General features: G+C 39.2%; 2 protein-coding genes and 1 long non-coding RNA gene across 6 annotated transcripts; 2 read left to right on the top strand and 1 right to left on the bottom strand.

The window, feature by feature from the left end:
• The first annotated feature begins 102 nt into the window (after positions 1-102).
• On the top strand, positions 103-5736 carry LOC110737414 (vacuolar protein sorting-associated protein 60.2-like). 2 transcript variants are annotated; one of them, XM_021917780.1, is made up of 7 exons: positions 103-482; positions 1372-1523; positions 3683-3776; positions 4593-4664; positions 4751-4859; positions 4955-5100; positions 5407-5736. In XM_021917780.1, exons 1-7 carry the CDS (start codon positions 414-416, stop codon positions 5458-5460), a joined length of 696 nt encoding a protein of 231 aa, XP_021773472.1. In that variant the 5' UTR covers positions 103-413; the 3' UTR covers positions 5461-5736. The 2 variants fall into 2 exon arrangements, with proteins under 2 accessions (XP_021773472.1, XP_021773470.1); XM_021917778.1 differs by having other exon boundaries at positions 414-482; positions 4751-4862.
• A 14147-nt stretch (positions 5737-19883) lies between these two features.
• Positions 19884-25810, bottom strand: LOC110737413 (basic leucine zipper 2-like). Of its 3 annotated transcripts, none has more exons than XM_021917776.1 (5): positions 25585-25807; positions 24173-24772; positions 23914-23989; positions 21633-21759; positions 19884-20399 (listed from the first exon to the last, which is right to left on the bottom strand). In XM_021917776.1, the coding sequence occupies exons 2-5, from the start codon at positions 24709-24711 to the stop codon at positions 20245-20247; spliced, it is 897 nt and encodes a 298-aa protein (XP_021773468.1). In that variant the 5' UTR covers positions 24712-24772; positions 25585-25807; the 3' UTR covers positions 19884-20244. The 3 variants fall into 3 exon arrangements, with proteins under 3 accessions (XP_021773468.1, XP_021773467.1, XP_021773469.1); XM_021917775.1 differs by having other exon boundaries at positions 24173-24765; positions 25585-25806; XM_021917777.1 differs by lacking the exon at positions 19884-20399 and adding an exon at positions 20870-21205 and having other exon boundaries at positions 24173-24765; positions 25585-25810.
• Positions 25811-38207: 12397 nt separating this feature from the next.
• Positions 38208-39295, top strand: LOC110737345. Its single transcript, XR_002514370.1, has 2 exons — positions 38208-38377; positions 39059-39295. It is a non-coding gene; the product is annotated as an uncharacterized LOC110737345 (long non-coding RNA).
• Positions 39296-72089: the final 32794 nt, after the last annotated feature.

Below are 72089 nucleotides of genomic sequence, written 5' to 3'. Positions count from 1 at the left end.
CCAGATCCACTGCCATCCCTACCCACTAGTGATAATTTGGAGGAGTGTGATTATTTTATCTTTCATCCACTCTTCTAAATTATCTAACCTAGGGCTTTCTCCGTACCAACTAAATAAAAACCCAACTACTAGATTGATATTGATAGAGTCGTATATCGAAATTTCTTAGAACTTTCTATCACTTTCGTCATCTTCCACCCTAACGCAGCTCACCCAATTTACCCAACATTTCATCGAAAATTCACATATACTTCTCCGTTATCTTTATTATTTTGGCGATTGAATTTTTAATTGAAAAAGTCTACTATTTAAATTGTCAATTAAGGCTATTTCAATTCAAATTTCAAAGAAAAACATCGTAAATTCAGCCACAATTAGCAAACATCAGCAGAAAGAGATTCAGAGAATTTACGATGCAACGAATCTTCGGTGCTAAGAAACAAAAAGATCCTCCTCCTTCAGTTTCAGATGCTTCTGATCGGGTATTCTTTTTAATTTGACATTGATTCGGTGAATTTTTCAAGTGAATCTTCGCTAATTTATTGAATTTTATCTATGTACATTGAAATTGAATTAGGGTTTTGATTTTTGGGATTTAGGGTTTGGAATTTTGTTTAAATGTTTTTATGAATTGATTGTAATGGAGTTTAGCTTTAATTTGGTTATCTCTATTTTTTTTGAGCTCAATGTAAGGATTGATTGGTTTAGTTTGAGAAAATTATGTCGAAATCTGATCTTAATTTTATCGTGTGGTCAAATTATAGTGTTAATTTTGTGGAAACAATGCGTGCTAACTCAAGAGGGTTGGAGAAAGAAATTAATATTGGAAGAATGAATTGAGCTGTTTTAAGCTGTATAAATCTGTCTACCGAGGATTTCGATGAATGCCCCAACCCAAAAAGGTTAAAGAAAAAACTATAGGATCATGAAACCTGCTTTGAACATGATATATTTACTTCCTGGAGTTTACTATATATTGTGCATAAAGTTCTATGACTGTGGATCATCCTCATTGCCTATGATATTAAGGAGGCTAGTTTTCCTGTTAAAACGTGTTACACTTATCACTCGTATTAACAAGCCATAATCTTAGTTCATTAAAAAGGGTAATTCTGAAAATAAAATAAGCTTTAGCAGTTGTTAGTTCATACTGGTTTTAGGACTACACGAAGCAAGCTTCTGTTAATTAGACTTTTTTAAGCTTAAAAGTTACTGAAGATCATTTATATGTATCTAGTTTATTGTTTTATATTGTGTCATGAGCATCACGTGGGTTCTTGTGCTTATTGTTTGGTTTACTTGTCTGGATAGACATGCCTATTATGATTATTTATATCATCACCTTGATGTATTAATTTTGCATGGTGATAGATCAACAAAAGAGGGGAAAATGTTGATGACAAGATTAAAAAGCTTGATGCTGAATTAGCTAGATACAAAGAACAAATCAAAAAGACACGGCCTGGTCCTGCACAGGAAGCTGTAAAGGCTCGAGCGATGAGGGTCCTTAAACAAAAACGGATGTATGTCCTTTCTCCTTACTGTTTTTTTGTTGCATTTTGGTGCAGCTGTTTCCTACTGTTTTGAGCAGTCACTTTTACCTGTATCAAGTTAATGCTATGTTAAAAGCCGACTTTAAGAACATCATTCTATCACGATTATAGTGCAATGATCTATTTTATGAATGACCTGAAATGTGTAATGTTTTGTTATTCATTATGTTTCCAACTTCTGTTTGGAATCTGCCAGTCTGGAATACTTTCTTTGTCTCCATTGAATTCAGCAGCATTTACAGTAGCAGAACACCTAGCATGAATCTTAATTTTGGTGAAATCTAGGAAAGTCAGGGTTCACTCAGTCGAACTTCTCTGTAGGAATGGTCGAAATCTTTATACTGTTGAGTATATTAAATTAGTTTTAACATTGTGCCATCCATCTTTTTATGCCTCTTCAAAGTAGATATTATGTTGACAATTAGAAGTTCAGAAAGTTGGGCTAGTGGGCTCCCATCTGCTTCAAAGTTTTGTCACTGCTAGCTAGTTAGGAGAAACTGTATCAGTTGTGATAATTCTTGAAAATTAGAATTTTGAAGAAAGGAATACTACCATATAAAATAAAATACACTATGACATAACGTAATAATTGTATAGGGCTATAGATGTAAATATTTTACAATCTTTAAGTTAGCCTATTCAAAAAAAAAAAAAAAAAAGTAAGTTGAGAATGATTTTTTTTTTCCCCACCTTATGTGTGAGATTTCAGAGCTGACAAACTCAGGCCCCATTAGGTTCATCACGTGATACGTAAAACTTGGGATATTGTTGTTTTTTACAGAGATGGCTAAAGACTTAATATAATTGTTGTTTAGGGTGGCCTAGTTCTTGATTCAGTTCCTCATAACAGATATTCTAGAGATCCAAATCAGGGTTTTTATCTGGTTATTATTCTCTGAGTCCCTTTTTGAATGGCATAAATTACCTTTAGCTTATAAACACCACTGCATCTATTGATATACTTGATCTTATAAGATCTGGAACTGCTGGAAGTCTACATGTCTTGTGTAGGACTGTAGTTTAGCATTGTTTTACTTGATTATTGGCAGTCTTCCCATGAATTGAGTTGCACTAATCTTTATTGCTTTGGATTGAGATTTTGTTTGTGATTTTTGTGATCAGCTGCTTAGTATAGGAAATCATTCCCTGCTGATAATATTCATTTTACGTAGTAAATCATTCAATCACTTATAATTGAAAATCTCAAAATGATGATGTCACCCCAAGTCCCTTTTCGAATTAAGTTTAGCCCCAGGTCTTAAGACTTGGGGTGACATCATCATTTTGAGTCTTAAGACTTATGCTTAAGACTTTTCCCATTTTTCTTCAAAAATCTCAAGCAAGTCTCAAGTTGAGGCTTGAAATTCCAAGACTCAACTTAAGACTTAAGAGTGGGACCCACTTCACTTTTATTTTTATTATCCTTTTTTTTTTTTTACACTTTTCTACATATAATATGTCAAATATTTAAGTCTTAGGGCTAAAGTGATAAATTTGTGTAAGTCTTAGTGAGTCTTAACATGAATTTGATGACATCAATTTCAATGGGGACCACCAAAAATGATGTCACATTCGGCTAAACTTGCTCTAAGTAATATGCATCATGTTTTTGTGATAGCATGAATGATTAAGTCAGACTAGCTTTTTGTTAGCTCATTTTGTTGTTTTTCTTTGTTATGACTGATCTCTTTGTTGTTTTTCTTCTAAATATACTTAACATTTATTTCGTTTTTCTTTTATTGCACCGTGACTTTTACACCATTCACATATCTTCTTTGACTATCTTTTGTGATTTATTCGTAAGGAAAAACATAGCCATGTGGGATCTAGTTAGATTAGTCGTGAAATCTACTTTTTATAATTTTACTAAAGTATAATTAAAGATATAAATAGCCAAAGAAATGCATTGGCAAGCGTGAAATCACTCATGGTGCAATAAATAATAAACGGAGGAAATATGACTTACTTCCATTAGTCTGATGGTGCTAAGTTAGAGGCTTTGAGGGCTCAATATTGCAGATATATGTGCATGCAAGTGACTTGCCATTTACTGGTTTGTTATGTGATTTTTGTGGCATATTTTGCGAAGTCATTCTAATGTATAGATCTTGATCCTGGATTGTAAATAGGTATGAAGGGCAGCGTGATATGCTCTACAATCAAACATTCAATCTTGACCAAGTTTCCTTTGCTGCAGAGGGTATAAAGGATGCTCAGCAAACTGTGAGTATTATGAACTGACATTGCTTATTGCAGTGACTGCTTTTTGCATCTTATCTATGTTGGCTTGCTACCAAGGTCTCATTCATATATAGAGTTCATGTTTCATTAGTGAAGTGGTTCAACTGGTACTGCCTGAATACAAGTTACTTAAATGTAAAAAGCTTGTGGAATTATACTTTCCTGTGAAAGTTACAGTTGCATCTTAAGAAACTTCCTCTTAATTGGACTTGGTTTGCCTTATTAAGGTTACAGGTGACATTAGACATGAAATTTAAGTCTCAATGTTGATGGTATTTTGTCTTATCAATATTACGAGTTTACAACGATGATGTAAATGATCAGTGTATTCTGAGTGGACTTGGGAATAAATTCTTTTGTTATTGGGGGCCTTTGGGTAATCAAGCCTGATATTTTCAGGATCTGTCATAAGTATCTATAATGTATGATTCCAACTAAGGAATGCATCTCATACCCACATTGTGTGGACTGCTGTTTTTGGTAATGGCAAAGCTGGGCTACAAGATTTATCATGGAAATATCTGTTTGTCTTGGTAGTATTTTACAGGGCATGGTTCAAGTCAGTTGAAGGGCAGCTTTATGTGTAACGTGTTTGGAATATTCTGCCTACCTCATGGAGGTAGATCACTATTGCTAATGAAACCAAATATACTTAGTCTGTGTCAGAATGCGTTGTATGCTGTATGCTTCTGATGTTTGTTTTATGGTACATGGTAATATATAGGTTTTGTTAGATATGATTGAAGAGTTTTCTGTCTTAATTACTGCTGATGCCTTTTTCTCTTTGTTTCTCGTCAGATGTCAGCATTAAAAGCTGCAAACAAGGACTTAAAAGGAATGATGAAGACAGTAAAAATTCAAGAAATAGATGTAAGCAATTATATTTTTGCTTTTATATTTGAGTTCTATTGGAAGTTTAAGTCTGCTTGGAAGCTAACTGATTTTATGTTATGTAGAACCTGCAAGATGATATGATGGACTTGATGGATATGAGTAATGAGATTCAAGAAACCCTTGGAAGAAGCTACAATGTGCCTGACGACATTGATGAGGATGACCTGATGGGTGGTAGGCTTTTATTTTATAATGATGTCTATCAACAAATGTTGTTGTAAGAATTTGCTATGCCGATCATCTTATATGTTAATAATTATGTGCAGAGCTCGATGCACTGGAATTAGATATGGAATCTGAGAGTCAGGGGGTTCCTTCTTACCTTCAGTCTGAACCTGATGTCGAGGAAGAGCTCAACTTGCCAGCAGCTCCTACTGGTTCTGCAGCAGTGCCTGGCAGAGCCAATGTTCAGGTAAATACACAATAGTCTATTTCTGGTATTATTTGGGTTTCAAATTTATCTAAGAGCTCTAATATCAAACGAGGATGCCCCAGTTTCTCATAGTGAGAAACAAATTTTGTTTCTCACATGGCATTTTCGTAAATAAACCAACAATAATGAAAAAGTTGTTGATTTATTTACAAAAATGCCCCCATGAGAAACAAATTTCGTTTCTAACCATAAGAAACAGGGAATTTCCCATATCAAACTTTATTGAAAGGAAAAAATGAATTGAAGTGTTTTTTGTTCCCTAATTACTGTCTCTTTCTATTCCAGTCTGAGGATGAACTGGGCTTGCCCTCTGTACCCCGAGCATCCCTTCGTACTTAACAGGAATGAATTAAAGGAGCTGGTTTGATACTTCGATTTACAACTCATTGTGCAGAATATTATTGTAGTGAACTCTATTGTTCCAATTTTTTGGGTGGTGGTGGGTTATTATTGGAAGGGGGTTGGTGTTAAATGTGTGAAAATATTTTTTTACGGTTTTGTTGGTAATAATTGAACCAAATGTACAATTTGCCACTTGAACAAGGAGTATATAGAGAAAGAAATTGATGTTTGATATTGTAATTAGACTTTCTTGCCAAAATACGCATTTTTTTAGCTGTTTTCATCTGCAACTGGAGAAGCCTGAATCAGATTTACAATTTAGACTAATATTCATTTTTAGTTAAACCGAGTACGGACAGGGGTTTTCTGTTTAGAGTAATCCCTTCCTAATTAAGTCTGCCAATTAAGCATCCTTAGCAGACTTGATCCTGTGACCTCAGTCACTTAACGAATTTTGCCCCATGGGCCATGGCTCATGCATATATGTGTTTGGCTTGCATCAACCTCTTCCCTCTTTGCTTAGACTATGGTTGTGGCATTAATATTTAGCTCTTCTTTTTCATGCATCAAGAACTTGTCTTGTTATTTGTTCAAGTACTCTAGGTTGTTCTTGATTACAATACAAATGGTTTTCTCTGAAGTTAGTGATTGGTCTACGTATATGATTGTCATGCTCAAGGGCATACAAGTCATTTGAACGCTCCCATATACTAGTATATATGAGTACTCCTATATGATAAATCTACTGATGATCCATTCCCAATTGAGTTCTATATGAAGGTTGAGTTGTTTCAATGGCTAATTGTTGTAGAGGTTTATGGGTAGTTTTCACTTTTCAATGGGGCTTGTGGTGTATTTCGGTGATTGGGTGGTTGTCTTAGAGGTTCCATTGGTTTTTGATGGGAGGTAATAGGTTGTAATACAGTTGTTGTAGGTAAATTCCTAACAAATGTAGTTGGTAAGTATAGTTGAATCCACACAGTAGTGAAAAATATTGCATCTTTTAACCTTTGGGCTGGGGCCCGCTAGAAATACTTCGAGGGTGGGGTTTCCTACTTCCCTTACCCTTACCTCTTTACTCTCAAAGTGTCTAACCCGTAAATAGCAGACAAAAAAAAAATGAAAAAATTTGCTTGAGTATGGTCAAACTATTTTTTCTAGCATTCAAGGTTTGGGGAAATTAAGCCATTTTTTTTAAATATCTAGAAATTAAATAGTGTTACAAGAATGAAATTGAAGGTTTAAACAACTAAAAAATGTGAAAACAATTTAATCTACCAAGTTTATTATACAAAATCTATCAAAATACTATTCAATTAGTGATGTCTTGAGAAACATTTACCTTATAAATCTTAGTATTTACATATTTCTACTCACTATATGCTTACTTTATCTGCTTTTCTTACTAATGACTTTTTTCTACACAATAACTTGAGAAACATTTGTGTAAGACCATTATACCATCATAAGACCACTTTTGTGAATCGACAAGTGACCTAATAATAGTAAGGCAATCTTGCTTTCATCTAATTGTCTTTCCTTTTTAGTATTATTTGTGCAAAATAGTAATCCCTTCGTTTTCTTTTAATCACAAAATATTTATTTTGTGAAATTGCAAAATTAATTATAAAATTACTTTATTTATCCAATAATGTCTCACCATCTCTCTCCACATTAGACAGGTTTTTCTTTTTATCTATGTCTCTATCCTCTCCCACAATATGACAATAGTAATACACCCTGCCTCCCTGCTCGGCTGCCCCCCTCTCCGGTTGCAATGAAAAGAGAACGTAGGAATTACTATGTTAAGAACAATATGAATCTGAGATAGTATGTTAATTCACCTTATTGAGTCAGCCTATGTTTTTTTAGTTCACAAGGAGCATCACCATACCGCCAATTCAATTTAGTAAAATGATTAAATTTGTTGTTTAAAAATCATTATTACTTATATTAGCGTAAGTGTTGTTTCGGGTGAAAACAATGGGACCTTGCCGAAGGTCCGCTGAAACGGAGAAGGCTGGATTCGGTCCAAGTTATGTTGGGCCGAAGGTTTCCTGCACAGTAAACACACGTAAACTAGCCTCGGGGGTGTTGCCGAGGAAGGCCCCTCCGATGCTAAAGTCAGTACAATGTGTAAGAAGAGGACACTATGCAAGAGAGTTTGTTGCTTGAGGCTTTAATGGAATATATCAGAATATATGAATGAACATATGAATGAACCTCTGAATGAATCAATATTGATGGCTTTTATACCTCATCATACATGGAGAGGTTGGGCCTTAGCCCAATTGGCTTGCTTTGTGGGCTGACCTTTGACTTTAGCACAATTGAAGAGTTGAACCTTGACCTTGGGCTTTTAATTGGATCATTTAATATCTAGGCCCAATTGGACTAAATTGGACCCAAACAACTTGCCCCCCAGACCCGATTTGGAAGGATGACGGGTCGGGTTTGATTTAATTCAGAAAAGGAGGGAAGTAAATGATTTAATTAATCCAAAAATTTGAATTTAAACCGTAATTAATGAGATAACAACGGTTAAGGCGGATGATTGTGGAAGTTGGACGGATAATGGGCAATTTAATCACAAGATCATGTGTTTAACGGTTACTTAGTGGAGTATTTAAGAGAAATCAAAACGCAGACTCCTCGTATCCCATTCCTGGAGATATAAACAGAGGCGCGTCATCTCTCCTCACTTATTCACCAACACAAACCCAGAATTCTCGAGAGAGAAACCAAGAACCCGCATCAAAACTTCGCAAATTCCCCGAGCATTAAGCTTAGAAACTGAGACTTGCCACTACGAACTCGTAAATCGGCAACTTTCGCTTCAGATTAAGGTAAATTCCTTTGATTTCAGTTTATTTTTCTTCGAATTCGAACTCCTTCCCCTTTTCTTTCGACTTTTTTCTTCGAAATAATCAATGGCAAGAGGAGTTAGAGGTAGAGCCCGTGCTCCAAGAAGAGCAAGGCCGATTCCCGATCCTAGGAACAGGATTGAGACCTGGAATGGACAAAGGCCAGAGTCTGACCCTGCTGAAGGGATTAGGGCGACTCCCCTTTCCTCGGCTCCTCCTCAGAGAACGGAGGAGCCGAGCGCTTCTGGACGGGATGATGAAGTTCCCGCTGTCCTTTGGGATATCCTCCCCGGGTTTTCAGAATGGGAGAATGCCGAAGTTGCTTCGGCCATGATAAAGAACCGCCCCTACCCATGGTGGGTGGAGAATGCCGATCAATATCGATTTGCCGAGCAAATTGAGTTGCATTACGGCATTTTTGAAGCTGATGGGTATTGGTGCCGAATGCCCTCGACATCCGATAGAATCCATCGTCCACCCCCGGGGTATGTGGGGGTGTACACAAGACAGCTTCAGTACGGGCTGAGGTTCCCTTTGGACGTATTCGTCCGAGACTTGCTGATCCATTACAACATCTCTCTATGTCAGTTAACTCCCACCAGCATCCGAAGGGTGATGACATACTTATGGGTCTGCAAGTTCTTCAAGTATGTGCCGAACCTGCACTGCTTCAAAAAGCTCCATCGGCTAGTGCCAAATATTCAAAGTGGGCACGGAAGCCATGGTTCTGGGTGGTACCGGATTGAGTCCCGGCCCCAATACCTAACAATGTGGCCAAACGACTCTTCAGACAAGGACTGGAGAGGTCAATGGATTTGGGTTAGGGCACCCACAGATCCGGGCCACCCTTGCGTCTTCAGCGCTCCCCGGTACCTCGCTGAGCCTGATCCCGAAATGGGAAGTCTAGGTCCCCCCGCAGATAACGGGGCGGATCCGAACCTTGATCAACAACATATCTTCGGCAAGCTGCCGAACCGGGGGGGCAGTGGCCGAATGCAGCATATCCCGGAGACTTGGCTCCCCGATACGCATTACGTTTTCCAAGAGAACATGCTAGCAGCTGTTGGCCTCAGCCGAAAGTTTAAGGATGGTAAGCTTCTTCGGCTGGGGCCGAGGCTTTTTAACTATCTCTTTTTCTTCTCTCGCTTCGCTTTTTTATGCTGTGCCAACCTATCTGAACTAACCTTTCCCCTTTCCTTTTTCAGAGCGGGACGAGACCAACATTGGCATTAACTACGCTCGTCTTGGTGTCAACCGAGAACGAGTTGTAACTGAACGGGCCCCGTCTATCACTGAGCCGAGGCATAGGGAAGTTCATCTAGACTCTTCCCACTTCCAAATTGAGGCTGTTGCTCTGTATCAGAGGAAGAAGCCTTGGTGGAAGAAGAGAGACCCCTGGTTTCAGCTGCTGGACGAAGAAGCTGAAGCTGCCCGTACAGCCGAAGAGGTTGCACGGGTTCTCGAAGCTTGCGAAGGAGGAGAAGGGCCCTCCAGAGCTGCTGAAGCAGAAGCTGCAGCTAGAGCAGCTGAAGAAGACGAGGCTTTGCTGAAGACCTCGGTGAGCTTTCAGACTTAACTTTGTCTTTCTTTTTTCTTTTTTCTTTTTTTTTTTTTTTACTCACATTCTTCCTCCCCCCTGTCTGTTACAGTCTAAAGAGAGTAACAGACATAGAGAAGGGAAAGCTCTTGTTCGTCCCGAAGACCAAATACAAGGAGAGTCTTCAGACTCAGATATGGACGAGCAGCCCCTTCAGAAAAGGCGCCGAAGGATGGCCATCATCGGCCCTCATGACTTTCAGCGGAGGCCGATGACCATCGGCGTTGCAATAAGGGAACCCGAGGAAGGCAATGGATCGCCGAGGGTTCCCCGGCCACCACCCCAATCACCTCAAAAGACCCCTCCGCCACCTCCTGAGATGGAGGTGGATCAGAGAACTCCCGAATCTAAGGGAGCGGTCCAAGAAGAAATTAAGGAGAGTGCTGCTGAGCACGAAAACAAGGATGCCGTGATGTCCAGTGCTGAGGGCTTCACGGCAGACATCGCAAGAGAGGTTGAGGCTTTCGTCCTCACCCCTGAAGAAGAGGAGGTCATAGTAATTGACTCCTCTGAGAAGGATGATGTTGAGCCATCCAAAGCTAATCAAGCTCCATCGTCATCCTTCCCTTCCTTCCAGACTCTGCAATCTGGAGAAATGGGTTTCTCGGCCCCCCGAATTCCAATCCCAGACCACATCTGGGACCTCATATGGGGTCAGAACCGAGAAGGAGTTGCAGCCTACTTCGGCGATTTTGCTGGCATGTCCGAAGTAGATAGGGCAAGGATCTGGTCGCTGAAGGCCACTGCTGGGATGGGCGAATCCAGCAGATCAGTTCCTGACCCAGCCAGGTCTAACCAACTGCTGATGATGCAGGTAATTTTCCTTGTCTTCATTTCCTCTGAAATTCAGCTCTATTTTTATTATTATAAATATATATATTTTTTTTTATTTATTATTATTTTTTTTTGTCTTCCTGTTTTCAGTTCGTGCACAATCAGACTCTCACTGTAGAGCTGATAGATACCCTACAAGATAGGGTAGACACTGCTGTGCACGACAAGAAGTTAGCTGAAGAGGAATTAAAGCTTGCTAAGCTGAAGCAAGCAGCAGCTGAAGAGAAGCAGCAGAAGGGTGAGGAGTACGAGAAAAGAGCTGCTGAAGCCCTCAAAACCTTCTGCGACGCTATGGAGAAGGAAGTTTTTCCCCCACTGATGGAAGGGGAAAAATTCCTCCAGGAGCATATGGGAGTGGACGTCTCCAAATTCAAGGCTGCTGTTGAGAGCCGTATTCAGGAAGGAGCTGCTGCACAAGCTGAAGTGCAGCAACGTCTAGAAGCTCTTGAAGCCAGCCGAATGGCTGCTGAAGAGCTGCTCCAGGCCAAAGATGTTCAACTCTCAGAGGCTGCTGCTGCTGCCGAAGCTCAGAGAGCTAAACTCCATGAGGCTGAGGATCAACTGATGACCAAAAAAGTTGAAGTGGCCCAGGCTCAGACAAAGGCTTCCCAAGTTCAGCAGGAGCTGAATGAGCTGAAAGGTTCCTCCTCCAAGCTCGCTGATGAGCTGAAGAAATCCAAGGAAGACTTGGAGGAGACCCAGAAGAAGCTGGCTGATGTTGAGGCTCTACTCAAAGTCCGTGTCTATACCCAAGAGGAATATGAGATGGGTTTCAGAAACGGGTTCAGAGTATGCCGAAGAGTCTGCCTTCATGCTGAACCGAAGCTGGACTGGTCTAAATGTGCTGAATGGGTCCAGAATCCCGAAGACCCTCATATGAAGTATGCAACTCCAGTCGAAGCTGAAATTCTTAAGGCTGAGGAAGCCGAAGAGGAAGCTGAGAGAATGGAGTGGGAAGCTGAACAGAGGGAAAGGGAGGCTCGGCAGAGTGCAAAGCCCGCTTCTTCTGCTGCTGGGGCTGAGGCCACCATGGGGCTCAACGCTGATCAGTCTGATCCTCAGGCTGAAGCATAGGAACTCGGGCAGTCGTCTTCAGAATCTTGCGGTTCATCATGCGCTTAACTTTAGATTTGCCGCTTTCTGAATTTTTTTGCCTTGTTTTTTGCTTCAGCTTGCCTTGTCGTACAACAGTTTATTTTTTTGCTTATGTACGTATTTTGGCAGCTGTTATTTTCCGCTTGTGGGCGGCTGCCGATACAGTTTAATTGAACTTGTAGCTCAATTTCTGAGCATGAATTATTAATCTGATGCTCTTTTCTTCAGTTGCTTTGTTTTTGAATGCTTTACTGTTTCTGTTTCTTCAATTCTGCCGAACATACTTCAATTCTGCCGAACATACTTGCACTGAGAGTGCTTCTTGCCCCCCCAGAAATTGAAGTATGACTTCAGCTGAATAAGCAATTTCTTCACTTCTTCAAAATGGGTATCCGAAACACAGGGCCAACTGAAGGCAATGCTTCTGGGATACAAGTCTTACTGAAGATTGACTTCATCTGAAAGTTGGATATCCGAAACACAGGGCCAGCTGAAGGCAATGCTTCGGATATTATCTTCTGGGATACAAGGCTCAGTTAAGGCAATATCCCAGAATTGTCCATGGACTCATGTCTTTGGAGAACAAGTCTTACTGAAGTTTGACTTCAGCTGAAAGACCAGTGTTCTTTAAAAAGACGCATATCCGAAACACAGGGCCAACTGAAGGCAATGTTTCGAATAATGGCTTTCTGGGATACAAGGCTCAGTTAAGGCAATATCCCAGAATTGTCCATGGACTAATGTCTTTGGAGAACAAGTCTTACTGAAGTTTGACTTCAGCTGAAAGACCAGTGTTCTTTAAAAATACGAGTTTTGTCAGCAATCTGAAACCCAGTTACCCGAAGGCGAAGGTTTCAGACGAGGCTGATTTAAAAATTTTCAACTGTTGCTGTTATCCTTGATTTTCTGTCTATCTTTGAAAAATGGATACCCGAAACACAGGGCCAACTTAAGGCAATGTTTCGGATAATGGCTCTCTGGGATACAAGGCTCAGTTAAGGCAATATCCCAGAATTGTCCATGGACTCATGTCTTTGGAGAACAAGTCTTACTGAAGTTTGACTTCAGCTGAAAGACCAGTGTTCTTTAAAAAGACGGATTTTGTCAGCAATCTGAAACCCAGTTACCCGAAGGCGAAGGTTTCAGACGAGGCTGAATAAAAAACCCTTAAAGAGTAGATAGAACAAAGAAAATTTTGAAAGGATAAAAAGTTTTAAACATTTATATAAATGGCGGCTCCAAGGCCTTTCAAAATGTACTTACAAAGATTGTTCTGCCCCGAAGGGTTTACACATGGTATTTTTTCAGTACATCAGCGTTCTAGTGATTTTTCAACTCAGTTCCATCCAACTGCCGAAGTCGGTATGTCCCTGGCTGAAGCTCATCATAAATTTCATAAGGTCCTTCCCATGCAGCTGAGAGTTTCCCATGGATTCGACCTTTCTGAACTGCAGCAGCATTCCGAAGGACAAGGTCTCCAATTTTGAGAGGCCTTGCATGGACCCTTCGGTTATAAAACTTGCTGATTCTCTGCCTATAGGCGGCCATTCTGTCTCGGGCTGAGTCTCTTACTTCGTCGAGGAAATCGAGAGATTCCCTCATCAGTCGCTCATTCTCAGCCGAGAAGTGGTGCACTCGAAGGCTCTCATAGCCAATTTCCACTGGAAGGACTGCTTCGGCACCATACACCAGTTCAAAAGGTGAGTGGCCCGTTGCCTCTTTTTCAGTTGTCCGAAGGGACCAAAGGGTTCCAGGGAGCTCCTCCAGCCACTTGGACTTTTGATCTTCCACCCTCTTCTTGAGGGCATTTAGGATCTGTTTATTTGCAGCTTCGGCTTGTCCGTTACTTTGCGGGTGGCATACCGCTGAATATCCCAGTTTGATGCCGAACTGATCTCTATACCGCTTCAGCGGCAAGTTATCGAATTGCCTCCCATGATCGAAGACAAATACTCTCGGGATGCCAAATCGAGTGATGATATTCTGCCAGATAAATTTTCTGACAGTTTGCTCTGTAATGTTCGAGGCTGCTTCGGCCTCGATCCATTTACTAAAGTAGTCGACACCAACTATCAGCCATTTTTTCTGGTACACAGCCTCTGGAAATGGTCCCAGTATATCCAGTCCCCATTGGGCAAACGGGAGTGGATTAAGGATCGGCTGAAGATCCCTTGCTGGCTGATGGATAACTGGAGCGTATTTTTGACATTTTTCGCATTTCCGAACCAGCTCCTTAGCATCTGCGATCATGGTGGGCCAGTAATATCCAGCCCTCAATGCCTTGTGGGCTAAGGTTCTTCCCCCAATGTGGTTCCCACAGATGCCGAGGTGAATCTCCCGTATGATATAATCTGCATCTGTTGGTCCCACGCATTTCAGCAATGGGGCTGAGAAGGACTTTTTCAGAAGTTCCCCCCTGAAGACAATGAACCTAGAGCTGGTTCTCTTCATCTTGGAGGCCAAAGCTTTATCTTCAGGAGTTTCTCCCCGAAGCTTGAAAGCTAGGATGGGGTCCATCCAACTAGGCTCTGGGTCAGCGCAGCACACTTCAGGTGCTTCGTCGACACTTCTCTCTCGACGCACTTCTACATATACAGATCTGTTCAGCTCGGTAAAAGATGAACTAGCAAGTTTGGAGAGTGCATCGGCTTGAGTATTCTGACCCCTTGGGATCAGCTGAACCTCAAAAGTTTTCAGCTCTGCAATGACTGATTTGATCTTGGCAAGATAAGCTATCATGGAGGTCTCTTTGGCCTCGTAGCTGCCACTGATCTGATATGCAACTAGCTGAGAGTCTGTTTTTAAGCAGACATGATCGGCTTCCAGGGAGATGCACAATTCTAGGCCGGCGATTGCTGCCTCATACTCGGCTTCATTGTTCGAGGCCTTAAAAGAAAACTTTAGTGCATACTCAAAGGATTTGCCTTCGGGAGAAGTTATCACTACTCCTGCCCCTGAACCGTTTTCGGTGGAAGATCCATCCGTAAACACGGTCCAAACTTTCTTTTCACTGTCTAGCACTTCTTGGTATGAGCATTCGGCCAGGAAATCCGCTAGAGCTTGAGCCTTAATGGCAGCCCTCGGACGGTAGCTGATGCTGAATTCGGTGAGCTCAAAAGCCCACTTGGCTAGCCTACCAGATTTTTTCAACCTTGCCGAGAACTTTTTCCAACGGCTGATCAGTTAAGACCACTATCTGATGGCAATCAAAATAGGGCCTCAGCTTCCGAGCAGCTACTACTACTGCGAAAGCAACTTTCTCGAGTAGTGGATAGCGAGTCTCAACATCCGTCAGTGTATGACTGACGAAGTAGATCGGTTGCTGACTTTTAATCTCTTCCTTCAGCAATACTGCGCTGATAGTGGCAGGGCTAACGGCCACATATAGGTATAAAGTTTCTCCTTCAGCTGGGCTAGCCAGCGTTGGGAGTTCAACCAGATGCTCCCGAAGCTGTTTAAAGGCGTCTTTTTGCTCTTCCTCCCAAACGAGCTCTTTTGTTTTCGGGAGTTTCAAGGCTTTGAAGAAAGATAACCCCTTATCCGAAGCTCTGGAAATGAACCTCGAGAGGGCTGTCATTCTTCCGGTGAGCCGCTGAACATCCCGCTTCGTTTTCGGCTCAGGAAGGTCGAGTGCCGCTTTGACTTTAGAGGGATTGGCATCAATCCCCCTTTTGCTGACCATGAACCCAAGGAATTTCCCTGACTTCACGCCGAAGACACACTTCTTCGGATTCAGCTTCATTTGATGCTTTCTCAAGGTGGCGAAAGTTTCAGCCAGGTCCTTTACATGGTCTTCTAGTTTTTTGCTTTTGACGATCGAATCGTCAACATAGACTTCCATGTTTCGGCCCTTTTGATCGGCGAAAACTTGATCCACCAGCCTTTGATAGGTTGCCCCCGCATTTTTCAATCCGAAGGGCATCATTTTGTAATTGTACACCCCAGCGTTCGTGACGAATGCTGTCTTTGCTCGGTCGTCGGGGTGCATAAAGATCTGATGATACCCCGAGAATGCGTCCATGAAACTAAGCAAGGCATGGCCACTTGTCGAATCGACTAGCTGATCGATCCTCGGCAAGGGATAGAAATCCTTTGGACAAGCCTTATTTAGGTCCGTGAAGTCAACGCACATCCTCCAGGTACCATTGGGCTTCTGAACCATCACCACATTTGCCAGCCATTCTGGATATTGGCAAGGTTCGATGAATCCTGCCTCCAATAATTTTTTGACCTCGGCTGCGATGTCTCGGTTCTTATTGGCGGAGTAATTCCGCTTCTTTTGCTTAACTGGTCGACACGTCGGGTCAACATTAAGCTTATGGGAGATGAGGTCTGAACTTATCCCGGGCATATCAGCTGCCGAGAAAGCAAACACATCTCTGTTGTCCCGAAGGAGCTGAATAAGTTCACAACGGGTGTTCGGATCAAGGTCCATCCCGATTGTTACACATTTCTCACCGTCTCCTTCGGCCAACTCAACTGTTTCAGTCTGTTGGTCCATGTCCATTGCCGATGGACTGGACTCTTCAGAATCTGGCCTGCTGCCAATGTCAGCAGGTGTCCCAGTCTTTTTGTTCTTCGGCTGGCTCTCTGAGTCTTGCGGCTCAGCTGAAGAGCTAGCCTTTTCCCTTTCGGGCCCTTTTTCTCTGGGCACAGATCCTTGGGCCGAAGCACTTAGGCCTTTTGGCTTTTTTGTGCTTGGCTCTCTTTCTTTTTCTTTCTCCTCCTCATCCTTGTCGTCATCTGGGCGACTACTGGATGGCTTGAGGTAGTTGCACCTTCGGGCATCCTTTTGGTTGCCCTGTATCCTTTCGGGGAAGCCGGCGTCTGAGACGTAAATCATCAGCTGATGATAAGTTGAGACGACCCCTTGGATCTCGTGAATTATGGGTCTCCCCAAAATCACGTTGTACACTGAAGGAGCGTCGATGACCAAAAATTCAATCATGACGTTCCGGGCTGCCTCATCGCAACCGATGGTGACAGGAAGTGTCACCTTCCCATCTGGATAAGTTGAAGCCCCATTGAACCCGGATACCGGGTAGGGTACCGGCGTAAGGTGCTTGGGCTTCAGCTTAATTTGATTGTAGGCCTTTCGGAACAGAATGTTTGCTCCACTGCCACCGTCAACAAGGACCTTACTGACGTCGTGGTTGGCCACCGTGGCGATGATCACCAACGGATCCTCGTGAGGGAACGTAATCCCCCGGCAGTCGGCGGCTGTGAACGTCATGTTCGGCACCGGCGACTGGGGAGATTGAATGTCAGCGTTGTTCACCTGGTGAGTCAAAGCTCTAAGGTGGCGCTTGTGCTCCCTCCGAGAGTATATTCCTCCCGAGATAACATTGATCGGAGGGAATTTCCCCTCCGGCTTTTTACTGTTTTTCCGGGGGAAGTCGAGGTCCTGCCGAGGGTCCTTTGCTGACCTCTCGGATTCTTTTTTCTCGCGGTGATCCGCGATGTATTTTTTCAAGTATCCCTTCCGGACCATGTCCTCTATCTGGTCCTTCAGTTGGATACACTCCTCAGTGTTGTGTCCCGAAGACTCGTGGAACTCGCACCACTGATTTTTATTTTTTCGCTGATACCACTCTGGGAGTGGTCTCGGCTTTCGGTAACTCTGCTCCTCCTTCGTCACGCTGTAAATTTTGGCGCGTGGAAGAGAGAGCGGAGTGTAGGACTCGTATCTGCCTGTGTATAAGGCAGATCTTTCCTTCTTTGGGTCGATGGCCAAAGATTGCTCCGGGGCCTTTGACTTTCCCTTTGCCTTATGGCCTTGGCCTTCAGACAAGGGTATTTGTCTCTGTTTCCCTCCCCCGAATTGAGGTTGGGTTTTCGCTTTGTTCCATTCTTCGGCTCGGATGAACTTATCCGAAGCATTAAGAGCTTCCTCCAAGGTCTGCGGGGTATGCATGACCATGAAGTCTAGGAACTTTCCGGGCTGAAGGCCATTCTGCATTGCGAAAACGGCTAGCCCCTGGTCCAGCTGGGAGACGCTTGATGACTCGTTACTGAAACGGGTCAGGTAGTCTCGGAGGCTTTCGGTTTCCCCCTGTTGCAGACTCATGAGCTCTGCGGTAGTCTTCTCTCGGCGGTTTGCCGTGGAAAACTTGCTCCTGAACTTGGAGGACAGATCATCCCACCCTGTTATGGAGCCTTGCCTTACTCCCTTGGAGATCCACGCTTGCGCGACCCCCTTGAGAGTGGTTGGGAAATATTTGCACCAAGTCGCCTCGGATCTGGGGCAAAGATGCATATGAGTCTCATACGAGGCCACGTGATCCTTCGGATCTGTGGTCCCGTCATATGTGATGTGCGACGGTATTTTAACCGTGGGTACGCGCTCTTCCAGTATCCATTGCTCGAATGGTGAACTGGCGGGTAGCATAACGGCCTTGCCCTTGTTCCTGGCCGAAGGGACCGCGCTCCGCCCTCTTAGAGAGGTAGGAGTGGTTTTCGTCCCTGGCTGGGAAGTCTGGGCCTTGGCTGCAGGGAACGAGAGGCGACTGTGCACGCTCGGTTCCTTGCCGCCGAGTCGGTCAAGGACACTTCTGCGAACAGTCTCAGGTTCTCGGTGAGTAGATTCTGGCTGAGAAGCTGAGCTGCTGCTCTTATGCGCTTCTGGTCTTGAGGATGAGGATCCTTTTAAAAATTGAGGGTTCTTTTTCCTCTGTTTTTCATTTTTCCAGGAATCCTCCTCCCACTCTTCCAGTTCCCGGAAGGAAGGAAGCTTCCCACCATCATGGTCTAACTTCCTCCGCTGATGCCGGGTATGCGGAGGAGTTCGATCACGAGGTGGTGGCATATTTTGTGTCCTCATCGCCTCCATGAGTACTGCCAGCGCTCTTGCCACCTCTTCCGAGCTGGGCCCCGTCAAAGGGGTCCTCGGCCGAGTGTGGGAATGAGGGCGCGCAGCCGATGGTTGGCTTTGGGACACTGAATGTGTCCTATGATCGGACTCACCCCTGCTAGACCGAGAGTCACCCGGCCTATAATGAGAGTCATGAATTACGGGAGATAGGGAATCCTCCTTGTATGATCCTCCCCCCGAGCCGGCACCCTTGGGAGAGTTCCGATCCGGCGAGGGTGATGGTGTAGGGGTTTTAGGCTTTTCGCCCGCTCCTTGACGGAGGCTTTTGCTCTTGCGGTTCTTAGCCATTGCTGCTAAGATAATTGCAAGATGATCTTGGTTAGGAATTTGGCTTAAAGATTTTTGAAAGTCTTCCCCACAGACGGCGCCAAATTGTTTCGGGTGAAAACAATGGGACCTTGCCGAAGGTCCGCTGAAACGGAGAAGGCTGGATTCCGTCCAAGTTATGTTGGGCCGAAGGTTTCCTGCACAGTAAACACACGTAAACTAGCCTCGGGGGTGTTGCCGAGGAAGGCCCCTCCGATGCTAAAGTCAGTACAATGTGTAAGAAGAGGACACTATGCAAGAGAGTTTGTTGCTTGAGGCTTTAATGGAATATATCAGAATATATGAATGAACATATGAATGAACATATGAATGAACCTCTGAATGAATCAATATTGATGGCTTTTATACCTCATCATACATGGAGAGGTTGGGCCTTAGCCCAATTGGCTTGCTTTGTGGGCTGACCTTTGACTTTAGCACAATTGAAGAGTTGAACCTTGACCTTGGGCTTTTAATTGGATCATTTAATATCTAGGCCCAATTGGACTAAATTGGACCTAAACAAGTGTTAAATGACTATTCATTAATGATACTTCCTCCATTCTATTAATATTGCAACAAGAAGGAAATTACGCATCCCAAAGCACATTTCATATGCTAAATATCTATAATTGTATAAAAGTAAAAATTATAAAAAGTTGATATTGTGAAAGTATTTTATGTGACGAATCCAATAAGATCCCACATGACTATATTTACTTAACGTATGAATCTATATTATAAGGTCAAACAAGAGTGATGAATAGTGCAAAAAGTCCATTGTTGCAATATTAATAGAACGGAAGAAGTATTATTCTTCTTGTAAAAATAAAAATAAAAATTAGTCCACTCCTGTTAAAACGAGTTTATGTCTAGGTGAATCTTTTGTATCTGGTGTAAATGAATTTTAGGACATCCAATTGATAGATAGGTTGACATGTTGTGGATATGACAGGGCATCATAATGTACATCTTGTAAATAAATGGAACCTCAATACAAACCGACCAGGCTACCAAGCAAAAAATGTTCTTAGAAGAAATATACTACTCATAATGATACCCAATAGCAAAAAGATATTGAAGTAATTCACATAAGTTCTCATTCGTGCAGCTGCAGTGGAAAGTATTTCCATTTTTCTTTTGATCACAAATATTCGATCAAAAAAACTGGCAAATCATTTGGATGGGAACAACCTAGCCTTCGAAGTTCAGATTCACAAATGAAGTTTTGTCCAATCCAAAATCTGCCATGATACTTCTCCAGAATCAGTCTCATTTGAACCAACATATGTGTCGATTGTGCTGCTTCGAGAATTTGCCAGGCTGAGCTTTAGCCTCTGAGCTTCTTTGCTCAGGGTCTGATATTCTCCTGTCAAATGGAATTAAAGTAACGAACTTGGACAATTTTTAGTAAAGAAGGAATGTTATTGTCAATAATATGTACTCCCTCCGTTACATATTACTCGCAACAAAGGAATATTTTATGTCTCACAAATAATACCCTTTGTTGCGAGTAATTCGTAGCGGAGGTAGTATTATGCAGCCCTTTGCCTTTAATGATTGCTGCTAAACATGAAAGGCAAAGTCTGGTAGGTAACAGTGTCGCAAAAATCTATTGGGAGACTAGAGTGCTATCCTACGGCCAGGGTAACAACATACTCAGTTTCAAATTAGTTGACATATTTTTACATTAGATACCATTCACAAACTCTAATTTCTCTCATCAGATATCTAACTTTACTTATTCTACTTATTTATATGATAAAAATATTTACAATTGAATTTATGCATTTACAAACGTGATAAAAGAAACATGTTAACCAATTAGGAAGAAAGCACTTACAGAGGGCAATCTCATACTTTTTAGCGTAATAGTGTCACACTCACAAATCATGATGAATCTTAATGAGACGGTCTTACCCAAGAATTAATTGACATAAAAGAGCGTATCCAAACTAGCACTAAAACATCAAACTATTCAGTTGGCTCCAACCTTATCAGCAAAAGATGACTATAGTACATAGTTGCCAACTTGACTTTATAAGAAATATTTTATGTTGAGTGGTTGCAAACCAACCAAACTTTGTGGGTATACAGCAAGTTGTTGAGTGGGAGTCAGCCAGAAAAGGTCCAATGATTTGGAACCTTTAGGTTCTTGAGTTTATTATATTTGGCCTGAGAAAAAAAAAAAAAAAACTAGAATAATGGTGTCACATTAAGCAAGACTTTAACATAAAAGATGTAATCTGTTACTCTGTATTTAGCAAGGAATCCTCTAAATCTTCCCAATTATGATCACTGTGCACTAGTGACTCTGTTTTTGCATTCTGGATGACTCAAGTTTCATATAAGGTTATTAACGACAAGTACTCAGAGAAGCTAACAGAGTTGAAGTTTTACAATATCAGAAAATTGGGCTATTACATCTGAAGAGCACAAAATATAATGTGAAGCAGCTGTTGAAAACAGGATGTGTTGTCACTTGCATTCAACGTAAAAGATAAGCACATGAAGACATTAAATAGTAACATAGAGATTCAGGCTTAAAAAAAAATACACTGATTGTTACAAAAAAAATTAAAATGAGGAAGTATAGGCTTACCATCCATCGACAGCTTTTGTTGCTGTAGCTTTGCCACCTGCTGCTTTAACTTGTTATTCTCCAGAGACAAACCAACTTTTTGCTGAAGCAAGGTAGAAACCCTTATTGATAGCTCTGATTGCAACGTCTGCAACACAGAACAACTATTCAGAACAGCTGACCGGAAAGGGGGTGGGGGGGGGGGGGGTGAGTATGAAACAAGAAAATCCCCAGACAAGTACTACTAAATTGTTCATTGTGATGATTTCACAAAAAAATAAAATAAAATAAAATAAAAAATTGTTCGTTGTGAACCTCTAGAACAAAAGACCAAAATATCACTAGATAGATTTTAGTGAGAGTCAAGTTTCAAATAACTAAGTTTTGCACAAAGTAGTATGGTTCTTAAAAATTTGCCTGCCTCATTGTTTATTCATATTCCAAAAAAAATGGTGCTTAGAGGTGTCTAGAAAATATAAATGTCCTCTAGATGACTTCAATCTTTGTATATGATAAGCAAGCATTAACATAACCAGTTAAAAGTACCAATAGTCATTCTAGATCCTGAGAGACGGGGCCGGGGGGGAGGGGCAAGCAAAACATCTTGGAAGGCGATATGGCACTTTAGAGGGTATGAATTCTGCATGCAACTGAATAATACAAAACACATTTTGGTGGGATTGAGGACTATTCTTTTGGTAAAATACAATAGAGTGCATTCATTAAGAGTCTGGAAGACAATTTTGAATAACCTACTACTCTACTAGAGAGATACGCAATCATTCTACTTATTACATAATTTTTATAATATTTGGTGAACCCAAAATTGACATGAAACCAAGCATGAACACGGCAATTAAATTGCTTTGTCAACTCTAGACATTCATATAAAGCACTGACAATGAATATCACCAACCAATGTTGCAAGTTGGCAACTATATAGTTTACAATGGATTCACAGAAGGAATAAGGAGCTTTATGCAACAACTAGCAATAAATAAGGGCTTTCATTGTTAATGCTTCTAGTCGGTTCTCATTCATTGGTAATGGCTACCAAGGGTAATTTAAAACACCTTATGCACTAAGCTATAAAAATTCTATTGGCCATTTGTTTGTTTTTAAATGATAGTTGGCTACTATTTGTAATAGATAGGTTGCCTATTGTCCATAAAGTTCCTTAAATCATGACTTTAATCAAAGAAGCTGTAACAAGGAGTTGAAGTTTCTGATAAAAATAAATAATATTTTTTATTTTTACTTTTTCTAAGCCTCCACATGGAAATCTAATGGATACATGAATTTACATACAAAATCTGTTCTAAACTCATAAGCTTTAACTTGGCTTCCACTTATCTGACAAAATCCCATAAGCACAAACACTTATACCATGACTGAATCTATTATGAGTTTATGACCAAGTCAGACATGAGAATATTAAATTTAGGGTAATGTTACATGTAGCCCTAAGGGCTATACATAAACATTAAATATACTCTTGGAAATTGTATAAAATTAGGAATTCATGACAAAAATACACGTAAATCAGTGTTATTACACTTATTAGTGTTTATATTTTGATGATTTCTTAACTTTTTACGATTTTCAAGTGTAAATTTAAAGCTTATATGTAGCCCTAAGGGCTATGTATAACATTTTCCTTAAATTTATCCAACCAACAAAAAAAAGGGGAAAAAAAAAATAACACTATTTAACCAACTGTTACTATATTTTGAGAATACAGTGATAACTTCTCCTATCCTCTTAATCTTTCTTAGAATATACTTTTGTAATCACATAGGTTGCTTTGCCTCTCTCTACTTTTACCTAAAATAATGTGTCATATGTAAGTGTTGTAATTTTAGTGAAACGATTATTTACAAATCATCAAATGTAGTCAAAGTATAATGTGTAAACACTATAAAGTAAACAGAGGAAGTATAAAATATGTGTCCTAACCAGAAATGAATTGCTTGAATTTCAATCATCGAGGGAAAACAAAAAGTTAGGCAAACAACTTAAAAATATGAAGATACATGTCACAGGTTAGTTCACGTATGATCTTGACATAATGGCTAGAGAGATAAATAAGATTCACTGCAGAAGATAAGAGTTGTTACATGAAAAAGATAATTGATAATTTGTGCAGGGAAGAGCATAATAAGAGGAAACATCTGCAAACAGAGATCTAGTTTATTATGTGTCCTTTCATTAGTAGTGCAACAAGAGTACCAGCACATTGTAAGACATAACATTATATCTCACAGCAGAAAACAGTATAATAAATTGTAATTACATATTATACCTGGAACACATTCACAGTTCTTTCTAGTTCAGCAATGTACTGAAGCTTGCGAGTTCTAGAGCGCTGTCCAGGATGCCTGTAAGTGATGAATCACCACAATATTTAGACACGTGTCAATCATATGCATTTTCAAATTCAAATGAAAACAAGGAAGATAGACATGTATAGCTTAATCAAACAGTTAACAACATATATATGACTAGGTAAAGAGGAGGCAGTGATTTACATATTATAACTCACCCAAAGATAAATAATTTACCTCTTTTCAGTTTTTGCATCAATATTGTAGTAACTGGGTGCATCACAAAATTCATTCTTTAAGTCCAAATGAGTCCCATAAATCTGAGGATTCTCTTTGACAAATTGCATTGAACTTTGATCAACGTAATCAGACATTGCCAAAAGCACTGTGTTATCCAAAAACTCTACAGTGGATCTTCGACGAGGAGAATTAGGGCCATATATACAACCAGATCCCAATATGTTACCATCCTCTACTTGTTCTTCTTCATGACTTGCAGACAGAAGTAAGTTTGGGACAATACCATCCAAAACAGCAAACGAATCACTAGCTGACCTACAGTGGCGAATCCCTTTAGGAACTGAGTCCGAATTTAACAAGTCATCTAGCCACGCTGGTTGATCCTCCAACACCGAACTTTGAGATAGTGATCTATGATGTCTAGCACTGGACTTATCAACTCCTTGAGAATAAATCAAGCTAGGGTCGTGGGTTTGGCATGCAACAGCTTTCTTTTGCAATGGGCACCGAGGTGGAAGTTGGGACGGTCGTGACATCTTGAAACTAAATTGTTCAACTAATTACCCATGGTTTAGTCACACAAGGATTATCTGTACACTAATACAACAAAATTAGTCAATTATATCACAAGAATACTCACCACAAAAATAACATTGCCAAATAACCAGACTATACTGCACCTACTTTTGGTTTTAATTCAATACTCCAACTATTTATCTACAAAAAATATGCCCAACTTCGTAAATAAGCACATTAATCAGGAAATAACAAAGATTTGTAGATTGAGTAAATACAGGAAAACCCAAAACAGGAAAAAAAAAAAAAAAAAAAAAAAAAAAAGAGAGAGAGACAAAATCCCAGAAATATCGGATAGAATATATATAGAATTTTCAAATTCAAAAGAATAATTTAACCCATTCAAAGGATTCCCCAAAACTACAGCCATTTTATCAACAACCACAATCACCAAAGCAGGTAAAAGATACATTTATCAAAGATCAAACAATAGAATAGTAAACCTAAACCCAGAAAAGGTATACATGTATAGTATATATAATCTAATCTTTAAACTTACAAATTCAATTTCAGAAAAAAAAAGGAAAAATTATATATAAAAATCCTAAACCCAGTTCAGGAATGAAAAATAAAAATAAAATAAAATTTAAAAAAAAAAACAAATTATTCAAATATTCGAAATCACACTTTTAACAACTTATTACAGTTAAAAAATATAATCAAGTACCATTGAAATATTGTGCAAGCAGAATTTAGAAAAACAAAATGACAACAAAACAAAGTATTTAAAAAAGATGCAGATAACAGAGAATTATCAAAGTAAGAAGGAATTTCAAGTGAATATCTTATATATTAATATATACAGTACTACATAATATTAGACAAATTCTGACCTTTAAATGTTCTGCTCCCAAAATTATCAGTAATCATAATATTTACATAGCATAATATGTATGGCAACTTGGCAAGGTAGCAAGAAAGAGAGAAAAATTAGGATGAAGGTGTTAGCAGTGGAAGATGGGAAGAAGAGAGCTGCAATTAGCTCGCTTTTGTTATGAGGAAGCCGAAAGGCCAACTCTGGTTTATGGGCTGTGTCCTCTTTTCGCCCCATCATTGGTTCATGTTGAGGTCCAAGAGACTCCACGTGTTACGACAAATGGGTTTCCAAGGGGTTCTCGGTAAGAGTGTTCAAAAATATCGGACCCGACCACCCTTTGACCCGATAATTTTAAACGGGTATTTTTTTTTTTTTTTTTCCAAAATTGAGCCGGCCTTTTCGTTAGGCAGGAATCTGCTGACCCCATAGCTGGTTTTTTTGTACAAAAAAAATTAATTAAATATATTTATACTTCTTATATGTTTAATTTCTTGATAGAGGTGTCAATACAGATTATTGGATCATGGTTGGTTAGGTTGGGTCATATTAGGTCATGGTCATTTCAAATTTGAAGCATAAGTACTAGATTATTGTATATGTACAAATTAAAATATGAATTTGGGTTTTTTTTTTTCGGATTGAGTTGATCGAAATAGCTTTTAATACCTCTATTCTTGAGGGTTCAACTTTGGGAATAACTATCATTAACATCGAGTTATTTTTTACCGTTTAGAATAAAGTAGTATTTTTTTAGAAGGCTAAGAGAAAAGAGAGGTTGCAAGATAGTTAAGGGATGACTAATAAAATTAAAATAGAGTGCCTTTGCACTTGTGAAGGCGCTGCTTGGTGCACCTACACGGCTACGCTTTACAAAGAGGAGGATCAATTTCAAGGTTTAGTGTGCCTACACAAATGACAGACACACACTTATTATGTGCCCAATGTCAACAATTTTTTTTTTTTGAATGGGAAGTAATAATAACACCATTAAATAATAGCCATACGGCATTTACAATAATAAAGATCTGTAAACCACAGATTTAGAGAAAATATCATAACTTTTATAATCAAAATCATAACTAATTTGCATATTTGGCATAGTTCATACTCCACCGCTTCAAGCTTGACGCGAGCAATAATTTTCGATGTCTTTGCATCTTTCCAAGTTGAGACCTCCGCAATCCGCGTTGATGTATTGATCGACCAGTTGATGACAAATCCCCTATCCATAGGAATCCAAATCACCTTCCTAATTATTATAAGAACCCAAAATAAAATTCTCATCCATAGATGAGAATCAAAATCCCAGAAAATTGGGAAAAGCTCAGAAATTTGGGACAGACTCTCATAGATGGAGAGAACAAAACAAAACAAAACGTAAATCAAAACAAAAAACTAGATTGAATTAAAGAAAAAGGAAAAAGGGGCACAACGTAAATCAAAACAAAAAATTAGATTGAATTAAACGGCCAAGAAAACTAAAACCCTAGAAGAGAGAGGAGAGAGAAGAGAGAAAAAGAAAAAAGGGGCACAACTTTCAGTGACGCCCAATGTCAAAAGTTACAAATATTCAATTAAATTTATTAGATTAATCGCAAAAATTTAATTCGTCTCATGATTATTAATATTTGCAATTATATATTTCTTTCGTTCCCCAATATTGCAACATAGGTGGGGGACATGATAATTAAGAAGAGAAGAAAGATAGAGATGAATAAATATATGGATCAAAAAGTTAATTTTGATAAGACAACCGTTTCATTTAGCAAGGGGGTGTCGCAAGAGAGGCGGGTGGATTTGGCGGGTAATCTTTGGGTCAAGCTTGTGGATATTCATGATCGGTACTTGGGTCTTCCAACTGTGGTTGGTAGGTCAAAGAAAGTGATTACTAAAGGGGTAAAGGAGAAGCCATGGAAGAAGTTGCAGGGTTGGAAGGTGTAGGCGTCGCTCGAAGTGCGCCTACGTAAAAGCATGTGTGAATATGCTTGGCACCCATAGGAAGTGGGAATTGACATAATACGATTAGGGACAAGGAAAGTAGGGAGCCGCCAACAAGTTTTTAAGGAACTTGTAAACCGTTCACGGATCATAAAAGGCAACCACGATAAAGAGACAACGAAGGCAACAACGATTGACCCGTGAAGGTCACACCCCATTCATAATCCATGAGATTACTAACTCCATATGGTTCGGAACCACAAAAGGAGGATCGGGGATGATGGTACGAAGTGAGTCATGGAGTCACATTCGCCCGTATTGGCCTCTACTCGATTCTTATAATGAAAAATGATTCCTGCGATCTCAAAGGCATACAAACAAAGATTCAATTTGCTTCAAACTATTATTATGCTAAATTGGTTTAATATTAATGCAACATATAATTCTAAAATATTGTGATCACTTGATTTAATAACAAGATTAAAAGGGAACCTAAACCGGTTGTCCAAATTATCTTATTAGGCGTGATTTTCAATTACATATTCCCTTTAAACATGCAATATGGTGATCAATAAAAATAATAAAATAAAAATTAATTTTGGAAGCAATTCAACAATAATAACGTTAGTCAAATCAAATACTTCCTCCGTTCTTTTATTATTGCACCACTTGCCATTTTAGGAAGTTTCACAAATATTGCACCATTTCCTCTTTGGGAAAAAAATTATTTGTGTTCACACTACAAATACCCAACATACTCTTGCTTTTTCACACTTACTTTTTAGTTTATCAATATGCCACACGGGCAATTTTGTATTTTTACCTTTCTCTCTCTTATTTTTTCCACTACCAAAATATTTGTACCCAACCCCTATGATGCAATAATAAAAAAACGGAGGAAGTAATAATAATAACCTAATCATGATGCTAGAAATATTAAAATAAGAGTAATTAAATTATTTAATTACTCACATTATATTCCGCGCGTTCCTTTAAATTGCTACATCATGAATAAATTGTTAGTAATTTCAACAAAAATATAAATCAAATTGAAAATTAAATTAAATTAAAAGTGGAGTTGATTTGTTCCAAACCCTTATTTAATTCTACCTATCACGCCTTGGTTAAAGTATAGAACTTCAGGTATTGTATGGACTCCTTGGAGTGCTTAAAGGAAGAAATAGTGAAAGAATGGGGAGGCTAGTGTTTAGGCTAAAGAGGGAGAAGAGAATTATTTTGTGATCAAGCTTGTTGATGATTGAAAAAGGCGAGATATGACCTCTATTTATAATGAAAAAAGAGGGGTCGAATCAAGAAAAGATAAGAATTCGAATCAGATAAAATCCTTGCGATAGACAACAGTTTTTGCGGTTTTTGTTTTTATCATATCTTTTGATCCAAAAATTGGAATAAGATAAATAAGATATCATTGGAAATCTCTTGAAGTCTACTTTCTACCCCAATTAGAATCAGATTAAAATATTTTGTATAACAAAAGTTATAGCCAAAATAGTAAGACGGTGTCAGTTTTGGATAGAGTTTGACATTTTATTCATATCTTTTCCGTTATAGCTCAGAATTGATATTATAATATATCATTGGAAAGATAATTTTAAGAGATATCCAACCATATAAAATTTGGATAAAAACTATGAGTCAAAAAAAGAGAAAAATAAGTTAGGGTTTGGGGAAATGGGCTAGGAATTGGGTTGGTTTATGAAATGGAAATATGGATTTAAGTACTCCAAGATTAAATACTCAACCCGACCAATGATGGCGGTGAAAGGTTTTTCATCATCGAGTTTGGTTTTGAGGAGACATTTTTAGGTGTCTCCAGAAGCCCCCACTTTGACTGAGTTTGTAGAAACGTCAGTTTCAAAAACGATAATCAAAGTAGTCGATGGGGACGGAGAATGATTTATGACGTTCTGCGATCTTAAATCACTCTGTATACGCTGATACCTGCAAAAAAAATGTTAATTCCTCATATAAAAGAGTAAAGGGATAGAACGCTTATCTGACACCAGTGTATTGGTGAAATGGTGACAAATGAGTTTGGTATTTTCCCATGCTTGAAGGAATCCACCGGATGTTGAAATTCTTTCCATGCTTGAGGAAAGCCGACAAATGAGTTTGGTAGCTTTCTAAGCCTGAAGAAATCTACCGGAGGACACTTTCCATGCTTGAGGAAAGTCGACATATGATTTTGGCGTTTTTCTATGCTTGAAGAAATCCACCGATAATGCTTTCCATGCTTGAGGAAAGCCGACAAAGGAATTTGGCGGTTTTCTAGGCTTGAAGAAATCCACCGGATAATACTTTCCATGCTTGAGGAAAGTCGACAGATGATGAGATTGCAAGTCTCCGTGTATCGAGAACCTTGCGTCATGAAATGATGGTGGTTCGATTGTACCCGAATGTGGGCTGTAGATGGTCCGCTTGTCCCCGGACGTGGGCTGTAGTTGGTTCGCTTGTCCCCAAACATGGGATGTAAATGGTTCGCTTGTCCCCGAACGTGGGCTGTAGATGGTCCGCTTATCCCCGAACGTGGGCTGTAGGTGGTCCGCTTGTCCCCGGACTTGGGCTGTAGATGGTCCGCTTGTCCCCGGACGTGGGTTGTAGATGGTCCGCTTGTCCCCGGACGTGGGCTGTAGATGGTCCGCTTGTCCCCGGACGTGGGCTGTAGATGAGACCTGCAAAATAAAATTTGCCAAGGGACTCGTATATACTGTGATTGACTTGACCAACTGACTTAACCAAGTTTGACTTGATGTGACATGACATATGTATGACTTGTGAGTGTGTGTGTGTATATGTGTGTGTGCAGACACAAGCAAACGAAGATGCAAAAGCAAAAATTTTCCGTCAATTTTGTCATGAGTGGAGGGTACCGACTTTCTTTCGAAAAAGAAAGACGTGAAAAATGAAGTTTTATTTTCGAACTTCCCTAGATGAGAAAATTTTGAAAAAGTTTTTTTAAACTTCCCCAAAAGAAAAGACGCGAAAAAAGGAAAGAAGTTTTGAACTTCCTCGTTGAGCAAGGCAAAATGAATCGCATGGATTGAATTGCTTTTCTTGAAAGTAATGTATGCATGATGCATGTCCTTAGGCCAGGAGGCTAAGGACAATTACATCATGTGACACGATGAATGAACTTAGGTCATGGAGCTAAGCATCATATATGGTGTAAAGAAACGATCTTGAACGTCACTTAGGTCTAGAAGCTAAGCACATATACAGATGAAGTGATTATTGCATAATGAACGTTGCTTAGGTCAAGAAGCTAAGCACGATATGCTTTGTATGATTAAAAATCAATTATATATAAATGTTTCTCAGCACATTATGCGATGCATGAAACAATGAACATTGCTCAGGTCAGGAAGCTAAGCAGGTATACAATATTTCCTCTAATGAATGTTGTCCTGAAAGACGATGAAACATGCACAATGTTTAATCAAGGTTTCATGATAAAGGGGAAGGATGATTGATATGGATATGGATGTGTGAGTGAAGTGTGTGAATGTGATACTAAGGCTGGCTGCAAGGGTTATGGCGATGGAAAGAGATGTGAGAAGAGTTAAAGATGATGACTCTTTAGGCTAGGTAGGCTAAATGATGTGGGTTCAAGCCCCCAAGTCTAGCTCTAAATGGGTAGGGTCATAGGATTAAGCATTGGATATTCTTCGACTCGATCATGCATATGAATGTGGCCGCACCTCAATGTGAGGTTGCCTACGTATCTGTTAGGAATCAGGCTGAACGTAGCTCTAACCGAACTTTGCACAAGTGTATGTACACCTCAAAGAGGTCTTTCAAGGGTTGTAATATTGTTAAGTTGATGGTTTAAAGAAGAAAAGGGTACAAGGCTCAAGACCCGAGAGAATCCCCAAGATGTGTAATTGTGAATTTGAAAATTTTGAATTCGCAAGTTTATTTTTCATATATATATATATATATATTTTGAATTTCTTTTTTTTTTCATTCTTTTGAATCAATGTAGGTGTAGATACCCATTTGTGTCTCCCCAAAACCAAACCCAGTGATGAGTACCTTTCACGTCGAATCATAATCGAATGAAGAGAAAGTGTGGAAAGTTTAGTGTTGCGGATAGTTTTAATTTCTTTTCTCTTATCTCTGTTTTTGAAAAATTATTTTAAGAAAACAGCGAATCCAGTTTGGTTGGTCCACCATATGGGTCCAATAATAGTGTAGTTGGATGGGGCTTGCCAAGACCTTTCCAACGATATATTATAAGCCCAATTCCGATGAATATTGAGGAAGTTATGGCCAATTTACTAAATTGGGCCCGGTTTGAGCCTTATGTGCGGCCCAATGATCTAGGGGAGGGCCTAATACGATTTATCATTCCTAATGCAATTAGGAATGGTTTTAGTCTTCTAGATTCTTCTAGAATGTTCTTTTCATTCCTAATTCAATTAACATTGATAAATTGACTTTCGTTGACTTTTCAGAGTTTTAATTAAAATCAAAGAGTATTTTTTAAGGAAAAGATACGATTTTATCCTCCAGTACGAAAAATTTATCTGATTTTCAAAAACGCGTCAAAAACAGGACTAGCTCCTGACGCCAAGCATTGGCGCCTGACACTAGGCCTGGCGCCTGGCTCCACCTATTGGCGCCTGGCGCCAATCAGCTGGTGCTGGCGCTAGCTCTGTTTTGCGTGCGCCAGACTCTATTTTGTTAATCTTATCTTTTTGGCTGATTTTCTCTATAAATAACGTCGTAAAAACTCCGTTTTCATTCATCAACAACCAGCTTTTCAATTTTATTCACCTACAATCAGTTTTCAATTCTCATTCTCTTCTAATTCATTCATTCATCTTTCTCTTCTTTTTCTAAACTTACTTTTTCAAATACGAAATTCCGCATTCACAAGATCTAGAAACACCTAGCCATATTCGAAGTTGCCTTCGCCCTAGACGTGAAAGGTTTAATTTCTAAGGGTTTGGTCCCAAATCTCTATTTCAATTATTTAATTTAATTGTTTGTTTATTATTTTCCTTGAAGTTACTAACGCGTGTATTTTGTTATTAGAAAGAGGTACGAAGCATCAAAGTAAGTACTTTAATGATTTTTATTGATGTTATGATGTATAAATCATGTTTATATCGTTATTATGATTTTCCTAGTATCATGTCTAGGGTAATTTTAATATTAAATATGATTGTTACGATGCTTCCTATGTTCTTCCTAATATTTATGATTGTTAGTATCATGTTAGGGTTAAATATTTGATTTTTAATGCTTAGTGACATGCTAGGGTTTGTTATTAATCTTGTTAGAATCATGCCTAGGATCTTGCTATTATTATTATGCTTTATCATGATTATACTTATTTTTATGATTATTATGTTGCTTGATTATTTATATATATATTTACTATTATTGCTTGATCACACCTTTATTGCATGTTTGAAGGGAATTTTGTATTTGTAATCACGCTTATATAAGATAATTAATAATCTTGATTAGGGTTAATTGTGATTATGAATTCAAGTGATCGCCAATAATAGTTTATTTGTGCATTTAATATTCAACCAACATAGATAAACAGGTTTAGGGTTAATCCTATTGATTGCATGTTAGTCAGAAAGCGCACATGAATACGATCAGAATAAAGTAGAGACCTATTATTAGGGCAGGTTGAATCTCTTTTAGGTTGGATTTGTACCTTCATCCCTGAACCCTTATTTGGTTTTAGACCTTATGGAGTTGACGATCTCATGGATCGTTAAGGGGTGTAACCTTCACCCTGTGAACGGTTTACAAGTTCCTAAAACTTGTTGGTGACTCTTTTGCTCTATCTTCTTCCCTTTTGGACGCCACTGTACTTTAGTGTATGATCATAGTGGGGTTCAAGCTAGGGGTTAACGCTTGAATTTATTCCCTACAGTAGGCAATCTCAGATCATGCGGTCCATCACTCACTTAGCATTCATGTTTCTCAGGCACGGTACCAAGCACTCGATGAGAGACGCAATTCGAGACGTGTTCGTATAAAAGACATTGGAACACTTGCCCTTAGACATTGTTTTATTTTTGCTTTGCTTATTTTTTTTTACTTGCTTTTTGAATGTTACACAAATTGCATATCTTCCAATTCCAGGGTTGAGTGAATATGGGTTGAAAAAATGAAGGCCAAACGTTAGACGAGGCTCAAAGTGGTTGATGAAAAAATGGATATGTGATTGAATGGTTAATGGGGAATGAATGGGTTGCAAAGGTGCCTCAAGTCATTGGTGTACCTTGTGTTTAGTTCGGCAATTTTTTTTTTTTTTTTTTTTTGCTAATCACATGATCGAACGTAAGAAAGAGATGCTCATTTATGAAGAAGGTAAGAAATGTGACACATAGACACATGGGTAAGGAGAACCTATGCTAGACTTTTTAGGGGGAAGGGTTTGAAACAAAAGAAGAAGAAAACATGAAATCTTGGTGTGAAGCTTGCATCGTGCTTTGTCTTCGTGACTGTTTATGAGTTATTTCTTGCCCTCTATTGAGGAAAAAAGTTTCTTGTTGTTGATGCTTTGATTGGAAGGAAAGAAGGAAGGAGTGACGTTCCCGTTATTCTTCCAACTATTGCCTATTGATTTTGGACTTAAGTACTGTGTAAGGACGAACTCATCTAATGCATTAACTCAATACTCGGATTGGAAAGGAAGAGTGTATGAAACAATTTTGAAAACTTATGGGAAATACCCCTCTCATTCCTATTACGACAGAAAACGACGCATGCATGGTCCTAATATACGATCATAAACAATATAGTGCATTACTCGAAGACAAAGTGTGTGAAACGACTCAACATGTGTGATTAGGTGAGTTTATTAAGACTCGTGGTATGATCGCATGGCTAGACATGAGGACGTTGTGAAAAACAAAGGACCCAATGACCAAATAGCATAGAAGACTAAAAGACAAACTAACTTGATTAATTTTGTCCAATTTTAATGTTTATGCTATTTACTAGGTGAATATGGTCCATTGGCAATCATTAGTCATAAATAAGATCAACCACAATCAAAGACAAAGAACACATGTTAAGGTTAGCAGTAGGAAGAGGACTAGAATTATAGAAGAGTTAGGACTCAAGGGTATTAAAAAAAATGAAAAAAAAAATCTATAATTCTATGTTATACGAGTTGATACAGATTAAAGGACTTGGATAAGACTAGCTTGACAGGAAAAGATATATTAAAAAAAAAAGTTGACGCTAAAAAGACACCTAAACTGGACAGGTCGTAGTATAACGGTTATAACTTTTGATCTGTGACTCTGATTGGGACGAAACCAATTCTAAATGAAAGATAAAACTTGGGGCTACAGGCTCGACACGTAACTCTTTCTAGAACTCCGGCTATGACCAAAACAAGTTGACTCTTGTGCAGTATACAAGAATAAAAATCCGGGTGACTCAAAAAAAAAAAATCTATGGCTCGACTATAATAATAAAAAAAAGGGTTTGATAAGAGAAAAAAATAATTAAAAAAAAGGTCAATAAAAAAAATGCACACATAAGCATTCGTCACGCATGATGCAATGAAGTTCGCAACCTAAAGTTAAGTTTTATGTTCGACTATGGTCAAGCTTTTGGGTGTCAAAGGGTACCATGGATAAGAGTTTGGACGCGTTAGCAAGGCAACCTCCCTTGAGGGTATATGCCAACGGGCGGCTCCGTGAGTTCGTGATGAAATCGAACTCGACTCCATGGTTTGGGTGGATTTAAAAACTCGGATGAACCCTTATTGTCATGAACGTTTTCGTGTTGATAGAGCATAAATCCCCCGCGCTAGCCACATACATAGAACACGTACTATTGTGGCAAAATAGGTAACCTAAAAAGTATATGAATATGTAACAATGCCAATTAAATCGCAGGAATACAATTCAAGAATCTTTCAAGTCTCATCCACTCATAATAATTAAATACCGATCACTCAAATCGATAAATAACCAAGAATCCTCCCCAGTGGAGTCGCCAAATTGTAGGTGTCGCTCGAAGTGCGCCTATGTAAAAGCATGTGTGAATATGCTTGGAACCCATAGGAAGTGGGAATTGACATAATACGACTAGGGACAAGGAAAGAAGGGAGTCGCCAACAAGTTTTTAAGGAACTTGTAAACCGTTCACGGATCATAAAAGGCAACAACGATAAAGGGACAACGAAGGCAACAACGATTGACCCGTGAAGGTTACACCCCATTCATAATCCATGAGATTACTAACTCCATATGGTTCGGAACCACAAAAGGAGGATCGGGGATGATGGTACGAAGTGAGTCATGGAGTCACATTCGCCTGATTGGCCTCTACTCGATTCTTATAGTGAAAAATGATTCCTGTGATCTCAAAGGCATACAAACAAAGATTCAATTTGCTCCAAACTATTATTATGCTAAATTGGTTTAATATTAATGCAACATATAATTCTAAAATATTGTGATCACTTGATTTAATAACAAGATTAAAAGGGAACCTAAACCGGTTGTCCAAATTATCTTATTAGGAGTGATTTTCAATTACACATTCCCTTTAAACATGCAATATGGTGATCAATAAAAATAATAAAATAAACATTAATATTGGAAGCAATTCAACAATAATAACGTTTGTCAAATCAAAAAATAATAATAACCTAATCATGATGCTAGAAATATTAAAATTAGAGTAATTAAATTAATTAATTACTCACATTATATTCCGCGCGTTCCTTTAAATTGCTACATCATGAATAAATTGTTAGTAACTTCAATAAAAATATAAATCAAATTGAAAATTAAATTAAATTAAAAGTAGAGTTGATTTGGTCCAAACCCTCAGTTAATTCTACCTATCACACCTTGGTTAAAGTATAGAACTTCAGGTATTGTATGGACTCCTTGGAGTGCTTAAAGGAAGAAATAGTGAAAGAATGGGGAGGCTAGTGTTTAGGCTGAAAAGGAGAAGAGAATTATTTGTGATCAATCTTGTTGAATATTGAAAAAGGCGAGATATGACCTCTATTTATAAGGAAAAAAGAGGGGTCGAATCAAGAAAAGATAAGAATTCGAATCGGATAAAATCCTTGCGATAGACAACAGTTTTTGCGGTTTTTGTTTTTATCATATCTTTTGATCCAGAAATTGGAATAAGATAAATAAGATATCGTTGAAAAGCTCTTCAAGTCTAATTTCTAACTCAATTAAAATCAGATTAAAATATTTTGTGTAACAAAAGTTATAGCCGAAATAGGGAGACGGTGTCAGTTTTTGATAGAGTTTGACATTTTATTCATATCTTTTCCGTTATAGCTTGGAATTGATATTATAATATATCATTGGAATAGATAATTTCAAGGGCTATCCAACCATATAAAATTTGGATAAAAAAAATAAGCCATGAAAAGAGAAAAATAAGTTATGGTTTGGAGAAATGGGCTAGGAATTGGGTTGGTTTATGAAATGGAAATATGGATTTAAGCACTCCAAGATTAAATACTCAACCCGACCAATAATGGCAGAATCAATGTAAGGTAACCTCATGTACCCTCTTTCAACCTTTTCTTCTTTTTCATATGTATACATAGTCTTTAAAATAAAAATGAACTCTCAATCCACACACTCGGCACTGCCTAGGACATTCAGCCGGTCTCCCGGTATGGTTGAATCTAGAACAGGGGTGCCTTTTCTGGATTGTCGGAACTGCTGTGCTCATCCCCGAATTCCTCCCTCTCCGTGTCTGTGCAGTACACAATGGCTACAGTTAAACAAACGACTATTAAGCCAAGAAGCCGGCGCGCTAGGGAAGTGCCGCGGATGAGGTTGTTCCGGATGGGGAACAAGAGGAATTAGAGGAGAGGAATGGTTCCGATGATGAGGCTCCCTCATCCTCAGATAGTTTAAGCGTGAGGGAGGTAGGCAGTGAAGAGGCCGCCTCCTCTCATGGATCAGGGGAGGAGGCAGGCGGCGACGTTGCCGCCGAAAGATCGGGGGTCGAAGCATCTGTCTTCGATCAAGATGATTTTGCGGCTGACTACCAGCAGCCAGCTAAGACCTCTGCTAACCCTGACCCGAAGAAGATAAGGATGCTTCCGGGTGATATAGCCTTATTGAAGAGCGGCTTCAAGGCCTTCAAGGAAAAACACCCCTTTGGAAAGGGGTGGGACATTATTGTTCCGCCTGAGGATGTTGTCATGGCCTGGGAGAATAACATTGAAAATGTAGACAACAACTTTGTTTGCTTCGAGGCGGTAATAGAAGCCGGCCTCCGGTTCCCCCTCCATACATGAATAAGGAAAATCCTCAAGGGATACGATCTAGGCGTCTGGTAGCTCACTCCAAACTTGTGGGTGAATATATTGAGTTATATTGCCGCCTGCACTAGTAGAAAATATCAAAAAGGCACCCCCTAATTGGTACCGATTCAGTCCAAACCGGTGCCAAAAATGGACTACAAAATTGGTGGGAAGCTGAACTAGAGTAAAAGGCACCGGTTCACTTCAAACCGATGCCAAAATCATAAAGGCCACCGGTTTGAACCGGTGCGTTTGTGAACCGGGCCTTTAATTATTTTTTTAAAAAAACCGACCATTATTTACTTATTACTTATAACCCTTAATCACTCCGCCTCTTCTTTCTCCTCTGCTCTCCCTTCTCCTCTGCTCTCCCTTCTCTCTCCTCTAGCTCTCCTTCATTCCCAATCTCTTCTCTTTCTCTTCGAGCATCTCCGCAACAACAACAACACCACCACCGCAACAACAACAACAACAACACCGCAAAGCCGCCGCCACCATCTCTTCTCTTTAATTTTTTATGGGTTTCATCAAAAAAATTTTGGTTTAATCCACCACGAACACATGCATGAGCAAGGTTAGGGTATAATTTCTTGATTTTTTTTCGATTTCTGGTTTTTTTAACTCGATTATAATAGATTTATTTTTTTCGATTTTTATTTGATTTTCGATTTCTGGGTTTTTATTTCGATAGCAATTTCGATTTTTTTGTTTTCGATTTCTGGGTTATTTTGTTTCCGAATTCAATTTTGATTTTTTTTTTTTCTGATTTTTGTTTCTTGTTTATTTGATTTTAATACAATTTGTTTTTCGATTTTTTGGTTATATTTTTTCCGATTTCAATTTTGATTTTTTTTCGATATTTGTTTATTCGATTTTAGTATATTTTGTTTTCGATTTTGATTTTTTATTTTTCGATTTCTGGATTATATTTTTTCTTATGTTTGATTTTGATTTTTTTTTCGATTTTTTTTGTTTATTCGATTTTAATATATTTTGTTTTTGATTTTTATTTTTTGTTTTTCGATTTCTGGGTTTTTTTAATTTTTATTTTTTATCTGGGTTTTTTCGATTTCAATTTTTTTTTATTTCAATTTATTTCCATTTCTGGGTTTTTCGATTTCTGGGTATTTTTCGATTTAATTTTTTTCTGTTTAATTTTTTTGCGATTAAATTTTTTTTTCTGGGTTTGAATATTAGTTGGTTTTCTTCGAAGATTAATTATATTAATCGTTTTTTTTTGCTTTAATTGGTGCAGGTATCTTGAGTTAGATCTTAAATGGAAGAATCAAGTTGCATGAATATTGAGTTTATTTTTTTTATTTATATTGTAATTTTTTTTATATGTTGTAATTGAACTACTACTGTATTGATCTATATTGTAAAATTATTTTGATTATATATTGTAAATTTTTGATTATGTTGATTGAAATTCGATCTATATTTTGATGTTCTAAATAATTTAAGTCGATTTTTAATTGTTTGATGTTCTAAATATATATATATATATATATATATATAATTTTTTGGCACTTTTGGCACTGGTTAACCAGTGCCAAAAATAATTTCATAATTTTTTTAACCCATTTTTGGCACCGGTTAACCGGTGCCAATTTCAAGTTTTGGCACCGGTTTGAACCGGTGCCTTTTTAAACCACTTTTTGGCACCCCCCCACATTGGCACCGGTTCAAACTGATGCCTTAGGTCGGGTTTGAACCGGAGCCAAATTAATTTTTTCACGTAGTGCTGCGAGCTCCAGAATATAGACCGCAACTTTTCTGCCTTCGCTTATATGCATTATCTAAGAAAGGCCCCAGGCAGTCATGGGGCGTGGTATACTCTCACCACCTTGCCCCAATACCAAATGACTTTGGACAGGGTGTCCAAATGGTCCAGGTGGAAGGAGAAATTTTATTTGATCTTCTCGCCCACACCGAAACACAACCGGACTCTGCACCGGTATAATAAAGAACCGGCTCTCCTGGGTAGGGGTGAAAGTAGTATGGACAAAAACCGATCCTAACCGAACCGAATTAGAAATTCGGTTCGGTTTTTTCGGTTTTCGATTTGGATTCGGTTCCAAAAAACTGAAATCGAATTATTTCGGTTTGGATTTGGTTTTGGGTCCAAAAAAACCGAAAACCGAAATCCAAACCGAAATGTTTAAGCCCATAGATTTCCAGCCTAATTCTGCTACTTATACATAGCAAAACCCTAATATTCCTCCTTCATCTAATCTGACTTGCGCCCAACATCTCCACCTTCTTTCCTTAGTTCCTCACCAAAACCCTTATTCTCCCTCATCAGTCATCACCTAACTCCTTACCTCACTATGGCAACCGTCTCCGTATCCCACCACCACCTTTAATTCCTTAGTACTCCACTACTCCCTCAGAAACCCTAAGTATCTAAATGCGTGCCCTTTCTCTTACATCCGTCTTCTTACAATCTTTTCTCATATGTGTTATTTCTTATCTCATCTCATCCTCTCTCATCGCTCAAATATTAAATATTTGATATGTCTAATTTATATAGTGTTTTACCCCCGTCCCGTGGTCATTATTAGTAGTGTTTTTTGCTCTTTAGGGCCACTTTTATTACTAATTTGTGTTTTCTAGTGTTTTCGTAGTTTTAGTTGAGTTTTACAGGAAATTGCACTTTTGGAGCATTTTCCCGGGTTTTCATGGATCAACTACGGAAGCTAGATGGACACCACCATTCTTAAAGCCCAGGATCGGTGAGAGCTAGTAATTAAGGGCTCGATATGTGATACCGGGGCTATTGGATCGATTAATCAAGACCCAATGAGGAAATCCGGATTGGGCCGAGGAATCGAGCCCAATCGAAATCCAAGTCTCGAAGAGGAAGCCGGGCCCGATCGGGCAAGAATACGCTCGATCGGGCGGATGCGCGCAACAACAGCCTCAAGGGAGCAGCGCGCCCGATCGGGTGAGCGTAGGCTCGATCGGGCACAGCGTGCCAAGAAAAGGCAGGGCAAAAAGGCGGGCCCAATCGGGCGGCCCTGCGCCCAATCGGGCGGCCCTTCGCCCGATCGGGCGCGTGTTTTTTTAGAGCTGATTAGTTTTGTTTTAGTTTTTGTTTTAGGAGGGTTTAAATACGAATTATGTACGTAATTTTTTATTACCTTCTTTCTTAGACTTTTCTCTCTCTACTTAGGATATTTCCTCTCTCTTTATTTCTCTCTCAACTTTGTTCTTAATTACTTTTCATTAATCCAGATTTCTTTTGGTAACTATTTCTCTTCTTTTAATCTTAGTTGTTTATTTTACTCCTTTGATCATGTCTTGCTTTATTGCTTTGATTAGTTTAGTTTCTATTATGTGTGAGTAGTTTTATTTCTAGGGTTTATGGGGATCCATAAATAATATGAAAGGGTAATTTATTTTTGTTAATTGTCAATGCTAGATTAATTTCCTATTGATTGATTTAATGCTATGTGACTAGATTAGGCCTGATCTTTTATGCATGAGTTTGACAATATTAATTCGAGATTCGACAGATGAGAATTGATGTTTAGGTCTAGTTTCAATAGGGAGGTTAATTTATAAATGGTTAGGTCGAGATTCGAAAGATGAGATTTAATACCGGTAAATTAATTGTGTGATTATAATACGTAGCGAAAGCCCTTTATAATCTGATTAATGTATGCATTGATGAATGATTATTATATTTTACCCTGGAATATTATTTATTGGTGAACCTATGCCCTAGATCCTTTTATATATTGTTTTCTCCCTATTCTTAACCTTCGTAGTTTAGTTTCATATTCAACTTATATATTGGTTACCTAATAATCTAGATTATATTAGTTAATTAGGAATAGAAAGACTCGTTTCTCTGTGGATTCGACCCTACTTCCCTATCTACATTAGTTAGAGGATTTAGGTATTACTTTTGATTTGGGGATACGACTTTACCCTGTCAATATTTCGACCTTTAATCGCTTGTTCTCCTCTGCTTTTCTTCAATGTAATTTGATCTATGAATTTGGTTTTCACACCATAGATGATGTAAATGCAAGCTAGAGGTGAATGACAACAAGTAATATCACAAATAGTTTATGTAATTTCTTGGTTTCATTTTTTTTCTTTCACGGTATATTCATATGCTTTTAATGAATGTAAATTTATTTAATTCTATTATTTTGGGTAATTTGAAGATGGATCTAAAGGCTGAATTAGATCTTATTTGTTTGTCATTACAATTATAAATTTTGCTTAACAGTATCGCAGATCTAAAAAAACAAGTAAAAATTTCGGTGTATGGATTGGATTCGGTTTATACATTTGAAAATCGGTTCGGTTTGGATTGAAAGGAATGGTGTCCTTCAAACAAGTGTATTATTCTGATAGCGGGTTCAGAATTATTAGAAAGCTAATATATTCAGTAAGGTCAAGTGATCGGAATGCCTGGGTGGAGGCCGCTTCCGATCAATAATATTAATATAATTAATATTACAACTTAATCTTGACTGAACCCTTCGGGTCACACCCAAGCAAAATATACGAACCAACTCGACGAATTAATTCGGAAGAAATTAATTCGTCGCCCGAGTGTTAAACATTTAGACGTCGGAAATTCGAGCTTGGAGCGTCGAAACCGAGCGTCGGAGAATCTCAAATGTCGAGCCAAAATTTAGGATTTGGCGAGACGGGAAAATGCATCAAGTAACAAGTAAAATCCTAGCCACGCAAAAGGCTAAGAATACATGCCCAATAGGAGCATGCCACGTGGAAGCACACATGGCAAAACGCCATGTGGTAGCACACGTGGCAGCACACGTGGCCGCCACGACGGCAGCTGCCAAGTGGCAGCCACCTAGTGGCAGCGCCATGGTGGCGGCGCGCCATGGTGGCGACACATGTGGCTATGGCCGTGGACCGGGGTTGATGGGTCATGGACACGGGCCAAAATAAAATGGGCCAACCGAACCCAACTTGGGGCTCAAGGTTGGGTGACACATGGTTAGTTCACATTGCATGTGAAATGCCTTGGGGACCAAGTGAGAAAGTGGTCCACACCTAACCATGTGACACTTGTCACTTGTTCCTTTGTTTATTTAACTAAGGGTTGAATTCACCAATCTTTCCATGTGGGATCTTTTTGTGAAAAGTCCCACATTGAAAGATGAGTGAAATTCACAAGGCATACTTCCTTATAAATAGTCATGGCATGGCTTGAGAATTCTTTACTTGAGTGGGAGTTAAAAAGAGCATTCCACAATTTTGGGAAAACTCTTAAACTCATATAACACTCGGGTTTTGGTCGGACCTCGCTAACCCCCAAGTAGTAGACCTTAAAGTTGTGTTCGCCTTTTTGTGAGTGGATACCGTCGGAGGCGCGGCGCTTGACGTGCTCGTAGCTTTCAAGTAAGAGCCCCGGTTATTGGGCGAAGCTCGCTTCGAGGGTAAGATTCGTAATCTTTTCTTTGTGATTATTTATTTATGCTTTATGATTTTAATTATTGCGAGTGGTTCCTCGGGTAGGGGTTTGTTTCCGCGGTGAGTCGGACTCACCGAACCCCAACAGCGGTATCGGAGCCCCACTCGTTTATTTTTATAATCATGTTTTTCAAGGTTTATTTTGGCTTAATTTTCTGGTTTAAGTTGCTAATTAGATTAGTAGCTCGGTTTTATTTATTTTAATCCCGTTTTAATGTCGATTTTGGCCCAGAACCCAGATTTTCGCTCTTTACTAGTGAATTTTGGGTGGAAAACGTGTTCTGGAAAGGTTTTTATCCCAAAGGGGACTGTGATTTTAGCCAAATTCTGACCAGAAATGCCTTTTTCGAGGGGTTTTTCGTTTTTGACGAAAATTTTTAAGTCTTTTCTAACCTTGAAATTTATGGCATAAATTGTTGATTATATGGTTGATTATTTGCATTATTTTCTGCATTTTTATGTCCCCTTAAAGCACACTTACTTGGTAGTATTTGATGCTTAAAGGTTGATTTATTTTCACATAATTGCAAACTAATTGCTTTTTAGTGTGAAAGTTTTATTTTTGAGGCTTCCTAAGTGTTAAAGATTCAATCTTTATTTGTGATAAGTGATTGAAACTTTAAAAACCACTAAATTCCATGTTATTTTGTGTTAAACTTTGATGTTTTAATCATTTTGAGTTGATTGGAAACATAAAGTTTCGATTTTTGTGATAGAAATTTGGTTATCTTCATGTTGGAAGATATAATTTTCAAGGATTCACAAAATTTAGATGTTGGAATTTTCATTTGAACATTAAAGTTCATATTTTTTCCAACTTCCCTTTACTTTGTCAAATTCTCAAGTTTAATTTAAATTGATTAAATTGAAAGTGAGAAATTGCCTCAATTTTATGTTGCACCAAGCTAAACCAATTTAATTAAGAATGGTTCTTGAAATGATTTTGGTTATTTGCACTTTGAAAATTTTATTAAGTTAGACTTGTTTAAACTTTTATTTTGCTCTCTAAATTAGTTCTAAAATTAATTTAGAATTAATTATTGTTGTCTCGCGAAAAGGGATCAAATCCCGAGGCTGTGGCACGCAAAACGAGGCATTGCATCACCTTGGCGAGCCGGGCTGCATAGCAGCCCATATGTGGCTTCCAAGGTGGCAGCGCCGCCTTACTTGCGGCAGCAGCCACGCACGGCAGCAGCTGCGGGTTGCAGCAGCCACGCGCGGCTATGTCGTGGCAGCAGCTCGCGGCCGTGTGCCGTGGGCCGTGTGTTCGTGGTCTTGGCGTGTGTGTATGCTTGGTGCGGTGAGGTGGCTAGCCGTAGTAGGCTTGATGTTGCTTATTTTGCCATTTTATTTATTTTAATTAATTTTGTTTATTTTAATTAAAATTTTGGGAAGCTAGGCCTCGGTTTTGAGCGGCATTGGCAAAATTTCATTTTGACAAGTTTGGGTGCTACCGACTTAATTAATTAGATTAATTAAGGAAATGCAGAATTTAGTGGGAGCTTCAATTATTAATGACGTAATTTATATAATCGGTTAAACAACTTTGACTAGTTTTAATTAGGCGTGTTAATCGGATTAACCACCTAGATTAGTTACTAGTGCGCGCGTTGTTTAATTGCATTTTACTTTGTTTTAATTTGTAAATTGCATGGGCCATTCACAAATAGTGAATGGATGAATGGAATATATATATATTCTCTCTCACAGGTTTTATGAAATGGCAACTAGTGGGACCCGACTAGGATAGAAAATACGGACTACGTGCCGTTATGTATTTTTGTAAATCTAAATACGGTCTACGCACCGTTAAGTATTTTTGTACTTTAATATTTAGATTATTCCTAGTTGTAGACACTAGTTTTTGCATAGTTTGGTTAAGTCTTGAAGACGGCGTATCTTGGAAGACAAAGCCTTGAATTGCAAATGAAGACCTTTTGAAGATATGAAGATCTCAAGGGGTCATGCTAGTTGCCAATATGCATCTATAATTTCGCTTTATATTTTATGCTTATATATATGTGAATTATTCGTTAGATGCATGCTTAGGTTTTCTTGATGTTGCGATGATTAGTTAAGTTCACTTAAATCAACCAACATAGAAATCCTAGGTCCCTAGTAATATTGAGTTAAACTTGCCTTTCCAAATCAACACTTACTAACCGAACGAGAGTGATGGTAGGCTACGCCAAAGCGAGGTGCCATCACTTCTCCAAGGGGCATAAGGCACACCGGGTGTGCACGTTGCTTTTGGTTTAACTCATCGGTATGAGTGAGGAGTCCTCACATACCGTGGCAAAAGAGATACATCGTCAAAGATGCATTAGATGCGACGATTGTCTAACCAAGAGTGGCTTAGAGACATTAGCAAGGCAATGCTTACCCTAGAAGATTGAGTTTTTAAGACAAGCCAAAGCATGCTTAACCACTCTTTGTTTCTTCGGATCTTGGAATCGCCTTATTTTCGCCAAATAGGGACAATTATTATGCGTAAATAAGACGTTTAATAAGATTGAAGTTTGCATGAATGCTATTAAATTTCAAACTTATTATGTTCTTGATAAATGGTTATACTTAGCACTTATATTTATAGTATTCTAAATCAAATAATATTGTTTCCATGATTGGTAAAGGAAATCCTTGAGAATAGTTCTCAAAGAAAGGAAAAGCATTTCTAAAATACAACTCTCATAAATAACTTTTATAATTTAGTCCGAAAGGACGGTTGGACATCATGTATTCAAAGTACTAGGTAGTTTTGATAAAACATGAGGTATTGAGTTGCAAAATCAAGATTATTAATGTTTGAAAACCAACGTATCTTTTCGCATCACAATTGAGTAGGACTCATTGATGTAGTAATTCGAGTAAGAATTAATGGAAAAGATGGAACTTTGTTTTACGGCGCACTAGGTGCTTGATTATGCCTAACAAAGTATAAGAGTCAAGGTACTTAAAGAAATGATTCTTAAAGTAAGATTATGAGATATTGTATGATAAGAAATATAGGAAAGAAGGAACGAAGAAAAGGAATTAGATTTCATTTCAACTCATGAGTTCATGTTATTTACTTAGCAATTCGTTATCTTCACAAGTATCGGATACTGCTTGAGTGTTCCACTATGATAGTGACCTCAAACTATTGAAGTTAAGCTAAGTTATCGACTTACAAGCTTAGAATGAAGCAAGAAGAGCTACATCAGTTGTAAGGTCGTATGTTTTGTTTAAAGACCTTTTAAGCCAAAGGCTGGAACAAGTAATGGTTATTATGTTCCATAATCAGCAACTGATCCGTTTACACACGGAAAGACTCACATTCAAAGTAATGAGCAATAGTTGCGAGATTTATTTGAATGGGATGGTTATCTAAGCGTTGAGTTAAGAATGCTTAATTATAAACAAACATTTCTCTAACATGATAAACTCACTAAGTTCAAGTCATGGTCTTGATTTGCGTTCCAAACATCTTTAGCAATGTCACATCGACAAGAACGTACTCAAGGCTCTATTAAATAGGCTCTTGATAGTTGCTTGAATTGGAATCGTTCTAAGACAAGAAAGTCTTACTTGTTGAAACCGACAAAGCAGAGAGCTATTGTTCTTGGTATAGACAGTTGACTCCGAAGGCTAAAGAGGATTCAATTACTTTAAGGTTTCACAAAGAATTTGAAAGGATATGGCTATATTCATCAAATGTGAACAAACTTGACTTGAGTAGCTCAAGAGTTCGGTGAAGTACAGAATCGACTTGGCAAGATATCAATATGTCTAGATTAGATCGAGCGATGTTTGCTTGAGCCAAGCGTGACTATCTCAAAGTTATGAAAGGATATTTTCATAAATAACTCCACAAAGAACATGGTGTGTCTTCATGGAGACCTCGGTGTCATTTGAAAATGACTCGAACAATGATGGTTCACAACCCTTCCTATAAAGTTCTTAAAGATTTTCACAAATGACTAATGTTACACTAAACAATGTGTCGAAGCTAAGAAAGGACGCCATATTCAGTTATGGATAGAAATAACTTCTAAAAGTCTTTTCAAGTATATGTCTAAGGCTCTTAGTCTCAGTGGGAGTTCACTAGCTCAGTGGGAGCAAAGTGGCTCAGTGGGAGCTAGGTGACTCAGTGGGAGCTGAATGGCTCAATAAAGACTAATATAGCTCAAGTAGGAGCTAACTGTTTGTTTCACAACGAACTTTTACCCAAAGACAATATACATGTCTCTTTGTAAGCATTCAAGTGAGACTACGGGTATTACCTCCACATCCCAATTGAGAACAAAAAAAAAAAATTGTTTGTTGCTCTAAGTAGTGTCTTTTTGGAAAGTAACACGTTTCAAAAACGACAAGTGGGAGGAAAATGAACTCGATGACCATCGATCTTAGCAACAAACTAGAACTGAGAATCTCGGAATACCTTAAAGGACTTCGTGATAATGCTTGATCAAGAATACTCAAAAGGACTTTACAAGTGCCTTAAAAGAGAATTCATTACTCACAAAACATTAAAGATGTTGGAGTAAGATCAACATAATAAAGGGCTTTGAAAGCGCCTTAACAGTGTTTGATGCAATTGCCCCGTATAGGTTTAGAATTCACCAAAGGCTTGGATTGAATCCTATAAATTTTCTATTAAGTTAGAAACAAACCTAATACTTACAAGCATACTACTTACTATTAGATAGTAAAGGAATAATGTCTTGTAAGATAGCTATGACAAATCCAAATTCCGAATAATGGTTAAAAGCCATGAAAATCCGAAATAGACTCCATGTTTGAAAATCATGTTTGAAACTTGATTAATTTGCATGAAAAGTGAAAGACCCATCGATTGCAAATAAGTTTTCAAGGAGAAAACTAACAAATGTGGAAATGTATATGCATACATAGCTAGATTGGTTTTAAAGGATATAATTAATATCAAAGAGTTGATTTTAAAATCCCATTCACCAATCGGAATGCTCAAGTCTTTTCGTGATTGATCTAGCAAAATTGCACATATGAAATATGGCAAAATAGATACAAAAACCGCCTACCCAAAATAGGATTTTGGAAGTGACTATGGAATAGTCAAAGGGTTTTGAAAATCTAAATAATGCTAGATTTGAAAGCAAGCACATGGAATCCGTCATGGGATTAAAGGAAGCATTGCATGAAGGAATTGGAACGTGTTTTCTTATAAAGTTAATAAGAGGATTGACTTATGGAGAAACATAAAAAATTCCGATGAACAAGAAGTTTAGTGGGAGCAAAAGTAATGGTCCAACAAGAAGTTTACGAACTCTATTGTGAAACAACCATCAAATGCTAAATGTTTAGATTTGAAAGTATTTTCGACAATGGACCGAGCTAAAGACGATACTTAGTAAATGTTGGGAATTAAGTTCTATGGTATAGACTTAATTAAATGTTTAAATGAGTAAAAGAAATTACCATGTTAAACATGAAAGACTTTGAAAGGCTTTCAACCCATATGTATGAAGCTAAGTAAATGTTTGAACTAAGTATAAGCTAGGCTAAGTACTAAATCAAACAAGAAAGACTCTAGTAAGAGACTTTCAATCATATCATACAGCGAACAATTTGGCAAGACTCAGTGTAACTGTATGAGCTAAATGTCACATGGATGGAATAAAATTGAGAATCATTCTAGAATTAAATCCATCATGTAAGGCTATGATATGGAATTGTCAGATGACTTACATTCTTAGAGCATGTGAAGTATGTATATAATACCAATTGACATTAATCTAAGTATTAGATCATTAGATTATAGTCAAGAACATCCAAAGAACTTAGATAAGTAGTTGGATGAGTTCTTGACGCATGGAAACAAATATAATTTGAGTTTTGATGTTGCAAGCACAAACCTTAACAAGGATTAGATCCTTAGCAAGGAAGCCATTTATAAGCACGAGGCAAGAAGTGTCGTGGCTTGAGAATGGTAACATGGATGTGCATCCATGTATAATGTGCGGGAATTAAGGAAAATTTCCATGATCACAAGTGATTAGGGTATCCCAAATCTTTGTGAGTCGCTTGGAGTAAAACCCAAGCAAGGCAACATCGGGGAGTCTACTAAAATATATGTTGAGAATATTGTTGCCTTAAAGGCAATAATAAGATAGATGTTAAATGGAAAGGTTCGTTGTTGAACATTAATGATTGTAGATTGTCAAGTAGAAGGTCTCAAATCATGAAAATGAGTGGGAGCCATTGCTTGGACAATAAATCCTGAATCACATGTAATCCATTAACACTCTCAAAATTTTATCATCTTATTATGGAAATGGTGGATAATGAAGATGCTAAGGTTTGCAAAGTAATTATAACTAAACCTATGCAATAAGTGAACGACAACATTCATAATTGCATGAAAGAAATCAAGCATATCAAATATGGGTGTGATTTCTATGAATGTTTTATGAAGAGTATTACTCTTTAAACATTTGGCAAAAACCATTTATCATAAGATGAAACATTGTGAAGTTTCATAGTGGAATAAAATATTTCTAAATATTCCACAAAACTATTTAATTGTGGTTTAGAATTAAATAATGAGTCCATTCGATTTTAATAAATATTCAAAATAGGGTATCAAGTCAATGGCTTGGATAAAGAAACACCTATTAAGTGAACATTGAATATTTTAATCGAAAATTATCCCTAATCAAGGTCATATTTTGTGGACGATTGATGACCATCAAAGATTAGTGTGTAGTATGATTTATAGCACCGTTTCTTGTGCTATGAGGATATAAATCATTTGCACAAGTATTGGTTTAGAACCATACTGGATCGACCTATGAGGATACTTTAAGAGATTTAAAAATCGTCATAAGTATTTTCTCATTATTACTATCGAAACTTTTTTCCTTTGACCATGAGTAGTGGGAGATCTCTTGTTTGAGTACTGGTCCGCTTTAGTATCCGCCAAACGTCTGCCGTAACTGGGGATTATAAAGACAGATATTGGGCGGGTGAGTCCTCTTAGTAAGAGAAGCTACATTACAAGACTGGAAATGTCCCCCTACTAACAATAGGGAACATGTCTTGTTGTTTACAAGGCCTCTCGAAGAGCGAGACTGTGAAAAATGCATGGCCGTGCTCAGATAGATTTTAGAAATCATCTGCTTATTAACAGTCAAACTCGAATTTCGAGAAACACTTCTGGACGTAACAGAGATGACTAGTAATCTTACTCTTTAGTTCATGAAGAGACATGAAGAGACATAGGATAAGGGATATACACTAAATGCACACTTGTCCGGAAGGACAAGTGGGAGATTGAAAGGAATGGTGTCCTTCGAACAAGTGTATTATTCTGATAACGGGTTCAGAATTATTAGAAAGCTAATAATTAATATTACAGCTTAATCTTGACTGAACCCTTCGGGTCACACCCAAGCAAAATATACGAACCAACTCGATGAATTAATTCGGAAGAAATTAATTCGTCGCCCGAGTGTTAAACATTTAGACGTCGGAAATTCGAGCTTGGAGCGTCGAAACCGAGCGTCGGAGAATCTCAAATGCTGAGCCAAAATTTAGGATTTGGCGAGACGGGAAAATGCATCAAGTCACAAGTAAAATCCTAGCCACGCAAAAGGCTAAGAATACATGCCTAATAGGAGCATGCCACGTGGCAGCACACATGGCAAAACACCATGTGGCAGCACACGTGGCCGCCACGATGGCAGCCGCCACATTGGCAGCGTGCCACTTAGCAGCGTGCCACGTTGGCAGTGTTGCCACGTGGCAGCGCCATGGTGGCGGCGCGCCACGGTGGCGACACATGTGGCTATGACCGTGGACCCAGGTTGATGGGTCATGGACACGGGCCAAAATAAAATGGGCTAACCGAACCCAACTTGGGGCTCAAGGTTGGGTGACACATGGTTAGTTCACATTGCATGTGAAATGCCTTGGGGACCAAGTGAGAAAGTGGTCCACACCTAACCATGTGACACTTATCACTTGTTCCTTTGTTTATTTAACTAAGGGTTGAATTCACCAATCTTTCCATGTGGGATCTTTTTGTGAAAAGTCCCACATTGAAAGATGAGTGAAATTCACAAGGCATACTTCCTTATAAATAGTCATGGCATGGCTTGAGAATTCTTTGCTTGAGTGGGAGTTAAAAAGAGCATTCCACAATTTTGGGAAAACTCTTAAACTCATATAACACTCGGGTTTTGGTCGGACCTCGCTAACCCCCAGGTAGTAGACCTTAAAGTTGTGTTCGCCTTTTTGTGGGTGGATACCGTCGGAGGCACGGCGCTTGACGTGCTCGTAGCTTTCAAGTAAGAGCCCCGGTTTTTGGGCGAAGCTCGCTTCGAGGGTAATATTCGTAATCTTTTCTTTGTGATTATTTATTTATGCTTTATGATTTTAATTATTGCGAGTGGTTCCTCGGGTAGGGGTTTGTTTCCGCGGTGAGTCGGACTCACTAAACCCCAACATGGATTGGACTGAAATTCAATTCGGTGTGGATTTGGATTGAAAAACTAAAACCGAATTATTTCGGTTCGATTTTGGTTTGGGACATAATCTAAATCGAAAATTGAACTTTCACCCCTATTCCTGGGCAGAAAATGTGCTCTTCCTGCACTCTCTTCTAGAGCCCGAGAGGAAATAATGGACCAGGGTTTTTTCAAAACCACAACTGAGCCCTTAGGGGATGGGACTCAGATTATCATTCCAAAGAGCTGGATCCCCCATCCGGACATTTTCAAGGATGAAATATTCATGTCCGCCTGCGGTTTAAGCACCATGTTTCCCAAGGGTTGATCCACTTTGCATCCGGCAATTTTGCAGTCTTTGTTTTTGTACTTCAAATTTTTATTGTTTTGACTAACTTCCCGTTTTCCCCTCGCAGCCGACGCCTAATGAATGGTAGACACAGAGAAAACCCCGGCCAAATCAGTTGTGCAACTACGCAAGGAGAGCGTGCTTGCTAAAAGAGCAGCCATTGAGGCCAAAGAGACCAAGAAAGGCGGGGTATGGCCGCCTGACCTGCCTTATTTTCTTTCTATTTCTTTTAAAGGTTTTTGCCGCCTGGTAAATTTTTGATTTTTCCTTTGTAGGGTGCCAGCAAAAGCATTCCTCGCTCCATCTCTAAACATATTAAAAGACCGGGAGATGAGCTAATAAAACTCCGGCTGCCAAGGCCGCGAAGAAGAACCCTTCTCAGTCAACTTCCTCTGCCAATCCGAATAGTCCTACGACCGGCGACAAGTCCCCCTCTGTCATGAAGGCGCTGAGTGAAAGCTCAAAGCGTTCGGGGAAGAAAGCGCCGGATGCCTCTGCGGTATCGAAGGGTGGCCAGCCACCCAATGTTGCATCCGGTGCGGCAATGACCGGGGAGGAGGATGCCTCAAAACCCCAACCTCAAACCCAAGGTAAGAATAGGATTGAACTTCCTTGGCCACTTGACTTTATGCGAGTCAAGACTAAGGTCGAACCTTCTAGAGGTTCAGTAAGCAACCGGCAACGGATGAATGTCAACTATGCTGCATCTCTCTCACCAAGTACTTCTTTTGGTGCAGATGCTACATCCGACGAGCCGATTCTTCTAGGGTTTGCAAAATGGATGGTGAGGACCCTCACCCGGTCTGAGAAGAACTCCGTACCTGATCTGGAGGTAGTGGATTTTGACCAGATAATGGGCCAGCTAGCGGAGGTAAATTGAACTCAACTCACCACTAATATTTTATCTTCTGCTTTTATTAAGTATTTCATATTCCGGCTGTCCTTTTCTAGGTTATGCTGAGAGTGGATGAGCTCCGGGGCCCCTTCAGGCTGAAACAAGAAGAGGTAAATGACGCCAAACGGAGGGCAACTCAAAACCTCAACTCTGCTGAATATGCTAATTATTTGTCTAAATTAAAGATTAAAGCAGTAGAGTTGAAATAAGAGGAGCTGATCCGTAATCTGACGACTACTAACGATGCTGCCAACAACCGGGCCAATGACTTTAAGCTAAAATCAAAGAATGCTTAATCTGAGCTAAAGGCATTGGAGGATAGCTGACGGCGGATTGAGGGCGGAAATTATGATTAAAATTTGGCGCTTGAGTGGGGTCTGGGGGGGTCCCTTCAAAATGTAAGTGTTCGGAGGTACCAAGGAAGTATTCCAGCCTCGAGAGGGCGCCTTTGCCCGGGCAATATGCGGAAACCGACTCGACCATTGATATGTCCATTTTATATAATGTTTTACCCCCGTCCCCTGGTCATAATTAGTAGTGTTTTTGGCCCTTTAGGGCCACTTTTATTACTAATATGTGTTTTCTAGTGTTTTCGTAATTCTGGTTAAGTTTTGCAGGGAATTGCACCTTTGGAGCATTTTCCCGGGATTTTTATGAAGCGACTATGAGCATTGGAGGAACACGACCATTCTTGGAGCCCAAGGCCGGCTAGAGCCATCGAGCCGGTGATTAAGGGTTCGTTTAATTGGACCATGTATTCGAGTCTCGAGAGGAAATATGGATTGGGCCGAGAAATCTAGCCCAATCGAAGTCCAAACCATGAAGATGAAGTCGGGCCCGATCGGGCGAGCTGCGCGCATGCCAGCTATCAAGTAAAGGCGCGCCCGATCGGGTGAGCGTAGGCTCGATCGGGCGCGGCACTTTAGGCTGGGCAATGAGAAAAAGGCGGGCCCGATCAGGCGCCCCCTTCGCCCGATCGGGCGCGTGTTTTTCTAGAACCTGATTAAGTTTAGTTAATTCTTGTTTTAGGAGATGTATATATTCGTTTTGTACGGATTAATTACGGATCTTCTTTCTCTTAAACTTTCTCTCTCTACTTAGTATTTTTCTCTCTCTTAAATTCTCTCTAACTCTTGTTCTTAATTCCTACATTAATTCCAGATTTAGTTTGGTACAATTTCTTCCCTTTTTTAATTTCAGTTATTTTTAATTGCTTTCTTGATCATGTTCTTATTTATTTATTTGCTTGTGAGTAGTTTAATTCTAGGGTTTATGGGGATCCATAATTAATATGAAGGGATAGTTTATAATTATTGATTGTTGATATTGCATGATAATTTCCTATTGAATTGTTTTAATTCTTTGCAATTAGATTATGAATCGAGCAGATGTAATTTGATTGTGAATGTTTAGCAATGTTGAATTGATGAATCGAGCAGATGTTGATTTAATATTAAAGGCTATTTTTAATAGGAACTTAGGTCTAATAAATTGCGAGAGCCTGTTAGATCCATGATGGTTAATAAATTGCGAGAGCCTGTTAATCATGTTACCTATGCATTGTTAATTATTACTTGCTTCGTTCTATCCCGGAATATTAATTATTGGTGAACTTGTGACCCTAGGTTTCCTTATTATTGATTCTTTTCTCCCTAAACTCATCCTTCGTAGTATAGAATTCATATTTAAATTACTGGTTACTTAGATAATTTAGATTATAATAATTAATTAGAATTAAAAAGACTTGTTTCCCTGTGGAGATCGACCCTACTTCCCTATCTACTTTAGTTAGAGGATCTAGGAATTATTTTTGATTAGGGGATACGACTCTACCCTGTCAACCATCCATATGAGTCATTCAAACCTCCAATCCCGAGGTCTATAAGAAAAGTGAGCGTATCCGGAACCTGAAATGCCTATCGACAACACGGAGACTTGTATATGCCATCTAAAACGAGCGACGCGACGGGGGTAACAATTTATAAAAGCATGGTGTCCGTTATAACTAACATACAAAAACGGAAAAAATCGGCAAGAACGGCACCTGAAGAAAACCGAATTCGCCCTAACCTCGAATTTGGATTTTCGAAGGACGCGACCCCCAACCTACGGGGGGAGCACAACCGAGTAGCGTAGCTACGACCTTGTGAGAAACTTGTTTCAAACGCTGGGCTGCTATACCCTTAGAGCAGAGCGAAGTGGAGTTTGGCCCTCGGAGGGGGCAGGTCAGGGGATGTTAAGAGTCTCACGTACATACATAACTTTTAAAGCTTAAAATTCAAGGAAATCGACGAAAAACCTTAACAAAAACTTGAATTTTAAGAAACCTTCTTTGTCGAAGGAGATAGGAAAGGAATGTTTCCCCCCAAAATCCCATCGGGGGGATGTTTACGAGGAACCATAAAGCTGATAAGGAGAACTTAAAGCTCCGGGCGGACGTTGCCCGGTTGGGGTTGGAGCTGGTCAACATGAGGAACCAGCAGCGGGATGAGATTGCTAAGGAGCAAAGCCGACCGATGGAGGAGAATGAGCGGGACAATGCGACCTCCTGAAGATAGCGTGGGGGCTCCTCTATCCAAACATAGACTTTGAAGTCTACAAACTTCGGTATGATTACGCCACTACGGTTATGCTCAAGTTCTAGGAGAGGCAGCTCCGCCTCACTTTAAAGACTTGGCTGCAGAGCTGGGATATGAGGTCTCAGATGATGAGGAGGAGCTGGCGGAGGGCCAAGAAAACCAAGACAGCGAGCCTCAGGCGACTGAAGATCAATCAGGAGCTCTCCCTGCCGGTCAGGACCAGCCGGAGCAGCAGCTACCCCCACAACCTTGAATCAGCCATTCCAACTTCTGTGGCAGTATGCCATTTACTTTCTCTTTCCGGCTTGTAGGCCGAGTATGTTGTATCTTTACCAACTATGGAGTTGGGTTAGCAATTTTTCTTTTCTTATTCACTGGATGTATATCCGGTTAACAATATTATTTGGCCTTTGTGCCGATTATTTATGAAGTATTCCGACTTAGTCGACTTTTGCACATATTTGCATTTTTGTTTGAATTTTAACTTTTTAATTGAATTTTGCATATATACTTCAAGTCTTCACGCATTTTAAATTTTTAATATTTTGCTTAACTTATGAAAAGCATGCGGCAGATAATAATCCGGCTGCTGTTGCCCCTGGACGGCTGTGTGGTTGGTTTTGTTTCAAATTGATTGATTAGCTTGAAAACATTTGATACTTTGAGAAGTATGGGATGTTTTTAGGCCAATCAATCACAATGGTGATTGCCTCAAACCAAGTGCACATCCGACCATTAAAACGGGTGCTTTCAGCCTCTTACCCAAGCGGTAAACTACCGTCTGGGGTGGTTGCATAACCATTACACAAAACTCATTAATCCCTTTAGGGGAAACTGTGCAATTTTGGAATAAAAAATCTAAGTAAGAACTCCATTTGATAGCCGGTTGGGTATAAGAGGACATCCAGTTCCTTAAATTATTCTGGTCAGACGACGATGAGTTGACCAATGTGATAGTTCAATCTTTGTCGTCTGTGTGTAAACGTAGAGCAAGCTATAGAATGCTCTCTGCGAACGATTGTTCCCGGACACCAAGTTTCATACAGGAACAAACGATTTTGTAAAAGGAGCAACCATCTGGCCGTAGGCCTCTCGTCTGAATCAAGACCGGTTGCGTAGCCACTAAGCCTTTTTGTGCTTAGTTTTTTATGGAGTCATGTTTCAAACTCAACTTTTCAAAGTAAAAATTAAAAGTCCGTCTGTGTATTTCCCAGACGGCATAAAGACAAATAATAATGTAATTGAAACAAAAAGCAACTTTTCATTGATAGACTTCTTGTTTACAAAAATTTACAACCCTCAAAAGTAGTACTTTTTAAAGTTATCTACATTCCAAGTTCTAGGCAGGCGTCTCCTGTCTGGGGTTTCCAGATGGTAGGTGCCATCCCTAATTTCCTCATAGACCTAGTAGGGGCCTTCCCAATTTGGAGTCAGCTTTCCAAGCTCATTGGTCCTACCGGTTGCCTCCATTTTTCGTAACACGAAGTCGCCAATTTTCAAAGGGCGCTTGTGCACTTTCTTGTTGTAAGCTCTCGTCATTCTCAGATGGTATATTTCATGACGCAAGGCATCATTTCCCATGCGTTCCAGGAGGGATTCCAATGCCATCCGCATGGCCTCCCAATTGGCCTCTTCATCGTAAAGCATGACTTTGAAAGTCGGCTCGTAATATTCGATGGGCAAGACGGCTTCATAACCGTATACCATGAGAAATGGGGTTTCACTGGTTGCCCCTTTGGCAGTTGTCCGGATAGCCTACAGGACATGAATTAATTCCTCTTCCCATTGACAGGCTAAAGTCGTATCACCTAATCAAAAGTAATTCCTAAATCCTCTAGCTAATGCAGATAGGGAAGTAGGGTCGAATCCACAGGAAAACAAGTCTTTCGATTCCTAATTAGTTATTACAATCTAAATTATTAAATAACCAAAACATTGTAATCGAAGGATAACTAAACTACTAAGAGTAAAAGTGGGAAAGAATAAAAATAGGAAGAAAATCAATGATTAAAAGACCTAGGGCATAGGTTCACCAATAAAAAAATCGAAGGTAAAACATAACAATCAATCATCAATGCATAAATTAATCAGATCATAAAGGGCTTTCGCTACGTATTACAATCACAGAATTAGTCTACCGGTATTAAATTTCATCTCTCGAATCTTGATTTAACCATTTATAAATTTACCTGCCTATTGAAACTAAACCTAAACATTAATTCTCATCTCTCGAATCTCGAATAAATATTGTCAAACTCATGCATAATCTAGTCACAGAGCATTAAATCAATCAAAAGGTAATTAATCTAGCATTGACAATCAACAACAATAAATTACCCCTTCATATTATTTATGGATCCCCACCAACCCTAGAAAGAAAACTACTCAAACATAATTAAATCTAAACTAAACAAAGCAATTAAAGAAGACATGATGAAAGAATTAAAGTAAAATAAATGAGATTAAAGTAGAAGAAATCTTTACCAAAGTAATCAGAATTAAGGAGTTGAATTAAGAACAAAGTTATCGAGAGAGAAACTAATCTAAAAGCTAAGTAGAGAGAGAAAATCTAAGAGAAGAAGTACTAATCGAAAGCATTAAAATCGTATTTATATCTAAAACAAATACTCCTAATTAAAACTAAAATAAATCGTGAGAATTAGCTCTAAAAATCTCGCGCGCGATCGGGCGAAGGGCCGCCCGATCGGGCCCGCCTTTTCTTTAGTAGAAGCTTCTCTCGCGCCCGGCCGGGCGCGAGTTCGGGCACGAATAAACTCTACCCTGCCCGGTCGGGCGCGCCTTCAGGCGGGAGCTTTCTTGGCCAGGCCCGGACACTTGGACTTCGATTAGGCTCTGATTCTTCGGCCCAATCCAAATTTCCTCTTCGGGTCTTTAATACTCGATCCAAATGCTTTGGAATCTCGAATGCTAAGCCCTTAATCACCAGTTCGATGACTCTAACTGGCCATGGGCTATAAAAACTGGTTGTGTTTCTCCAATGCTCGTAGATACTCCATAATATCTCGGGAAAATGCTCCAAAAGTGCAAATCCCTACAAAAGTCAACCAAATCTACAAAAATACCAATTAGTAATAAAAGTTCACTACTAATTATGACCAAGGGACGGGGGTAAAATACTATATAAATTAGACACATCAAACTTCCCCAAGCCAAACCTTTTCTTGTCCCTAAGCAAAGATCTCATCAATGAATAATTAAATATGCTTCACCCCAAAAAGTAAAAATCAAGCACAAACAATTCAAGGCAAATCTAATAAACATGTTTCAACATCAACCAATCTCATCCATCCAATTACTCTTCCTCCCTAACAATTGTCAAATAGAGCAAACCACAAGAGCATATAGAATTCAAGACTAGTGCTCACACACTCAACTCTCATTTATGTGGCAAGTAAAAGATGTACTCGATCGCTTTCCAACAAACCCCTTTGATGTGAACAATGCCCTCCCAAACTCTCAACACTCGTGTGTTTAAAGAGACAAGCACTCAACCTACTAGTCGACTCAAAATATTTCAAATCATAACTTGCATTGATAAACAACACTTTCACATCCATACAACTCTATGCACAAAGGTCGGAAGGTCTTTAAATCTTGTAATGTAAGGCTAGGGTAAAGGGTAGGAAATATTTGGAAAAATGTGAGAGAAAAGAAATGCTTAAGGGAGAAAATCCTAATAAACCAAGTTCAAAAATAAATGATGACCAATCATCTCCAACATACTCAACTCCAAACATAAACAACGATCCCAACACTTACAAATTTCACTCATAAAGATACAATAATGTAACACTTGAGCGAATAACAAACTTCAACTCTTCAAACTTGAAATTTTTTTTCATTGAAACACAAATTTTTTTCTTCTTTCTTTTGATCAACCTTCACTTAGAACAGTTGAACTTTTTTCATTGAAGTTCACTTATTTTTTCACTTTTTTTCTTGAACTTCTTTTTTTTTTCATATCATCATACTTTATTTTTTCCAAGAAAATTCAACTTTCAAACTCATCAAAAATAAACTATGATCAAGAAAAAAATAATTTCTCAAAACCCACCTAAATTGTGCAAATAATAAGCACACTACAAACTCCCTCGTCTCACTCATTAATAGCTCCCCCAAGCCAAGCTTGGGACTAGTAACCAATGGGGCAAATATGACTTGTAATGTGGCTAATAAACAACAAAAAGTCAAGGCAACAACATGGGTGCAAGAAGGGAACAAATGTATCTAAAATCATCTGAAGGCTACCTAAAAGAACAAATGCCTTCGTTCTCCACAATGTGCATAATAATGAGTCATATAAACATTACTTATAGTTGCAAACCAATACTCAAATTCATTGACATACCAGGAACTATCACACAATTCCTAACCAAATTAACTAGTCAAGCACTATATTCACAAGCAGTGGGACAAAATTGACGCATGTTAGGACATCTAAGCAATCGAACTTCAAATCACGATCAACAAATCCACAATGCTTATCATCATATACCAAGAAAAAAACAATATTTTCCAAGCATAGGGCACAAGGAAACATGATTTACAATTCATTGGAACGTATTTTTAGATTTTTTTTATTTTCATTTTTTTTTTGTATTTTTCATATAAGAAAGCAATAAAACTAACCTAGAAAGCAATAAATCTAATCTAAGAAAACACACCAAAATCAAAAGAAAAGAGAAAAAGAAAGATACCAAATCCAAAATCTCCCCCAAGCCAGAATTAGACAATGTCCTCATTGGCTTGGGAACTAGCCCAGCTGGCTAATCCTCATCATCCTCATCCATTGAGGCGAATCCTCCTCCTCCGCTGCCACCTACACCACCTGCACCAGAAGAGCTACCACCAAAATAGTTAAGCTGAAAACCCCCCTAGCCGGTCCCCCAAAAGGAATGTCCTGGCCGCACCCATGGAAGGTAGAATAGTCAGTATAAATACCATGGGCAGTGGGATCTCTATCGTATCCCTGGGGTGGAGGCTGAAACCAGTCAGGGTAGATGGCATCGTCGGGAATGTTGCCCCGACGAGCATAATAATCATACATAGGGTAGAGGGCTCTACCCTGGTTCCTCTCAAGGTAACCTAATATATGGTCTATGGAGCCTACCATCCTCCTAAGGTCAGTGTGGGAATGCTCAATACAGCATAAAGCCTGACCTATACTATGGAGGTCCTAAACTATCTCAGAGTCACTATGTGGAGGAGGTGGTGCCGCATGAGACATGCGAGGTGGTGAAAGCACTACTTCGGGCTCAGGCTGGGGTGGTGGAACTGGTGGAGGGACTGGTGGTGCTTGACCCCTTGCGTCGGCAACTAATAGGTCATACGTGTAGGATGCTTGCTGGGGGGGGGGGGGAAGCGGTCAAGTCAGAACTAGGCAAGGGAATGATAGGCAAAAACTGCTCAGTCTCTGTCCTAATACACCAGTGGGGGGTTTGGTCACTATCCAATCGTACCCATCCCAACTCCTCAAGGTACCTAGCAGTGATATAGGTATCTGGTCCATAGTTGGTCATCCGGTGGGGTCCACTCTCAACAAAACCGGCCTTTTTAACTGCTATCCTAGTAATCAGGCCTCCTAGACGAATAGGGGTACTAGACTGGGTACTGGCCGTGGCATGTCTACTCAAATGGTGGATGATATATCTACCTATGTTTAATTTTCCAAACCCATACACATAGTGTCCAATAATAGCTATTTTGTTTGTTTGGGCGTTATGAGGCTCACACCTACCAAGAAAACAGCCTATAAATCTTTGCCAGATTTTTGGGACAGGGTGATGGATAGGTTTTGTACTAGCATGTTGGGGGTCAGGGGTCGGTAAACCAGTTAAAACATGATAAATATCACCCATTCTATAATCAGCATGCCATTGATGAGGTAATTCAGAATTAAAATAAATTTTTTTACAAAATTCAACAAAAGTTAAACTAACAATCCTGTTGTTCAACCTAAAAAATAAGTTCGGCCCATTTCTACTATTTACAAATTTTAAAAAGGACAAAAATTCACACGTTAATTCACAATAAGTAGGATAATACATGTCAACAAATTTCCTCATTCCTATATCATTCAAAAATCGTTTCACATAATCATAAAAACCATAAGATTCGAGAGTAGGGCGGTGCAACCACCGTGAAGGAATTACCTCACGCCCGTAGAGATGTTCAAGTCGTTCTTTTTTCTCCTGGGTAGCAATTCGGATGGACGACCACTGCGGAAGTTTCAAATCCGGATCGTATTGATCCCTTGAACTAGAACCCCTCCCAAGAATCGACCACGACCTATGCCATAATTAGAAATGGGTATGAAAAATTATTTGATTGAAATTGGGAAAATTTGGTATGGAAGTGTAGAGGATGAAGAAAGGGTTAGAAATATGTAAGAATTATTGGATTTGGGTAAGAGATGGAGAGGACATCTTAGAGAGAAGTTAGAGAAAATGGAGGTTTGGTGAGAGAAAGAATGGAGGAAAGAAAAAAGAAATGAGAAAAGAATGAAAGAGGAAGGAGAAAAAAGGGGGAGAGGAAACTCGAAAGAGCTCGCGCCCGGTCGGGCGCCCCTCCGCCCGTTCAAGCGATCTGAATTTCAAATTTTATGTTGCTCTCATGCCCGATCGGGTGAGCGTCGCCCGATCGGGCGATCGTTTACCCAAAATTTCTTGTACTCTCGCGCCCGGTCGGGCGCCCTTCGCCTGACCGAGCGATCAAAATCTCCGTATTTCGTCAATTCTCGCGCCCGGTCGGGCGTCGTTAGCCCAATTGGGCGAAAAGTCATGAATCTGAACCCTTAGTCTCGCGCCCGATCGGGCGGTACTTCGCCCAATCGGGCCCGAGACAACATTAGTACGGGGGATATTTTTCCTCTTTTCTTCAAATTTTAACCAACTCTTTTCCTTAAACCTGTACAAAAACTCAATAAACTCCCTCCTCTCTCCGTTCACAAGAAAAAAGAAAGAAAAAAAATTTTAAAAGCAAGAAAATACGGGTCGCCTCCCACAAAGCGCTGGTTTATCTAGGTCCCGCACGACCTTCTTACCAAGTATAAGAACTAGGACCCTTGCCCTAACGCTTGGTCGGATGGTTTCTCACCCGGTCGAGCGGTGTTTAGGCCACGACGCGGCTTCCTGACATACCCTGTGGGATGCCAATTCACCTTATCTAGTGGATCCTCCTTGACTTGGACTGGGAGTTCTTTAATAATACACACTAGAGACCCCTTTTCGATCGATGGTTGCTTCAAATTGTCACTAGATTTAGCAATTGCAACTCGATCTGGCGGAACACTTATTGTAGGCTCTATTTCCACAACTTTCTTGTTTATTTCCACCTTCTCATCTTCAAAGCCAAGACCGACAGTGTAGAGGGCTCTTTCTATTGCATCAACTTCCTTTTGCCATTTGTCTATTTCATCTGTAGAGGATGCAACACAAGATACCGCCTCTAAGGGATCTTTTACAAGAGCTTGGGGCTTGTTAGAATAATTATGAACCACATTAAAACTAAAACACTTCTCATCTGTCATGGGGCTTTTAGGGGTATTATTCAGATTAAAAGTAATTTTATCGTCCCTACTGATTGGGTCAATTTTCCACATTTCACATCTATATTTGCTCCTGCAGTGTTAAGGAATGGTCTACCCAAAATAATTGGGGTTTGCATATCCTCAGCCATATCAAGAACAACAAAATCAACAGGTATATAAAATTTACCTACTCTAACAGAACATCCTCTAAGACACATAAGGGGTATTTAAAAGAACGGTCAGCCATTTGTAGAGTAATATTAGTAGATTTTAATTTACCCAATTTAGCTTGGAACACACAGACAAAGGCATAACACTAATGCTAGCACCCAAATCACATAATGCATTATTAATCATTAGATTTCCAATATGACAAGGGATAGAAAAACTAACCGGATCTTTCAGTTTAGGTGGAGATTTATTTTGAAGTACGACACTACATTCTGCAGTGAAAGCTATTGTCTTTACCTCACTAATAGACCTTTTTCTAGTCAATATTTCCTTCATGAATTTTGCATATGCAGGAATTTGTGTAATTAATTCAGTGAAGGGAACTGTTACCTGCAAATCTTTAACCATCTCCAAAAACTTACCAAACTGCTTATCCAAATTTGTTTTCAAGTGACGATTTAGGAATGGAAGTTTGATAACTGGCTTTGGAGCATTAATTCTCTTATCTGGAGCTGCTACCTTCCCTGGAGTCGTACCCTGCAATGTATTATAAGAAATATTAGTACTACTCTTTTGCCCTGCAGGGCTATTAGCTACATTGTCAGGTTTAATAGAATCAAGATTAGTATTATTCATTAAAACACGTTCATCATCTCTAGGCATAGGGGGCCCTTCATAGTGTGAACCACTCCTTAGAGTAATTTCCAAAGCTTGATCCGAAGGCCTGGTTGGCTGTGCTGGCAGGGCTCCCTATTGACGGGCTTGTAGTGTAGCAGAAATTTGCGCAATTTGATTATCTACAATTTTATTATGTGATATGATCGAATCAATTTGGGCATCTCTACTCTCCATGTGCTTCTGCAAACTAGCCAGCATCGCTCTAATTTTTGCCAAAGCAGGGTCGGATGATGAGGAGGGTTGTTTTGGTTGGCTTTTCTGGCCAGCATTGGGGTGGTAATATTTCTGCTGAGTTTGTTATGGTGCCATTGATTCTTGTGGGGGTGGCGGATTTTGAACATTGGTGCTCTGGTAGGAAAGATACGGATGATTCCGGTACCCAGGATTGTAGGTGTTGGAGTATGCATATGGGTCATTCTGCCTATAATCTTGAAAGGCATTGACTTGCTCCACGGAACTCCTGCAATCTTGCTCCCAATGGCCTACAATTCCACAATTTTCACAGAAAGCCTGATTAGCATTATTATTAATTGTAGAAACATTAGCTACATTTGCAGTACTAAGATTATCTAATTTCTAGCAAATAGAGGTTAATTGAGCTTGTAAAAAGGATACGGAGTCGACACTATGTTTCCCTTTGTTAGCAAAGCCTCTAGGATTCCCATATTGGGTGTAGACACCTAAAAATGTCTCCCCAAAACCAAACCCGATGATGAACAACCTTTCACCGCCACTATTGGTCGGGTTCACTATTTCATCCCGAGAGTGCTTAAAAAATTGTATTTAATTAAACTCGTATTTTCGAATAGTCCATGGATTAGTCTTGATGTTTGGTCAAATCATAGTTTTAATTTCAGCCCAAACTTATTATTTAATTTTAGCCCAAACTTTTTTTTTAATTTTACTGTTTTATTATTTATTTTGGCCCAAACTCTTTATTTATTTTAGCCCAAATAATAGTAAAATCAGAAAATGGCCCGAAATTATCAATCGACACTTAAAATGCTGAACGAAATTAGGGTTAAAAATGAATTTAGACGGAAAAGCGGACTGAAAATTCCCGCGTCACGGCAATAGTCCACCGTGTCACGAGAAACTTTCCCGTCTGACGGTGGGATTTCCCGTGACACGGGAAACCTGCTGTGACACGGGAATTTTTGCGTCCTTTCCGCGTAAACCCTTAACGCGTTTTCTCCCCCGTTTACTAAATATTTCCCGCGTCACACAAAATGTGCACCGTGTCACAGGAATGTTTCCCGTCTGACGGTGGGATTTCCCGTGTCACGGTACACTTTGCCGTGTCACGGGATACTTTTTTAGGGTTTTTATCATTTTAGGGTTTCGTGTTCCCTCAACACATTTTTTTCTATAAATACCCCCTCATTTTTTATGTACGGGGCATCAATTAATCTCGAGTTTTTTCTCTCTTCTATGCTCTAGCCTAAATACTAGTCTACCCTTCTTCTTTCAAAATTCCTTCTTCAAGCACTCCCAGGAGTCCATACTTTACTCGTGGTTCTGTCCTTATGCCAAGGCGTGAAAGGTAGAACTCTTTGAGGGTTTGGCCCCAAATCAATTCTATTTAATTTAATTTAATTATTGTTTTATTATTATTTCCTTGAAGTTACTAACTCGTTTATTATTTTGTAGTTGCAAACATATAGAATCAAAGTAAGAATTATGTTCCTTTTATTTCTATTATTTTTCTAACGATTTTGTATTGTTAGAATTATTGTTAAATTGCTTCCAATATTAATGTTTATTCTATTATATTTATTGATCACCATATTGCATGTTTAAAGGGAATATGTAATTGAAAATCACGCCTAATAAGATAATTTGGACAACCGGTTTAGGTTCGTTTTTAATCTTATCGTTTAATCAAGTGATCACAATATTTTAGAATTATGTGTTGCATTAATATTAAACCAATTTAGCTTAATAATAGATTGGAGCAAATTGAATTTTTGTTTGTATGCCTTTGAGGTTGCAGGAATCACTTTTCAGTATAAGAATCGAGTAGAGGCCAATACGGGCGAATGTGACTCCATGACTCACTTCGTACCATCATCCCCGATCCTCCTTTCGTGGTTCCAAACCATATGGAGTTAGTAATCTCATGGATTATGAAAGGGGTGTAACCTTCACGGGTCAATCGTTGTTGCCTTCGTTGTCCCTTTATTCGTGGTTGCCTTTTATGATCTGTGAACGGTTTACAAGTTCCTTAAAAACTTGTTGGTGGCTCCCTACTTTATTTGTCCCTAATCGTTGTCCCTAATCCATTAAAACATAATTTGGCTTTTCCACATAAAGAGAAAGGAAAGATAATCTCCCTGATTTGGTCCTGTGTGACCCCAGCTTGCCTGATGGTATTACAATACTGACAGTAGTCTGCAATGTGAAGATTTGGGTCATCACCTAGCTCCACTGAATTGCTTCCTTTCTATCATCGTGATAAATTGGGGTTTAATCTTGAACTGTAACCCATCAAGAGTTGGAGTGGGAGTTAGGTGTGGAAAATCTGTAAGCTTTGGCTGCGAATAATCAATGAGCTTCTTAGGTACCGCCATCTCTGATTCTGGATCTGAAGGAATTTTTGAGTCAGTGAAATCAGTTGGAGGGTCTCTTCGATTATTGTCTTCCTCATAGCCCGCCAGGATTTGTCTGTAGAGATTCTTTTGTCTATGGAACGAGCGCTCGATCTCAGGATTGAATGGAATGTAACCTGATCTGGAACACCTGGGCATAAACAAAGAACTAAAAGAAAAATGTGAGAATTTCTTCAAAGAAATAACTTTCTATGAGGCAAGAGGGGATAATCTAGACTACAAAAATAATCTGAAAATAAAAATAAAACATTTCCCCGGTAACGACGCCAAATTTTGACAGGCTAAAGTCGTATCACCTAATCAAAAGTAATTCCTAAATCCTCTAGCTAATGCAGATAGGGAAGTAGGGTCCAACCCACAGGGAAACAAGTCTTTCTATTCCTAATTAGTTATTACAATCAAAATTATTAACCAATATATTATAATCGAACGATGACTAAACTACTAAGAGTAAAAGTGGAAAGAATAAAAATTGGAAGAAAATAAATGAATAAAAGACCTAGGGCATAAGTTCACCAATAAACAATATTCCAGGGTAAAACATAACAATCAATCATCAATGCATAAATTAATCAGATCATAAAGGGCTTTCGCTACGTATTAAAATCACAGAATTAGTCTACCGGTATTAAATTTCATCTCTCAAATCTCGACTTAACCATTTATAAATTAACCTGCCTATTGAAACTAGACCCAAACATTAATTCTCATCTCTCGAATCTCGAATCAATATTGTCAAAATCATGCATAAAAGATCAGGCCTAATCTAGTCACAGAGCATTAAATTAATCAATAGGAAATTAATCTAGCATTGACAATCAACAACAATAAATTACTGCTTCATATTATTTATGGATCCCCACAAACCCTAGAAAGAAAACTACTCAAACATAATTAAATCTAAACTAAACAAAACAATTAAAGAAGACATGATGAAAGAATTAAAGTAAAATAAATGAGATTAAAGTAGAAGAAACCGTTACTAAAGTAATCAGAATTAAGGAGTTGAATTAAGAACAAAGTTATAGAGAGAGAAACTAATCCAAAAGCTAAGTAGAGAGAGAAAGTCTAAGAGAAGAAGTACTAATCGAAAGCATTGAAATCGTATTTAAATCTAAAACAAATACTCCTAATTAAAACTAAAATAAGTCGTGAGAATTAGCTCTAAAAATCTCGCGCCCGATCGGGCGAAGGGCCGCCCGATCGGGCCCGCCTTTTCTTTAGTAGAAGCTTCTCTCACGCCCGGCCGGGCGCGAGTTTGGGCGCGAATAAACTCTTCCCCGCCCGGCCAGGCGCGCCTTCGGGCGAGAGCTCTCTTGGCTAGGCCCGGGCACTTGGACTTCGATTGGGCTCCGATTCTTTGGCCCAATTTGGATTTCTTTTTCGGGTCTTTAATACTCGATCCAAATGCCTCGGAATCTCGAATGCTAAGCCCTTAATCACCGGTTCGATAACTCTAACCGGCCCTAGGCTATAAAAACTGGTCGTGTTTCTCCAATGCTCATACATACTCCATAATATCTTGGGATAATGCTCTAAAAGTGCAAATCCCTATAAAAGTCAACTTAATCTACGAAAACACTAGAAAACACCAATTAGTAATAAAAATGGCTCTAAAGAGCCAAAAACACTACTAATTATGATCAAGGGACAGGGGTAATATACTATATTAATTAGGCACATCACCCATAAGCCACCGACTCTTTCAATTTTCTTCTTGATGCCGTCTAAGATGAGTTTGTTGAAGGCTTCAACTTGGCCGTTTGCTTGGGGTCGTCCGACTGATGCAAAACAGTGTGAGATCCCTTGATTTCCCAAACAAGTCTTTAGGTGAGGCGTTTCAAACTGGGGGCCATTATCAAACACCATAGACATAGGTACCCCAAACCGGGTGATGATGTTCTTCCATATGAAAGAGATGACATCCTTTGTCTTGATGTTCTTGACTGCCTTTGCATCCACCCACTTGGTGAAGTAATCCACAGCCACCAAAATATAGCGTTTTTCGCCTGGTGCAGGCGTATAAGGACCTAGAATGTCCATGCCCCATTTAGTAAAAGAGACTGGGCTGTGGATTGCCGTCAGATTAGTAGCCGGGCGATGAATATAAGTTTGCCGAACCTCTGACATTTGTCGCATTTCTTCATCAGCTCTTTGGCGTCTGCCTCTAGAGTAGGCCAAAAGTAATGCCGCTTGGCTCTGACTGCTAGAGATTTTCCGCCTATGTGAGAGGCGCAGTATCCCGCATGCAGCTCTTTGAGAACTTCCTTCCCCTTTTCTGGGGTAACACACTTCAATAAAGGTTAAAGGAAACCAGCCTTGAAGAGCTCTTCGTTTCTCATCTCGAAGTTTGCTCCTCGTTTCTTCATGACGGCTACCTCCTGTTGTGAATCAGGGAGCGTGCCGTCTGTTAAATATGCTCGGATGTCGTCCATCAAGGTAGAACTTCGGTCTAGGATTCCAATGGGTTCTTCATATATACTTCTTTTTTCCAGAACTTCCCAAAAGACTGACCGAGGCGTATCACAGCAGGCGGAAGATGCCAATTTGGATAATGCATCGACCTGGTTGTTGTCTGACCTGGGCACCTGACTCAGACAGAATTCTTCAATTGCCCTAGTCTCTTCTTTGACTGCCTGAAGGTATTTGGTCAAGCCGGATGAGTTGCTTCATTTTTTCCCTCATCCTGGCTTACGACCAACTGCGAATCAGAACAGGCGTCAATCTTTGTTGCCCCTACCGCCTTACACATGTGGATTTCGGCTAGCAGGGCTTCATATTATGCCTCGTTATTCGAGGCCTGAAACTTAAACCATAGTGCATATTCAAATTTTTCCCCCTCAGGAGACTCATATATAAATCCTGCACCACAGCCATTTTTTGTCAAGCTCTCGTCTACATACACTTTCCAAACCTGACCAATATTATCCGCAGGAACCGGTCGTGTCATTTCAACAATGAAGTCGGCAAACGCCTGACCTTTCACTGCTTTTCTTGGTTCGTAAGTGATTTTAAGACTTTGCATTTCAATAGCCCATTTCAACATTCTTCTGGATGACTCCAAGGTGGACATTGGCCGCTTGAGGGGCTATTAGGTGTAGATCACAACCGGATGTGCCAGAAAATAAGGCTTCAACTTCTTGAAATCCATATATAGAGCAAGGCCAAATTTTTCAACCATGGGGTACTGGAGTTCAGCATTTTTTAGCACATGGCAAATGAAATAGAGCGGGAGATGGATGTCGTCTCTCTCGGCAAGGAGAACAACACTCAGAGCATGGTCTAATACGGCTAGGTACATGTATAACGTCTCTTTGGGCAGAGGGCTAACAAGCCTTAGCAAAGAGTGCAAGTGTTCTTTCAAAATCTCAAAGGCCGCCTCAGCATCATCCCCCCATTCAAATCTAGTCTTCTTCCTGATTTCTTGGAAGAAGTAAAGGCATTTGTCACCTGACCAGCTGAGGAACCTCCCCAATGCCGCCAAGCAACTGGTTAGTCTCTGTACTTCCTTAACAGTGTGAGGTGACTTCATGTCAATAATCGCCTGTATCTTCTCAGGGTTAGCCTCTATCCCCCTTTGATCAATCAGGAATCAGAGAAACTTCCTAGACTCAACACCAAAGACGCATTTCTTGGGATTTAACATAACCTTATGCCACCTCAGTGTGGTGAAGGTTTCTCGGAGATCAGCAAAGTGATCCATCTGCAGCTTGGATTTGACTATCATGTCGTCAATGTACGCCTCTACATTCCTTCTAATTTGATTAATGAAGATTGTATTAATCATCCGTTGGAATGTAGTCGGCGCATTCTTCAAGCTAAACGGCATCACAGTATAACAAAATAACCCCTGATTAGCGACAAAGGGCGTCTTCTCTTGATCTTCTTTCCACAGGGGTATCTGATGGAAGCCGGAATAGGCATCCATAAAACTCATCAAGGCATCACCGGCTGTAGAGTCGACCAAATTATCGATCTTTGGAAGCGGATAACTGTCCTTTGGACATGCCTTGTTGAGGTCTGTGTAATCAACACACATACGCCAGGTACCATTCGGCTTCTTTACAAGCACAACATTCGCCACCCAGTCGGGGAAATGATATGGCCGAATGAACCCATCATCCAACAACTTTTTTACTTCGGGAGCTGCCGCTTGACTTCTTTCCTCGTCGTGATTACTTTTCTTTTGCCGGATGGGCTTCTTTTTTGGATCCACGGCGAGTTTGTGGACAACGAGATCCGGGCTGACGCCTGGCATCTCTTCCACTTTAAAGGCAAAAATTTCTTTGAATTCTTTCAGCAATAGGTGCAAATCTGCACCCAACTTAGCATAAGCAGCCGTCCCAACCTGAACAGTACGCTCTGGACGGCTGTCATCAAGAGGTATATCAATATGTTCACCAGTCGGCTGGAGACGGATCTCAACTGACCGTTCACCGGTCAGTGATTGCTATTTTTTCTCTTTCTTCACCTCCACCAGCTGATGAGCCTTTCGTTTCTTTCTGGCTGCTTGTGGGGGTGGGTTGACGTCCTTGACATTGTCAAGGTCTATTGGTTCCTTTCCTTGGCCGTCTGAGGCCACAATGGACTTGATGGCCGAAAGATAACACTCTCGGGCCGTCTTTTGATCCCCATTCAAGGAACCAAAAGAACCGTCATCCTTCTCATACTTGATCAGCCTAAAGGAAGGAATTATTACCGCCTTGGCCTCGTTGAGAGTTGGTCGGCCTAAAATAAAGTTATAGCTGGTTGACAGGGTAAAGTCGTATCCCCTAATCAAAAATAATTCCTAAGTCCTCTAACTAAAGTAGATAGGGAAGTAGGGTCGATCTCCACAGGGAAACAAGTCTTTTTACTCCTAATTAATTATAATAATCTAAATTATCTAAGTAACCAATATTTATATTCGAATAAGAAACTAAACTACTAAGATTGAGAATAGAGAGAAAACAATATATGAAAGGATTTAGGGCATAGGTTCACCAATAAATAATACTCCAGGATAAAACATAGTAATAAATCATTGACATTGCAAAAATAACATGATTAACAGGCTCTCGCAATTTATTAATCAACATAGATCTATCAGGCTCTCGCAATTTACTAGCTCTAAGTTCTTATTGAAAATAGCCTTTAATACCAAATTAACATCTACTCGATTCATCAATTTAATATTGCTATACTTTTACAAGCTGCAATTGTAAAACGTTAAAACAATTCAATAAGAAATTATCATGCAATACCAATAATCAATAATAGTCAAACATCAATGCATCAATTAACTAGATTGTAAAGGGCTTTCGCTACGTATTACAATCACACAATAAATTTACCGGTATTAAATCTCATCTCTCGAATCTCGACTTAACCATTTATAAATTAATCTGCCTATTGAAACTAGACCTAAACATTAATTCTCATCTGTCAAATCTCGAATCAATGTTGTCAAACTCATGCATAAAAGATAGGCCTAATCTAGTCACAGAGCATTAAATCAATCAATAGGAAATTAATCTAGCATTGATAGTTAA

This window comes from Chenopodium quinoa, unplaced genomic scaffold, assembly GCF_001683475.1.
Source record: "Chenopodium quinoa cultivar QQ74 unplaced genomic scaffold, ASM168347v1, whole genome shotgun sequence".
Classification (NCBI taxonomy): domain Eukaryota; kingdom Viridiplantae; phylum Streptophyta; class Magnoliopsida; order Caryophyllales; family Amaranthaceae; genus Chenopodium; species Chenopodium quinoa.
This window is presented reverse-complemented; position numbering and strand designations above follow the sequence as displayed.

Bases quoted from the DNA above. Each gene is read 5' to 3' on its own strand.
- LOC110737414 (XM_021917778.1), top strand. From the start codon at position 414: ATGCAACGAATCTTCGGTGCTAAGAAACAAAAAGATCCTCCTCCTTCA. The intron at 483-1,371 runs GTATTCTTTTTA...GCATGGTGATAG, and splicing joins TTTCAGATGCTTCTGATCGG to ATCAACAAAAGAGGGGAAAA. The intron at 4,665-4,750 runs GTAAGCAATTAT...TATGTTATGTAG, and splicing joins TAAAAATTCAAGAAATAGAT to AACCTGCAAGATGATATGAT.
- LOC110737413 (XM_021917776.1), bottom strand. From the start codon at position 24,711: ATGTCACGACCGTCCCAACTTCCACCTCGGTGCCCATTGCAAAAGAAA. The intron at 21,760-23,913 runs GTATAATATGTA...TCTGTGTTGCAG, and splicing joins GAACTGTGAATGTGTTCCAG to ACGTTGCAATCAGAGCTATC. The intron at 20,400-21,632 runs GTAAGCCTATAC...TCCATTTGACAG, and splicing joins ACAAAAGCTGTCGATGGATG to GAGAATATCAGACCCTGAGC.